We start from the raw sequence: 66248 nt of genomic DNA, 5'->3' as shown, positions 1-66248 counted from the left end.
GAAAGCCTCAAAAACCGATTAAGTAAAGTCGCGACCTCCCTGGCCGCTGAATGACTGCGTTGAAATTTAAAAATGAATTGGTATAGAAATTTAAATTTGAACATCCCTGATTAGTTGCCATAGAAGATCTATAAACTATAATTTAACCTTTTCGACACAACCTTATACGAGTTCAACCATGCCTATATGGCGCAGGATAGCACCAGTCAATTACACTTCTTGCCCCTAACGTCCCGTTTGACATGTTACCTCCCTTCTGCTGGATGTCCACAGCGGAGTAGAACGATTCAACCACGGCTTCACACCCAACCATGGACACAGCCACATCCAGAGCAGTACAGAGTTCTGCCCAACCTTCTCAAACACCTGCAAAGCACTTTTAGTTAGTTTCAGTGCGAATGATTTATAGAGCATTTATTTACTTAGTAAACATAACTCCTCAGCATGTAACATGGCTGAGGAGTTACGTGTTACGGAGGAGGAGTTACGCGTAAATTAAACAGTGTTTCGCATTTTGATACTTTACAAATAACATTCTACATGCACATATATTGTTGATGTATTGGATTTGGCAGAAGTTAGCGACAACGACTTCCCACATTTGATACGTGCTTTGCGCATCAATCATCACCAGCGACTGAGTGTGCACTACGTACTGAAATAAATTGTGCAGCAAATCTTAAAGTTGTACTGTTGTCGAGTACCGTTGTAAATCAGTGTTTGAGTAGGGCGTATATTCAAAGCAAGATGTAATAAAGCGGCCAGTTTTGAATTTAACTTCAAGCCAACTTGTGGCCAGAACAGAACTCGCTATTACTAGCATTAGAAAAATATTTTATGAAACTGGGTTGCTTTTAGAGCATATGTTTTTTGAATTAGCCTGCGCTGATGGTTAGTTCAGAGTAGTACCATGATTGGCGCAGAGAGGTGCTGGTTCGCAGCTCTGTGCACCAGTTTCTGGTCAGAATCGGCAAGGAGGCCGGGCGCAGAGCAGAATTGTAGCAGTGAGTTGCGAGTTCGAGACCGCAAAATACTGTGAATGTTTTGCGATGTTAAGAACCGGTGACAGGCCTACGGCCTACTGAACGCTGAAACCGCTATTATTATTATTAAAAAAACATGATTTCAAGATCATAAGATGCAAATTCAGGTTATTCCTTTAAGTCACCAAGGCTTGTTTAATCTAAAGCTTCAAATTCAGAGAAAATCTGTGACGATAAACAGAACGAAGCATCAATTGTTCGCCTTTTCACATTGATAGTATCTTCTTTACTTTCATCAAATCAAATCTGAGGCTGATTGAATAAAAACAAATTAAAACTGAATTACTACTATTACAGCAGGCGTCATTTTTATAGTATCTTCTGTACTTTTATCAAATCAAATCTGAGGTTGATTGAATAAAAACAAATTAAAACTGAAATACTAATATTACAGCAGGCGTCATTTTAGATGCAAATAGAAACGAGCATGACAAATGAGAATTTGCCTATTTGTCACACTTGAACAAATAAATAAGCAATGAAAGTTACCTAGAACCTTAAAATTTGGTAACTGAATACAATTTTTTCTCTCAGCCTGGAACAATGCCTTTTTATCCACGTAGAAAGATTTAAAAAATGCGGCTTCATCGAAGGAGCTTGAAAATGAATTGCCGTTTGAAAAAGAGAACTCGTACTTCTCCTCTTCGGCCACGCAGCACGACTTCACCAGCTGTGAGGAGACTTCTGGGAGCTGCGGAAACCAGGTCTTGAGGGAGAACCCCGACTTACCCCTTACACAATCGTGTGTGTAAGTACAAAACTTGAAGTACGTTTCATTCGAAAATTGAGGATCGAAGTCAAGATCTTCTTCAGACTGCCTTTTCTTCACCTGAAATTACGTAATTATTGGTAGCTCAGAACAATTTACATATTCAGTCCTAATCAAAATGCTGTATACAAGAGCATAAAGATAAAACCGCAAAAAACAAATTCTACGAAAGAAGCTCATAGCCCTTCGAGCGATTTTGTTGTTTTTTTACAGTATAATGGGATTTCTCGTAAGAGGTTGAGCTGCATCTAAGCATTAAAACATAAATTGTAGGCCTATAATGTCGCTGAAATCGGTAGGTATACAAGATTATCATATCACCAAATCAGTTTACGATTACATTTTTGCAAACAAAAGAATTGTTGTCGAGTAATCTGATTAAAAAATAGTGAAAATATTCTTGTTTTCAACAATTTGAATTTATTTCAATGAAATGTGACACAAAAAGTCAAGACTCAAGTATTACGTACGTGGGGGAGTGAACATACGAAGTTGAAAAAAGTATGAAAAGCTGTCTCGCCTCCAAGCTTGAAATTATTGCCTTGGTTGAGCTTGGGCCGCCCATCAGGCACAGATCGACTACCCGTCAAACACTGCAACACTCGCCGCGGATTGAGGCATTCATCGAGAAGGTGAGCTATAGGGCTTGAGCAATCCTGATACCTGGATAAAAATTTAAAAAAAGAATAATCTTCTAAAAAACTACTCGCACCAATCCATATAATTAGGTATTGAAAGATTGCATCTTATGCAAATATAGAGAAAAGGGCCAATATTTGTAAAATATTTTTGAGCTCCTCTAATGTATTAAATAATATCTATTGTATATTTGTGTCAAAATGCCACCGAGGTACATTATTCTTCAAGTAAATTGCAACACGATCGATAGATGAAGACAATTCAAGCTGCGTTGATGAGATAACCTTGTTATGTAAAGGATTAAGGGAGCCTCAATGATGGTAGAAATAGAACTCACCGTTTTCGTAGAGCTAATTTTAAATTTTTACTAAGGTCTGCCACGCCATCCGACTTGCCGCGGCCGAGACTAGGCCGTGTTAGCCAGCTGTCCAGAAGCTCAAGAAAAACTTGGTGGTGGTGGCGGTTCCACTAGGAAATGCGGAAAAAAACAAGAGGTGGCTCAGGGTGGCCAGAAAGAAGAAGGGGAAACGGAAACAACAGTAGGAGGCTAGAAGGCGCTTAGCGCATAATTCGGTTTAAGGATATGTCCATGGGGTTTTTTCCCGGGTCAGGGGGGTAAAAAAACTCGTCGGGGCTTTGAAGGGTCACGTGGAGTTTTTGGGCTTTCAGTTCGTTGAGTGGTTGCTAGACCAGCGCGATGATGGATGAAGATGAAGATGAATGATGGGTGATAGTGGTGAATGCTTAGTATTGTGTTGTTGTTTTGGACCAGCTACACCCATCCGCGTTATGAACAACTTTGTCTGGGTGCAGCATGGTCCACTGTGTGTATAGTGGTAGGGATGAGGGGTTATCTGTAGTATTTAGTTTTGGGGGTGTTGGTAGGTGTTTTTTGTATATTGCTGGAGGTTTAGGGCCTAATGCCATCATTTTGGAGCTTCGAAATTGCTGGTTTTGCTTGTTTACTGCGTCTGGTGGGAAAGTTAGTTGGTTTATAAGATCGGGCGTGTAAGTGGCTATTGTGTTCCAGGTTTTCCGCGCCTGTTCGTGTAGGGCGATGTTGATTGTGGGTATGTTGCATCGTTCGTGAAGTATTTTTGATGAGACAAAGTCGCTCCAGTGGGTGTTGGTGATGAATCTGAGTGCTTTGTTTTGTATCCTTTGAAGTTGAGAGATTGCTGTTCGCGACAGAGTGTGCAGTGGTATGGGCGGATAGGTGAGTGAGGATCGTACAAATGCCATATATAATCTGTATTTTAGGTTGGGGGTGAGGTTTGCGAATCTATAAAGTTTCTGAAGGTTTCTTCTGGCTATCTGCTGTCTTACTGTGACTTGCGTTCTGTATCCGCGAGTGGTTATTTGGAGCCCCAGGACCGTTCCTTTGGTTGTGTAGGGGAAGTGTTTGTTGTCAATGAAAATGTCGGTTGTGTTTTTCCTGCTGATTGGGATTATCTTGAATTTGGAAGTGTTTGTTTCAATCTTCCACTTCTGCTCGAACGTGTTTATTTGTGTGATTGCGTGTTCTGTTATTGAAATCAGAGTGGCAATATAGTACAAGGAAACCCAGTAACCCAGTTGTGCTCAGGCTGGGAGGTGTGACTGCTTCACACCCGAAGTCTTAAAATCAAATAAAAAAAAAAAAAAACTCTTTACAACAGAGACGTAAATTTGCATAATTTGAGTACCAATGTGTTGTAGGGAATAGGGACACGGCATTTTAGCGAGCCGTGGACGAGCCGCGAGATTTCCAAACCACTCAAATTACGGGGCTTGCGAGCTGCGAGATTTCATATTCACAAAAAAATTGTGGTTTTTGAGCCGCGAAATTTCTCAAAAAAGTAGATTTCCTTTCCTGCGCATTTGGCTACAGGATCGGTTGCTGCTGGCCTTTATCTACCATCCACCAGCTTGGGCTGCTTGGCCACTGGCCCCTGGGTGGCTGTTGAATCCAGCGCACAGTGTGCTGGGGGCTGAGCTGTTTGCAATATACAAGGCTATGCAGCTTGCTAGAACCAATGTATTGCTGCAAAACAAGCCCATTCTGATACTGACTGATTTGCAAGCAGCACTACAGCTTTTGTCTTCTCCATTGGATGGCTCCTAAGGCCCCCCTATTGCTCAATCGTCACTCAAATTCATAAACTTATGCAGGCCAAGGGGCTCGATAAAGTGTTGATGTGCTGGGTTTGTGGACATAGCAACATCCATGGTAATGAGGTGGCTGACAGAATGGCAAACCTTGCACACTCAAATGATTGTTCTGCAAGATCCAGTTTGTGTTTTGGGGAGCGACTCTGCTTGTTGAAGTCAAAATTTTTGGAATATTGGGCACTTTGGTGGTCAGGGGAGGTGCAGTCGTCAGGGAAAGGAACCTTCAGGCTGAGCTTGGGAGGAATGGTAACTTATGTGGATTATGGACCACTACCTCGCTCGGTTGAATGTGCTGTGGCCCGTCTGCGTCTTGGTCATGCTGGTGTAAGGGCTCACTTGGCCCGTTTCAATCAAACCAATTCCAGTATCTGCCCTGAGTGTAATGTGGAAGACACAATTAGTCACTTCATCTTGCACTGCTCGCTCTTCACTGATCAGAGGAGGGAGTTTCGCTCAGCTCTGGAGAATCTTTTGATTCCCTGGAACCTCNTGAAAAAATCAAAAAAATCAAATAAATCAAAAAAATCATGAAAAAATCAAAAAAATCATTGATTTTTGATTTTTTTGATTTTTTTAAAAAAATCAAAAAAATCGCCAACCCTGCTTCAGGCTGAGCTTGGGACTTGGGAGGAATGATAACTTATGTGGATTATGGACCACTACCTTGCTCGGTTGAATGTGTTGTGGCCTTTCTGCTTCTTGGTCATGCTGGTGTAAGGGCTCACTTGGCCCGTTTCAATCAAACCAATTCCAGTATCTGCCCTGAGTGTAATGTGGAAGACGCAATTAGTCACTTCATCTTGCACTGCTCGCTCTTCACTGATCAGAGGAGGGAGTTTCGCTCATCTCTGGAGAATCTTTTGATTCCCTGGAACCTCATCTCAGGTTCACAGCTCTTGGTGGAGGGGACATCCCTCAAAAAAGAACTGCAGTAATTCGTCGCCTTGGACAGAGTACCTGTTAGGATGCAACATGGTTAACAAACTTTGAAAAATTTCCAGTGTCTAATTCTTTTGTACTTTCTTCCATACAACATCCACCGGCTGGTGAGAGGCCTTAGAGATCTACTTTGAAATCAGAGTGGCAATATAGTACAAGGAAACCCAGTTGTGCTCAGGCTGGGAGGTGTGATCTGTTCATATCCGAAGTCTTGAAAGCAATTAAAAAAAAATTTCTAATTAATTTTTAAATACTGTGAAAATAAAATAAATGGAATTTTTACAGCGGAACCTACAAATAAACTAGTATACATTGAATAATCGGCCTTTTTTTTCTTGGATTTGGCCGATTTTAGGCAACCTGAATTATGTACCACTACCTCCTGGACTATTCATTCTCTTGCATTGAGCATATGAACGTTATGCCTTGTGCTGCCGCATCTGCGATCTTCATTCGTTTCTGTCAGTTGCATGCCGGACCTGGAGAAATACATTTTGTGGTATGCATATGTTATATGTACCAATACGTAGTCAACGTGTTAAATATATAAAATAATAAAAGAAAAAATATAAAAATTCATGATTTTTTATAGAAAAATCAAGTGATTTAATCATGAGATTTAAGCATTGCCAACCCTGAGCAATATGAATGCAATCATCATAGGAGCTGTAAGAAAAAATTCATTGTTTTTGATGTTTGTTTTTAATTTAAAAGATATGCAATAACCGGTACGTACTTGATTTTCAGAAATACAATGCAGAAATTAATGATATGTATTAGAATTCAATAGATGTGATGCTTTCAGAATTAAATTGAAATAGTTGGTACCTATTTATAATTTTACTAATTGCATAACGCAGTGCACAAATTCAAGATCACCTATGAGTATGAATTTCAAGTCCCATGCCTGGAGAAGATTTCAAAATTTATTGTACTATCATGTAAGCGTGATATAAGCTTTTCATTCTTCTGATGAGCCAAGTGTATTTAGGTTCTTTTGACCATAATGGGTAGAACTGCAACATATTAGCGGCCATTCAACGATCGGTAAATGTTTGGCTCTTGATAATGCTAGTTAATGGTGTATTAATACTATTGCAGTAGATACATCATCCAAAACTTTTGATGCAAAGATTTTTATTTTAAGGATTATGAATCAATTTGCAATTGTTTAATCTCTCTTATAGATAAAAATAAAATCATTCAATTTATTTTGAAAGCATTTCATAAATGCACATTAGAACATTTTGTATGAATCAACCAAGCCAAAGTAAAGAAGTTATTTGTTTAAAGCTTAGACTCCCACAAAATATTTCAAACCTCTATCAGAAATAACATACTGTCAACTGGGGCTACTCGGGACCGGCGGGGCTACTCGGGACAGTCATAACATAACATTTTGGGCATAACATTTTTCCTATCTATGTAGTATAAAGAAAGTCGAAAAATACTACATTTATTAGCTGTGAAAAATTCCTGAAAAAATGGTGAAAACGCTATTTTGAAAAGTTACTCCTGCTAAGCTCTGTAGCCAAAAAAAAATTCGCCGTATTAAAAAATTTTACTTACATAAAAGATGCACCCAGGTGTCGGCTTGAAAACATAGTTGACAGAATTGTTCTTTCTCATTAAAAAAAAAAATGGCGGCCATTTCCGCACGGCGGGGCCCCCCCCCCCGGGGCTATTCGGCACACCCCCAAAAACGTATTTACAGTAGAACCTCAGTAAGCAAAGGGTCCAGTTAATAAAAAATGGATTAAAAACAAAGAATATTGATTACATTTACCTCGCTTGGCAAAAAAAATTTCACTTATCGAAAAATTAGTGCATCATCGGTCATCACAAAATTGTACATAGAATGCTATATATATAATTGTGCACTGGGCATCATAGAATGAAAAGTAATTGACCTAAACTATGATTTATTTCTCCAAAATATATAATGGTTGTCACTAAAACATTCCTTTCTGTTTCAGGTATGTTTTTCACAATCTTTTTTTATAGTAAATTCACTTAACCCAATTAAAATGGCGCATAAACAAGCGCATGGCGCATAAACGAGCACTATTGTGCTTGCCATGTCCGTCTGTCTGTCTGTCCGTTCATCTGTGACCTCAAGTTTTCGTCGAAGAGAAAATGCGCTCTGTCACTCACTGCAGTGAGTACTGAGTTATATTTTTTTATAGTAAATTCACTCAACACAATTAAAATGGTGTGAAATTACAAGCTGTCCTGTGAGCTTACAGATACAGAAAAAAATGTTATAAGGCTGCTGATATGAAGCTTGCAGTGGACAAGGTTGTTGTAAATGCTCAATGGCATGTTCATGGATTTCCTCAATAATATGGTACCATCAAGGGGGGTGACTTGGGCCACGTTTTTGATTTTGTTTTGCAAACAAAAGCGGGGTCATAAACAATGACCAAAGTCACTAGGGCGTTTATGACCTTGTTTACGACCCTGGCGTTTATGACCCCAGCATTTATGACCCCGTTTTTGTTTGCAAAATAAAATCAAAAACGTGGCCACAGTCACCCCAGTTGATGGTAATTAACGTTTATGGTAATATCATCAATAAAGGAAAAACAAGTAAAAATCACTGAAAATGTCATTTATTCTACCTCTACATCATCTACAATGAAAGAGGATCTTTTTTTGCTTCTGGCACCTTACGAATAGCATATAGAATTTTTTTGAAGATGCCATTCGATAGCCCTCGCAAAGATCTATAAAATGAGCCTAAACTTGTTTATGAAATGTTTCATGGTAAGAAGTTATTAACAAAAAACGCTCAAAACCATCCCGAGTAGCCCCGGTTGATGGTAATTAATCATTCTCTTGCTCTAAATATACGAATGATAGGCGATTAATCATATACCGTCAACCATGATCATTCCAGTAGATTGTGCACTGTGAATGAAGCTATTTCAGTTGCACGCTGGCTCTTGTGATAGGTAGTTCTGCTCCTCTGAATTGCGTGTTTAGTGTGCATCATGGAAAACTGCTTTGCAGCGTAGTTGTAATTACTTTATGAAGTCTAGTATACATTGTGGTCAACTTAAGAGACAAATGTTCAACTAGCTAATACTTTTATAAGTCTAATTTTAATTGTTAAGTGAAAGATGCATGCAAGCAACTTCCAAGTGATTACGTTATAGAAACTGAGCAAGTTATCGTTTGTGTTTTGAGCCTTTAAGAAGTTCATTTTTTACCTCAAATAATGTTGTTGGATCAAAAAACTTTTCCTGTTGGATCGGATATAATATATGAAGCATCAATTTTAACATATGAACCAAATTCCATCCTGCTGTTCCAATTTACCTTGCCCATCCCTTATTGCCCTGATTGATGATACTATCAAGTTTGCCCTGGAAATAGTTTTCAGTCACTGCTCTAGATTAATAGTTTAAAGTTTTCAATTATATCAAAGATCTTCTACAAAAGCTGATTTAAGATAATGTCAATGCTTGTGAGTTGTGACTTTGTCTGACCACAAATCAAAGGCATAGGTAATCAACTGCACCGAATTTCCCAAGAGGCTGAATGGGAAGGAACTAACTTCACAACTGGTCCAGATAAAGAACTATGCTGCAATTGGCTCTGTGATGTCCCTCAAAATGATCATCCCTAACACTCATCATGATCAGATAAGGTCAAGAAGAATATGGGAGTGGTTTTTCAGCGAAGCAAAGCTAGCATTTCTACCAGGACATCATGGTCTCTTAATGCCTTCACCACATAAAATATAACAAGAAAATAATAGGTAACCTAATTTGGGAATTGAATTCTTAATCTTCTTTATTATATAGTCAAAAAATTTTTAGAAAGACAGTATTTTAAATACTTCATCCCAGCCTATGGACATACCATCAAACAGGGTAAAAAAGGACAGTTTCAAGCATTTTTTGTTAATAACTTCTTACCATGAAAAATTTCATGAACAAGTTTGAGCTCATTTTAAAGGTTTTTGCAAGGGCTATCGTATGGCATCTCCAAAAAAATTTCATATGCTATTTGTAAGGTGCTAGACGCAATATAAAAGGCTCCTGAATTAATCTGTAAATGGGGTAAAAAGAGACACTTGAAATAAAACTCAATTTTAAACATTTGAAGCATACAGAGTGTACTCATCTATTACTAACAGTACTCTGAAGTCCTCCTCTTTCATTGTAGATGATGTAAATGTATAATAAATAAAATTTTCTGTGATTTTTTTACTTGGTTTTTCTTCATTGATATAATATTACCTTATCCATACATTACCGTATTATTAATGTGATTTTACTGTATCCATGGACATGCCATTGAGCATTGACAACGACCTTGTCTACTGCAAGCTTCATATCAGCAGCCATGTAGCATTTCTTCTGTATCTGTAAGCTTACAGGATGGTTTGTAATTTCGCACCATTTTAATCGAGTCAAGTAATTTCACTATAACAAAAAAGATTGTAAAGAACATACCTGAAACAGGAAGGAATATTTTAGTGACAACCATCATATTTTTTGGAGAAATAAATCATAGTTTAGGTTAATTGTTTTTCTTTCTTTGTTGCCCAGTGCTCAATTCTATGTATGACATTCTATGCACAATTTTGTGATGACTGATGCAGTAATTTTTTATTAAGTGAAATTTTTTCACTGAGGGAGGTAAATGTAATCAAAATTCTTTGTTGTTAGTTGATTTTTCCATTAACTGGAGCCTTTGTTACCAAGGTTCTACTGTAAATGCAATTTTAGGGGTGTCCCTTATTACCCCAGGGGGGTGTCCCTTAATACCCTTATTACCCCGTCTTGCGTAAATGACCACCATTTTTTCTTGGAATGAGATATGCAAATTCTGTCAATCACGTTTTTAAGCCAACACTAGTGTGCAACTTTTATGTAAGTAAAATTTTTCAATATGACAAATATTTTTTCTGCTACAGACCTTGGCATAGGTACTTCTCCAAAATCTTACTTTGCACACTTTTTTTCAGGGATTTTTTAGTGGTACCAGTATATAATAAAAGTATGATTTCTCAACTTGCTTTATGCTGCATAGGTACCGTCAACCAGGGCTACTTGGGACAATTCCGAACATTTTTCATTCACAACTTCTTACCATGAAACATTTCATAAACAAGTTTAGGCTCATTTCAAAGCTCTTTGCAAGGGCTATCACATGGTTTCTCCAAAAAAATTCCATATGCTATTCTTAAGGTGCCAGAAGCAAAAAAGAGTGTCCTGAGTAGCCCCGTTGAATGGGGCTACTTGGGACACTTGGAATAAAACTTCATTTTAAAACATTTGAAGCATGCAGAGTGTACTCATCCATTACTGTCAGTACTCTGAAGTCCTCCTCTTTCATTGTAGATGATGTAGAGGTAGAATAAATGACATTTTCTGTGATTTTTACTTGTTTTTCCTTTATTGATATGATATTACCATAAACATTAATTACTATCAACTGGGGTGACTTCAGCCGCATTTTTGATTTTGTTTTGCAAACAAAAACGGCGTCATAAACACCAGGGTCGTAAACAAGACCATAAACGCCAGAGTGACTTTGGCCATCGTTTATGACCCCGCTTTTGTTTGCAAAACAAAACCAAAAACACGGCCGAAGTCACCTGGCGGCCGAAGTCACCCCAGTTGACTGTACCATATTATTGATGCGATATTACTGTGTCCATGGACATGCCATTGAGCATTTACAACAACCTTGTCCACTGCAAGCTTCATATCAGCAGCCTTATAGCATTTTTGCTGTATCTGTAAGCTTACAAGACAGCTTGTAATTTCACACCATTTTAATTGGGTTAAGTGAATTTACTATAAAAAAATATAACTCAGTACTCACTGCAGTGAGTGACAGAGAGCGCATTTTCTTGTTGACAAAAACTTGAGGTCAATGACGGATGGACAGGCGGACGGACAGACAAGCAGATGGACATGACGAGCACAATAGTGCATTTTTTCCATAAATGAGAAAATGTGCTGAAAATATTGTAAAAAACATACCTGAAACAGAAAGGAATAGAGAAATAAATCATAGTTTAGGTCAATTACTTTTCATTCTCTGATGCCTGGTGCACAATTCTAAATATGACATTCTATGCACAATTTTGTGATGACCGATGATGCACTAATTTTTTTATAAGTGAACTTTTTTTTGCTCAACAAGGTAAATGTAATCAATATTCTTTGTTTTTAATCAATTTTTTTCTTAACTGGAGCCTTTGCTAACTGAGGTTCTACTGTAAATGCGCTTTTGGGGGTGTCCCGAATATCCCCGGGGGGGGTTTCCCGAGTAGCCCGCCGTGCGGAAATGACCGCCATTTTGTTTTTGGAATGAGATAGGCTAAATCTGTCAATTACGTTTTCAAGCCGACACCTGGGTGCAACTTTTATGCAAGTAAAATTTTTTAATACGGTAAATAAATTTTTTACTACAGACCTTAGCAGAAGTAACTTTTCAAAATATTGTTTTTCACCATTTTTTCAGGAATTTTTCAAAGCTAGTATATGTAGTATTTTTGAACTTCCTTTATAGGTACTGCATAATAGGAAAAATGTTTACGTTTATGCCACTATATTTAGTTTTGCAATATTCCAATTAGTTTTGATACTAAAACAGTTTTATGCCGTGTTGGAGGACTGTCCCAAGTTACCCTGCCCGTCCCTAGAAGCCCCGGTTGACGGTAGTAAAAATGTTGAACTTTACACCACTATTTTTAGTTTTGCAATATTTTGATTAGTTTAGCTGCTACAACATTTCTACAAAATGTTGGAGGACTGTCCCTCATTACCCCGCCCATCCCTTTTTACCCCATTTGACGGTATATTGTCTATATTAAGAGCTTATGAATGCAAACATTGTTAGTTTGTTCCAATCATGAGCAATTGGAATAAAAAACACGAAGAACCTGGGAACAGAAATTTTGTGCATATTGTGGTTCTTTGTTGTGTCTATCAGAATATCAATGGAATTAATGAATTCTAATTTTAACTAAGATCCACTAATCATTTGACTTTTGTCAACTCTTTTTTGACTGGCTCCATCAGCAATCTAGTTTGTTGTTGGCATCTTTTCAGGATTTCTCCAGAGTATTTGTTTTTGCAACATGGCCATGGAAAATTTTAATTAGCTTCATTGTATACATTGACTAATTTGAAATATTTATTTACAGAAATTGTTCATATTAATTATCATTTTTATACCAATGTTTTTGCCTGTATTGTATTGACAAAGGATCAAGATAGAAGTGTAGATAAGCATGGATTATGAATGGAAAGCCAAACTGAATGCAGAAAGAGCCAAAGTTGAGGATTTATTTGAATATGAAGGTTGTAAAGTTGGCCGAGGAACTTACGGCCATGTCTACAAAGCTAAGAGAAAAGATGGGTATGTGCCACCATTACTAATTATTTAAGGAATTCTTTAATGTTTTAACATTTTGAGACATTTTTGGATTCATTTGTTTCATGAAGTATTTATTCCTTCATAACCTGATCAAACTGACAAAATAATTTGTATTTTAACTTGCTCAAATATTTTTTTACTAGTTAAGTATTATACAAAAAGCCATTTATATCAACTCAGTTTTTCCTACTGCAGGTCTGACAACAAAGAGTATGCACTCAAGCAAATAGAAGGCTCAGGCTTGTCCATGTCAGCATGCAGAGAAATAGCTGTAAGTCTGGGCTACAAAAACAACTTCTAAATCATTCTGTATTATCAACTCTTGTTAGCTGTTTAGGCTTGCTTGGCCATACAATGATTTCCTGTAAGCTTATTTTTCAGATTTCCCTACATTATTCTGCCCTAACCTTGACCCAAGTTGCAGTTCACATCTCACTCTCAAGTGCAGTCAAATGATAATGAATTAAAATATGTACTCTGACATGCTCAAAGTGGACCTTCCTTCCATTGATAATTTTTTATCTGCATTGAAAACATGGGTAGGTTTTGTAGGAAAACTGTTGTCTGTTTGCCAGTTTATTAGGAAAATTTAGAGAATTTGATAATTTTTTTGAATCAGTGTGGCTAAGGTTTATGTGATGTGATTTACTTTAAGCCCCTGTTGGTGAATAATCTCTAATTTATTATTTATATTTCATGTGCACATTTATTATAAATTAATTCGTTGGAAATTGAATCTATGAGATAAAGAATGATATGATGTTTAATTATGGCTATTAGTATATTTACTTCAACTCAACTTTGTCGTGAAATCCTCATCATATATTTTTTAAATCAATGAGTGATAATAAATATATCTTAATTGAAGCATATAAAAAAACCTTTAATAAATAGTCATTCTAATAAATAGTCATTCATTTGATGAAATATCTTTCACCCCTTGGTCTAGGCCATTAATTAAATGTTTGTTTTTATTTGCAGTTACTACGAGAACTGAAGCATCCTAATGTAATAAACCTTCAACGAGTCTTCCTCTCACATTCTGATCGAAAAGTCTGGCTGCTTTTTGACTACGCAGAGCACGACTTGTGTCTTATACACATCTANGCTTTGTGACTTGTGGGTGAGTGAGAGGCTTTATGACTTGTGGGTGAGTGAGAAGTCTTTTCCAATCTTTTGATGTTCAATTGAACTGTGAATGACTGCTATATATAATAAAGTAGTTGAATATTAATCTATTGGTCAATAAATAATCATTGGGATTATATATTATTTTTTATTATTTTTACCAAATGCCAGATGTTCGGATCACTGATCACAAAAGTTTTGCTAATTTTGTTTCATCAATAAATAGCGCTGTGATTGTTGTGAATATTTTAATTACTGAAGTAATATTTTGGATACTGCAACCTAGACAATTTTTTCACCTTGTGTCTCAATGTGTCATTTATTTATGAGCCTTCCTCTCTTATGTCACAGCATATAATTAAGTTTAACCGAGCTGCGAAGGCAAACAAACGCACAGTCCCTGTGCCTAAAGGAACTGTCAAGAGTTTGCTCTACCAGATCTTAGACGGCATCAGATACCTGCACTCTAACTGGGTGCTGCACAGAGACCTGGTGAGTGACTCTGTGTGCTGCACAGAGACCTGGTGAGTGACTGTGTGTGCTGCACAGAGACCTGGTGAGTGACTCTGTGTGCTGCACAGAGACCTGGTGAGTGACTCTGTGTGCTGCACAGAGACCTGGTGAGTGACTCTGACTGGGTGCGGCACAGAGACCTGCTGTATGTACCGTATATGTGCTGCTAGCTTGCATGCACACTTGGCTAATATTTTAACTAATTTTGTTCCCATGTGACAGTGGACTATTTCAATTGATAGAGCTACACAAATAAGATTTCGTTATTAAAAATTATTATTCATTAAAAATCTGAGTGCCTACTAAATTATTTGTGACTTATTTTATACAATAAGATGATATTGGCTTGGAATTCTTCTTATACACTAAAATTTCTTTTGTTTTCAAGTTGCGTAGATTGATATATTGCGACTAAAGTTTGAACTAAAAAAGCAACAAATTATTCAATACTAGTACAAGTATATATGGTTAGGTCTTCAGTTTGTCAATACTGGTACAAGTATATATGGTTAGGTCTTCAATTTGTCAATACTAGTACAAGTATATATGGTTAGGTCTTCAATTTGTCAATACTAGTACAATTATATATGGTTAGGTCTTCAGTTTGTCAATACTAGTACAAGTATATATGGTTAGGTCTTCAGTTTGTCAATACTAGTACAAGTATATATGGTTAGGTCTTCAATTTGTCAATACTAGTACAAGTATTTATGGTCAAGGTCCTAAATTTTTCACATCATCACTCAAGCTTTCTTGAAATCACAGTTTGCAAGCTCGAGTTCATTACTTTTCAACGTGTGAGTCTCAGTAATGCCCATAATGACATTTCTATCATATATAATAAAGATAATTGAAGCTTAACCCTTGTCAAAGTGCATAATTTAAATACGATATAATATACTCTGTTTAAGAACAGTTTTACCTAATGCAATCTTATACAGCTAAAGGAGGTTGTCACGAGACATAAATAACTTCAATAAATTAAATGTTATCCCAGTCGTGTATCCTACAAATTCTGCCAGTCTCTTGTTACTGCAAACCCTGCCAAACTTGCACACACGTCAGACATAGCAACTTGAGAACAAGTATACATATCTTTGTTATCAATCTAAAGATAAGCTATTAATGTTGCAGAGAACAAGCATACACGTCTTTGTTATCACTCTAAAGATATTATTAATGTTGTAGAAGCCTGCCAACATCCTGGTGATGGGTGAAGGCGTCATGCGGGGGCGCGTTAAGATCGCAGACATGGGCTTCGCTCGTCTCTTCAACTCGCCCCTTAAGCCGCTGGCAGACCTCGACCCTGTCGTGGTTACCTTCTGGTACCGCGCCCCTGAACTGCTGCTCGGCGCCCGGCACTACACCAAGGCTATTGGTCATTACCTGCTTTGTATAACTCACAGCTATTGGTCATTACCTGCTTTGTATAACTCACAGCTATTGGTCATTACCTTCATCTTTGTATAACTCACAGCTATTGGTCATTACCTGCTTTGTATAACTCACAGCTATTGGTCATTACCTTCATCTTTGTATAACTCACAGCTATTGGTCATTACCTTCATCTTTGTATAACTCACAGCTATTGGTCATTACCTCCATCTTTGTACAACTGAATGTTATGAAGTATCAGTGCTTTTACTCTATGATGCTCATATCGCTATAATGTGTTGCTTTTTTCATTCATATCCCATTATTGCTGTCAATACTCCACTTTGTGATGTTGCCGTCACTATTCTGATGTTAATGTAAAAGTCTTTCCCTCTGAAAAAACAACCATTGCTATCTGAACTGCAATTGCTTTTTTTATTGAGTGTATGTGGCCTTCCTCGTTTGGCTTAATGTGTGCCGTTGCTATAAAGTATATTGTACAATTTTTGTGTGTATAAATATTTAGAAGGTCTGCTATCAGCTTGCATTTTCCATGAATGTTAATTTATGTCCTCAAGGTCCAACTGTTCATTTAATTAGCATTAATGCGGTCTTTCATTCATAATAACACTTAGTTTATCCACATAAATATGAATTTTATACAGCAAAATTTCCTACTTCTTTACTCACAATTTTCTATGCTCAAGTTTATTGAAATGACAAACTTTGGCCATTGTAAGCAGAAGTGAAAGAGTGCTACCACGTGCAGATATATGGGCGATTGGTTGCATTTTTGCCGAGTTGCTGACATCGGAACCAATCTTCCACTGTCGGCAAGAAGACATAAAGACAAGCAACCCATACCACCATGACCAGCTAGACAGGTAGGCCTCTTTGCTCTCTAGTTCAACATGACCCTGCAATGTTTCTATATCATAACATTTATTCTAGTTTTCCTAGATTTGAACTTGAATAAATAAATTCAGTTATTTAAGATAAGTCAGGCTTCTTTTTTTGGGATATTCGGTTCTCTCTTTAACGGTAGCCAGTCCGTCAATGCCAACATGTTCTATGTTAAGTTTTATTCTATGGCGACCTCTCACATTTTGATATACTTCAAGGATGAAGGCTGCATTCTAATAATACGACATTATATATTTTGATGCCCCGTCAGCCGTGCCAAGTCTAACCTCTTATGCCTTCCTTTTGTTTCAATAAAGCTATCTACTTAACTTTTCTTACAACTTTGATATTAATTTCAGTTAATTACTAAAGCTCTACTGGCTGGAACAGTCACACAATTGTCTTCCCAACTGTCCCAATTGTCAATTGGAAAGACAATTCGACTGTCCCAATTGTCAATTGGGACAGTCACGAATTTTTAAGCTTAATGTTACTGACATTTCCCCCGCCAGGATATTCAACGTGATGGGGTTCCCGCAGGAGAAGGACTGGGTGGACATCAAGAAGATGCCTGAGCACGGCACTCTCATGAAGGACTTCAAAAAGAACAAGTCCGTTAACTAACCTTTCAGTGATCTATTTCAGTAGTTTTGTTTTTTATTTTCAAGTTGAAATAATATTTATGAGCCCAAATTTTGTTAAGTTACTATCCAATAAACTGTAGATTTTACTATTTTTCTTTCAAGTAGGTAAAACTAAAGAATATTAATGAAGAATTTCTTCATAATAATGAACAATTTCTTGATATTAATGAAAAATTTCTTGATATTAATGAAAAATTTCTTGATATTAATGAAAAATTTCTTCATATTAATGAACAATTTCTAATATATAAATGAAGAATTTCTTCATATTAATGAACAATTTCTAATATATAAATGAAGAATTTCTTGATATTAATGAACAATTTCTTCATTTAATGAAGAATTTCTTGATATTAATGAAGAATCTTGCCTGCCGGCAGCTACACGAACTGCTCGCTCATCAAGTACATGGACCGCCACAAGATCAAGCCTGACAGCAAGGCTTTCTTGCTGGTGAGTTGCCAGCAAAAATGTTGACCATTAAATGAAATAATATAATTGTCAAGGGATATGTTATACATACAAGCAGGCTTAATTAAATTGTAGTAATTCATGAATTAATTGTTTGTTAATATTTGATGTAAATGAGCAAAATTATTACAGCTCCAGAAGCTGCTGACGATGGACCCCACGAAGCGCATCACCTCAGAGCAAGCCATGCAGGACCTCTACTTCCAGGAGGAACCTCCGCACACCTTAGAGTGAGCCCCTCTGTAGAGCCCCTCTGTAGCTGCCCCTCTGTAGAGCACCTCTGTAGCTGCCTCTCTGTAGAGCATCTCTGTAGAGCATCTCTGTAGAGTACCTCTGTAGAGCCTGTCTCTTATACACATCTAGATGTGTATAAGAGACAGGTATATATGGTTAGGTCTTCAATTTGTCAATACTAGTACAAGTATATATGGTTAGGTCTTCAATTTGTCAATACTGGTACAAGTATATATNGAGCACCTCTGTAGAGTCCTGCACCTCTGTAGCTGCACCTCTGTAGAGTCCTGCACCTCTGTAGCTGCACCTCTGTAGAGCACCTCTGTAGAGTCCTGCACTCAATCGGTTTTAATTAGTTTTTACATGTAGACTGTACCGTCAACTGGGGTGACTTCGGCCAATGTTTATTATTTTCTTTTGCTTCCATTTGTTTTTGTTGTAGTGGTGGCCGAAGTCACCCCAGTTGACGGTAGCCATTTTTTTCTATTGTATTGTCGCAGCAGCCATGAACTATCGTGTTTTTGCTCCCGAAAAAAAAGTATTTACGCCAGTTTTTGTTAAAGAGTCAAACTTTGTGCATGGCGGCGTCTACATTTGTCTGTTATATGACCGCTCTTCGCCCATATCTGAATACAGCAGCTAGTCGTCTCAGCCCACTGGCACAGTCCCCTTTACAGCGCTCGTCTTTGCATAAGTTTGCTTCAGTGTCGCAAAATGTGCTTTTCTATGGAACATTTCTATCGTTCTATGGTGCGCATTTAATGTGTGTCTGTTCGTCCTCTGAGTTCATCTTAATCTACGTATTTAATTGATTCATATCGGGTCGCATAAAATGTCATTAAATTTCTTGACCACTTTTTCCCTAATAAAGCTTGAGCTTCTCTCATTTTGTCCAGTAATTGACCCACTTTTCAGCCCGTGCTTAACCTAGTCATCTTTACACATAACTCTCTAGGCGATTTAAATGCATATATGTTCCGTACAGTTTGTTCTTCGCGTACATTAATTTATTACATTTCGCTTGCTCACTTCTCATAAGACGGAATTAACTCGTATTTTATAGTTTATAATTGTTTAATTATAGTTTGTTTACAATAGAGACTGCCAAAGCTGTTGAATATTAACGCGCGTTGCCTCGCCCCTCAGCGTCTTCGCCGGCGGTCAAATCCCGTACCCCAAGCGGGAGTTCTTATCAGACGAGGAGCAGGACGATAAGAGCGATAAGGTGAGACTGTGACGTCAGACGAGGAGCAGGACGATAAGAGCGATAAGGTGAGACTGTCACGTCAGACGAGGAGCNAAATCCCGAGCCCCAAGCGGGAGTTCTTATCAGACGAGGAGCAGGACGATAAGAGCGATAAGGTGAGACTGTGACGTCAGACGAGGAGCAGGACGATAAGAGCGATAAGGTGAGACTGTCACGTCAGACGAGGAGCAGGACGATAAGAGCGATAAGGTGAGACTGTCATTGTCAACGTTGTTGAAATTACGCGTTTCTTTAGCTTCTTTTCTTCTTGGACGGTATTTATTCGTATTCATTAGCTTCTTATTAGTCTTTTAATGTGGAGCGAGTGCGAAATATCTTGTAGCATTCTATGCCATGGCAGGAATAATATATTCAATGTAATAGTTTTAATATAGTTAATATAATACATTATATGTAATATATGGTATAATAGTGTTGCCATCGCTAATTACTTTCATCCCTCATATCTTCCACAACTCGCGCCTCGGGAGGCTTTTATATCACAACCTTAAACTGGTACTGCACTACCGCCGTGTGAAGTTAGGCGGCAGTGTCGTGGTGGATGCAGTCCTGGTGGATGCGAGATGAGGGATGCAGTCCTGGTGGATGCAGCAGCGGTGGATGCGAGATGATGGATGCACTAAGCTTGTCTCCCTGAGCAGCGCGGCAGTAAGCCTGGGGCGGCGAGCTCGAGCAGCGCTGGGGACCACGGCCCCCACGGCCCCGCGGCCAAGAGAGTGCGTCTGGGGCCCCACCAGGGCCAGGGCGGGGGCCAGGGGGGCGGTCAGGGCCAGAACTCTGGCGTGTCCATGGCCCAGCAGCAACAACAACAACAACAAGAGTTCCAGCAACATATGTCACAGCGGAACCATCATCAGCAGCAGCAACAACAACACCAACAGCAACAACAGCAGCAACAACAACAAAGACAAATGCAAGCAAATAGGGTATGTTTTTATTTTAGTTTCATTCTAAGATTTATCCTTGTTTTTAACCGATTTTATATGTTGGGCCTAAAGGAATGAATTTATTTAACATTGTAAACTCGGGCTTTCATGTTAATTTGCTTGCTCTCCGCGCGACTTCATTCCTTCGCTTTGTGTTCCGCCTATAACGGTCGATCCTGCTGTGTGCTGTCCTTGGCAGGTTTCGTCCGCAGTCTTATCCATAATTTCTTGGCAGGGAGGTTATTTTTCCTCTTTATTCTTAAGTTATTCTTAAGTTATCATATTATTATCGTATGATAAAGTGTTATTATGATATTATTATTATCATGTTATCATCGTGTGATAAAGTGTTCTGTTACTCAGCATGGCGGCAGCGGCGGCGGTCACGTACAGACGCAGGGCGGCATGATGAACTACGGGACGAACGGTGCACAGCAACAGAACTTCCAGCACCGATACTGAGCCTCATCAGTGACTGTAATGCCTGCAGCAGAACTTCCAGCACCGATACTGAGCCTCATCAGTACAGACCTGCCATGTATGGCCGCCTCGTGTGCACAGACCTGCCATGTATGGCCGCCTCGTGTGCACAGACCTGCCATGTATGGCCGCCTCGTGTGTACAGACCTGCCATGTATGGCCGCTTGTCTCTCCCCTCTCTCTCCAACAGTTCTGTGCCAGTCTCCATGCAGTTTAGTGCATCTCCCAGCTCGGGATTAATCTTAATTAATGTCGTGAAGATGCAAAAAGTCAGGGATTATCATCTTAATTGGAGACAATCCATGAGTTAATTAATTGTCTCCGTGATGTGGATTGTCTCCTTTCCCATTGCGTCGTACTGATGCTTACAAACACTCAGTACGTACAGGAGTTCGTAGTGCTTGGGGGTTGAGCTCAATTAGTTTAGCTTCAATAAATTGAAGGTCGTTTGAAGTTTTCCATTCGCTTGTGGTGCAGCTCCCACTTGTGCGCTGGATGATCAAGAGTAGTCTTGTGTTATGTGAAAAATTTGAATGAGCATTGAGAGTACGAATTATTTTATGAAACTCATTTTAGATTAATATCAGAGGGATTAATGTGAGGGATGCGTTCTTTAAGACGAGCCAACGCCTCACCCGCGCCTGTGGGTCAACGTGGAACATTTCGAGTGCAGGACACCAAAGCTTTTGACCGGGCGACGCGGTATAATTCAAGTGGACGGGCCAAGACGAATATCGCTCGTCTGTGCTCGGAATAAATGGTATTGTAATGGCGAATATTCCGTGATTTTTGTGTGGACGAAGTCAAGTTTTTGTTCTGCCAAAAATCGGCCAGTTTTTTATGCCCTTGATCGCTGAGGAAATTTTCATTGTCAAGTTCCACTAGATCGTTCTCGGGATAAAATGTTTTTAACAATCAAATAAGCCAAAAAAATTTAAATCGATTACTAATAAAGATTAATTGATATTAACGGGTAGAACTGATAATAGCAAAATAAATTTTTATTGCGGACAAGCATAGGAATTTTAAGCTGTTCGCTCGTACAATTTCCCCTTGAACGGAATTCGCTCATTGGATTACAATTTTTGTGACGTTTATTCATTTGGTCACATTAAAAAACTCCTGTCTCTATGCATGAAGAATATTGTCATTGAGAGTGGAGGTCGTGAAGAATATAGCACTAATTTGATGACATTCTATTAGGTCTCGTTCACTAGTACGGGTTAATGATGTCAGTAAAATACAGTATCCATTTGCCATTGTTCCCTCTCACTGATGACACTCTGGTCTGTGCTGCGTCGCTCCACGCTGCACTCGCGGGTCAGGACGAGTGAGAGCCACGCCGGTCAGTCCTGCTGCAGTCTCTTCGTTAAAATCTTAGCAGACTTAACATGTCTGCCTTCCATTAACAGTTATTCAATGTTACTGTAAAAAATGAATTTGAATTTAATTGAGGCAAGATTTTCTCATCTCACTTTGTATTTATTGCATAAAACAAGACAATTGCAATGTCGTGGCGCACATTCAACTTTGACGTTGAGCTTCCGTGACATTACCAATCCGATACTTGAAGTCTTTTCGTCATTCTTAAGGAACGAAATTGTATAAATAATAACAGCTTGGGTACTTGAATAATTTTATATTAATGATTGCACGAAATGAAGATGAAATTTTGTTAATTATAAAGACTGGTTTGTTGTGGTTGCGGTAGAAGAAGAGGCGTGCGAGGACGTTTATATCAGGAAACGTGCTACTCTTGCCACGGCGCTCCTAGCATAGAATACATTTAGTAAGTAATCTTGTACAGTGTGTATAAATGAACCAGCTTTATGTGCTCTCTATTTAGAAGGACAAATATGTCTTTGTAACGCTATGGGCAAGCCTGCAGAAATAAGCATTCAGAATTGTTTGGTTCCCTTTTTTAGCACATCAGAACTTCAAGCTAAAATTTCCACTTGAAAACGAATTCGTTTCGCCTGTGTTACTATTCATTGATAGTTCTGGTGTTTTAGCTGCTTGAAGTGCCAGTTTGTTGTCCGATGTAGCAGAGGGAGCCTTGTTGCGGAACTTTTTGGTGTTACTCAAATTTGTCAGAACTCTAATTGCAATTCAAATTTATTTAATACTTTTTTTATTGTTTAACTTGACTATTTACACGATTTCTTAGCATTGTCAGCTCCTCAAAAAATTTTGTACCTTAATTTTTCGTGAAGCAAATTAAAAAATCTCTTTTTATTGATTTTTACCTCTACCCATAAACTGGATACTCGCGCAAGTACGAAATTCTTCTCAATTGACGGCGCGAAGAGAGCGCTGTTTGAGGGCGGCCGCCAACGATGGTCGTCGTTTCTCCCTAACCATATATTGTGCGGCCAGCAGCAACTTTTAAACGAAGCGTCGTGGCAAACCATTACAAGTTAAATAAATTTCTGTCATTCCCTATATTTCTTCTAAAAAATAATCGGTTATTCATGTAAGAAAAATCGGTGACTACGTTTTCAGTTTTATAAGCATAGCATTTTCGGCGTTGAAGAAATAGGCCTTTAGCAGATTCTTGTACTTTTCGCGGCTTGTTCACAGATCTAAAAACTTGGCTCTTGACAAGATCTATTCAACTTACGTGATCGTTTATGATCCAGATCGCGGGCCTATATTTATCTGGAAAATTCAACAATTAGGCGCATGGAAGTATATGTTCTTCCAAAGGATTTAAGCTCGCCGTTCCTATGCCTTGCGGAAAACCACTAGGAAGAGCACCCCCCCCTCGCTTGTGGTGCGCGTTAAAGTGTTAAGTTGTCTGTGGTGCGCACCCCCATACATACCATCCATATCATACCGTCAAAACATACCATGGGGGCGGCGTAGTTCCGACCAGGTCAGAGGACGTGGAAGGCTGGTCGGGAGGAAGGCGAGGTGACAAAGAAGGGAGGAAGCAAGACGGATGATGGAGGGGCTCGAGGAGACTTGTAGAATGCAGAGAAAAAGCACAACAAATTAACTAGAAAGGTTCAGGCAGGAGCACAGAATCAAGGCTTCGATCTTACAGGCCAGCAGAGCGCACGCCCGTAATGACGCGGACTTCAGCCGCGTTGCGTGCGATAACCGCCAGAAATGCGGACAGTTGCGCGGGCCGGAGTGCGCTCACGACGCGGAAAATAAAGAGGGCATCCAGTTGTTCGTAGGCAGGATACCCTGCTCTTCCCTTCCCTTCTATGCTCTTCCCTTCCCTTTCACCGCTCTTTCCTTCCCTGCCCTTCGTGCGCGAGGCCGACATTTCGCGTGACCTACGCGAGTGTCTGTCACAGTCGCTAGAGCATCTGACGCTATTCGCTAGTTACGCTGTATATAAGTTCTTTTAACGATCAAGCATGAATAGCTCGCGTTGGTATCACTGTGATCTACCAAGATATTTTCAAGACTTTTCGAGCTCCTACGGCAATAGGAATTAAAATCATTAGCTGGAATCCATAAGAATTGAATTCGTTCGCCATCTCAAGGCAGAGTTGATGTGACATTGCCGTGAGCCGCACGCACCAAGTCAACACGGATCTATTCTAATCGGTGAAGGATTGCAATTAAAATTTTCGATTGATCCGGAAGTCTAGTAGTTTCAATTAAAAATATATTAAGTGCCTCACATCGAGCAGATTGGTCCCACATGCCCTGAAAAGACGCTCCTAAAAAATTCAGGAGCGTTCATTCATAAAGTTCTACAGCACCGTTTAAACTACGGTGGGAAACGATAGTACCGAAGGTCGCATAGGTTTTTCCTCATTATACCCGTAACTTCTATCTAGAGTCGAAATGGAAAGAAATTTATTTCACTACACTTCTTTACTTCTACTCGTCATCGCTTTGAGCATTCTTGTCTCAAACCATAAACACAATTTAAACCAATACACGAATCAACTACGCTGAGTGATGGCACTCGTTTTCTTCAGGTTCAACAATAGTCTAAGTAGGAAGAACTTTAATACAGTAACTCAACACAGGAGATCATACATTATGTGTAGGGTTCTTGCTCCTAAAAATGTCAATGAAATCACAGATAAAACAAGAACTTCACTCACAACGGCGCTTCTGCATTAGGTTCACATGAGCAATAACAACATAGCAGCGAGTGTTAGGAACAAAGGTTCACTTCTGCATCAACAAAGAAGCCATTCCATACCAAAAATTGCAATTAAAATATTGCCAACGCCGCGCAAAATCTCCATTACCACGAATGTCCTCAGATTCCCGACACATGAGAGACTGTAACCTCGGACTGCCGACGCGCTGAAATGTGCATTTTTTGTATGTAAGAAAAATATAAGCCTCCAGAGCCTAAGCCGCCCAACGCCCTCGCGTTTTCCTCAATACGCGACAGCATCCAACAACGCGAAGGAACTTCACGCTTGGCACACAACGCAACGTGAGTGCTGCACCACGGAGACAAGTTCAACTTACTTCATCACTGAGGAAGAGATCTCGAAAACTAACCAAGCCACAACTGACCACATGCATAGCAATGCCTCGTATTAAGCAAGAAAAATTCTTATTCAAAGACTAGCAAAGACGACTGCAACAAGAATGCATTTGTTTTAACAGGCTTCACTTATAAGCCGGACATTGTATAGGTTCTATTATAAGAAATTGGCTTCGATGTGGTTACAGTAAATAGCAATAACAACGCTAATAATAAATAGTGATATGTAAACAGGTATCCATCAAATGCGCAGTAATTCAGGCTGATCAAACACTCATTCAACGGAATGTGTTCATTTGTCCAAGTGCCTCATATCAAAATGAGGATAACGAAATTCATTTGCCAGTATAATGCGACAACTGAACGTCTGCATGCCTAGTATAATGCGACAACTGAATGTCTGCATGCCAGTATAATGCGACAACTGAATGTCTGCATGCCAGTATAATGCGACAACTGAACGTCTGCATGCATGCCAGTATAATGCGACCGAACCGCAAACCGATTGGGACAAAACCAAAATATTCAATTCCAATTTGCTTAGGGACTTATGCGAAGTTAAAATTAACATTAAGGGAGAAGTGAGAGTGAAAACATCCTTAGTCGTGAACGAATGTACGGTGTAGGCATTGTTGTACATTGAACGAGACCATTGCTCATCAACTCGTTCAAGCGACTGTACCCAATCTTAATCACGCGTCATTTTGCCACAAAAGAAGTTTACGAGTTAACATCACAATCACATAGAGGACAACGCGAGATTATTTATAAACGAGTTCAATTTTCATTTCCTGATCTAGTTCAAAATTTTATTCAATATTTGACAGATCTCATCAACAACAACTCTTGTTGGTCATCCTCGTATCGATGTGGTACCAGACATCGCCTATTGCATTACCGCTCTTAGTGATGCAATAGGCGTGTGTGATGATGTGTGATGTTGAACGCAATAGTAAAGGATATAAATCCATTCAAGATGCAATCTAGCAGATGATACTAAAACCAAATACCCAAGCCAAAAACAGAAGTATAAACTTAAAAATCTAAAAATTTTAAATAGGATAACGCGTTTCAGCTCTATTTTGATAAATAATGTTTAAATTGAAAAATATATCACTTGGTTGACCCTTTTCAAAGCAAAAAACTGAAGAAACTCAATAAAAGCTACGACAAGAGCACACACGCATCAGAGATTTGGTGCGAGTTACGCTCTAATATGAGGCAGGGTGAGGCAGCTCCTCCCTCTAATATGAGGCAGGGTGAGGCAGCTCCTGCCTCTAATATGAGGCAGGGTGAGGCAGCTCCTGCCTCTAATATGAGGCAGGGTGAGGCAGCTCCTGCCTCTAATATGAGGCAGGGTGAGGCAGCTTTACTATCTATGGGCTGAGCTTTGCTTCTAAAGTAATAAACGCAGACATTAAACAAAAGCAATTAACTTCAACCCTGCATGAAAAATTAAAGGAATATACCTACGAAAAAAATACTTATGAGCCCTATTCTAGAGACGACTTTTTGAATGAGTATTTAACATCAGGAACAATAGCAAACAAATTCATGGACCTAAAACCATTATGATGTACAGGGTGACACAAAAAAAACAGAGCTCATAAAAAGTTGAATAATTTCCACAATACTCAAGTAATCCTGTTTTTTGTTTCAGATTCATTAATGTGGTATAGAATTGAGATTTTGCAGATGTTGGCTACATAGGTTGTACATAATTCCATAGAATTTTTGTTTCAAACTGAATAAAATTTCAGGAGTTATAAGACTTTTAGTGAGCTCTGTTTTTTTTGTGTCACCCTGTACTAAACACTTATAGGTCGTAATAATAAGGGACGTTAACCAAACGAAGAAACTTTATTGCGTGCCATACATTGTCAATTCAGTTCATTTTTCTCCTGCGCAACCTCAGTCACTTTGGTCCACTGAAAGCAATACGAACACAATTCAAATTTAAAGAAGTTTACATTTGAACTACGCAGGTGGAATGCCTGACATCTTCTGGGGCGAGAAGCTCAAACTGCACCTAGAAAATAATTCGCCTGCAATAATGCAGTGAACGCGACCTGCAGCAGCAGCGACTATGCGAAGCTATAAACTACAAAACCTGCATGAAATTGTCTCGAGCCTGCCGAACAAAGTTTGCTTTTTTGGGAAATTGGAAGACACAACAGCGGCAGGAATATTATATTTTAACTTTCCCTTCTCCTGCAAGAGCTGTTGTAAAAATGACTTAGAGACGCCCAAGAGCAAGGTGGCCGCGATGTAAATAAAATACTGAGCTTAAGTTATACTATTGTCCTTACTGCCTAGCGTATAGAATCTCGGGAAGATCTGCGTGTAAAGCCACCTGAGTGTAGATGATGTACAGGAACACATAGAACTGCAGAGCGCCGTGCAGTAATTCACAGCATTGCAGCACCACGACACCACGCAGCATCTCGGCCAGAGCCACTCTCTGCACGACAGAGCGCCCCTCACACCACACGCAACACTCCCCACACTCGCACACGCCCAGCAGTAGAACGTGTGGGCAAACTGTCGTGCCTGAGTGACGGGGAAACTTGGCAACCCGCGGTAAATGTGGCCGAAACTTTCGTTGAGCGAGACGAGCGCGTTGGACATGGCGAGTTTTGCGTAGCTGCCCGCTGACTGCAAGGCAGCTATCGGGGACCAATAGGAAGCGTTGTTGTATCCAAACATGAGGTAGCTTCTTGCCCAGTTGGAATACTCGGAGCAAAACTGCCACGACCATGACGACAAACTATTTGTGTACGAAACGATGGCCTCGACAGCATTAATGTATACAATTTTCGCGGTAGATACTGCGTCAGTGAGCCAAGAAGAAGCGTTAGAAATGAGAAGTGAAGTAGCAGCGGCATAATTGTCCAGCGCGGCAGCAACGGAAGTTTGAGCAACCGAACTCTGGAGCAGATCTCGAGTGGTGCGGGAGTGGACGCAAGATGAAGCGGCGCTGGAGATTGACTCCATGGAGCTGGAGACTTGCGTGGACATGGAGACGATCTCAGCGCCGCTGCTGTTCTTGATGTGGTCCGCTAGGATGAAGGTGAGCACCGAGCCAAGAGCGAACAGCGCCGGCGACACCGAAGCCAGAAGCCGACGCTCGAACTCTGCAAGAGGGAATAAGCTTAATGTTCTGAACAGTTAACTTAGAATAAGCTTAATGATCTGAACAGTTAACTTAGAATAAGCTTAATGATCTGAACAGTTAACTTAGAATAAGCTTAATGATCTGAACAGTTAACTTCGAATAAGCTTAATGTTCTGAACAGTTAACTTGGAATAAGCTTAATGTTCTGAACAGTTAACTTCGAATAAGCTTAATGATCTTAACAGTTAACTTGGAATAAGCTTAATGATCTGAACAGTTAACTTGGAATAAGCTTAATGATCTGAACAGTTAACTTGGAATAAGCTTAATGTTCTGAACAGTTAACTTGGAATAAGCTTAATGATCTGAACAGTTAACTTCTTTCATGTAGCGTGTCCGAACGAAAGTCCAGTAGACAGCACCGAAGGAAAATTCGTTAAATAGAATTCCCTCTTCGGCGAGCAATTTTACCACATAACTTACGTACGTACATTCTAGATTGTTCGTCAATGCCCAACTACTTAGAATGTAAGCTAAGACTACATAAATATAAATATTAAACTAAAAAACCTAACACTGAGAATCTATAATTATTTAGTGAAAATATCTGATCGCACAAAACAATTTCAGAACAAACTTTCATCTGACAAGCTAACTCGTCCATGTGTTCCTTTCATGACCGAACGAAGAAGCAATATCTAAATGATGAAACTTGTTTACTTTAACATTAATGCGGCATAAAGAAGCAACATCAGCATGGGCTGCGAGGTGCTTGAGACGCTTCATCATACAATCATTCAGTCATCCCTCGCAGAGTAAGAACAAGAACGCTGATTTGTCACACACTTCGCAGGCCATGATCGCAACTATCAACAACTTCATCGGGAGGCAGGAAGCGACAGTAATAAATAAGATAGGTGATAAAGCAAACGAGTGATGAACACCGATACTCCCGTCAGCAACCTAGCTGAGGACGTAGAAAAGCAGAGAGAGAAGAACCTGCAAGTAAGAATATTGAGGTATAAAATAAAGGTTTAGGAGAATATATAGCCGATCAAATAAAATCTAAAAGCTAAGTAAATGCAGCGTTGGTACATTAGATGAGGCGAAAGGGACAAAGGAATCAACAGGAATATGGTTTGTTGCAGAGTGAAGTCTTGGAGTGATGCAGGTGAATGCTGCAAAGCTACAGGTCGCTCTCATTTCATCGGTAATTCAACTCATGATATGAACGCTTCTTCGTAGATTTGGTATGTTTATTTTAAACCATAAACAAAACGTGACAGGCTCACGGATAAAAATCTACATATATTAAATCAGAAACAGAACTAGGACAAATCATCAACGAAATAACGGCTTATTAAGATGAGGGCAATTCAGAGGCAATGTTTTGAGCGGCACCTGGCGATCTAAGGTACTATGTAATTGATGACAGTGGAGGAGCATCAACCTAACAGCCTGAATACGAGCATTGCAAAGAAGTATTTAATGAGGAAAACATTCATCGATCCTGCTGATTTAAGCGAATCAAAACCTACTGACGCGACGCATCAGCCTATAGGCATCCAGCAGCTATTAGCTTCATGTTGCTATACTACTCAGTGCAGAGCTTAACTCGCTATACTTGCTCGCTCTCTACCTCAGGAGCATTTCTACACATCGAAAGGCTGCCGTCTCATCAATACAAAGAAATACTGAGGCAGTGTAACTGGGGGTTGGTCTAAAAAGTCTCATCGTTTCATAAGTATTATTTAGTGTAGCAAGTGAACCATTCTCGAGTAAACTAAGCAAATAAGGAATTACACGCATTTCACGTAATACTAAAAAGTAAGGCAAGCACAGCAGCTCGACCAAGCAGCGAGCTCTGCTTGTTGTTTCAGCATTGGTTCTTACTGAGCTTGGCAAGTCTGTTCAGCGCGAAGACTATCTTAGGTCAGGACTACAGTTTCGTCAGTCTGGTGTTCGCGTAAAAATTACAGAATGCATGAAGTTTCAAACGAACGGCAAAAATGAAAAAATTCTAGTATTTTGCAATAGTTAGGAATAATTATAAATGCATTGATATGCCAGGCTACATTCTAGGGTAGCTTCTGTAAGGATTTATGTCAGGGTTCCTCCACTTCGAGGCAATTCATTGATACGGCTGAAAAATTTTACAAACTTACCTCGGTCAATGATTCGCCGCCAAATGTTCACTCATCGCCAGCGTTCGTTGTGGCAAGAACTTTTATTTACTCGATACTAATAAGCGTGGGTAAGGAGAATCAACTGAACTGCTGTTAGTTCATTAGTATGGTGGCTGGGTATTGAACTAAATTAAAATATACAAATCAATAGATTAAGTGAATCTGCGCATTTCATTTCTCTTACTGAGTACATAAATGACTTGCACGTAAATTAGGTTCTATTAATAAGAAAGGATGAGGTTGGTTTTAGGAGGTATAAATAATGAGAGGGTGAAACCAGGGAGACACCGTTTGAATGCAGCGCATTCGTTGCTGCCCAAACTAAAATTCAAAATAGCGGCGGAAAAGAACAAAACACAAAATACAAATATTTATTAAACAAAACGCAAAAAAACATTTAATTTCAAAATTTGAAGCAACAATATAAAATCTGATAAATTCATAAAAAATAAAGAATTTTAAACGCAAATAATTTCAAAAATATCAACATGGCACACAAAAATGCATGCAGTACAAGAATCGATTCCTTCAGTGTAACTTATAACATGAGTGACAGTCTCTGCCTTCAGTGTAGTTTATAACATGAGTGACAGTCTCTGCCTTCAGTGTAGTTTATAACATCAGTGACAGTCTCTGCCTTCAGTGTAGTCTATAACATCAGTGACAGTCTCTGCCTTCAGTGTAGTCTATAACATCAGTGACAGTCTCTGCCTTCAGTGTAGTCTATAACATCAGTGACAGTCTCTGCCTTCAGTGTAGCTTATATCATCAGTCTCTGCGCTGAATATGCGTGGCTTTCATAACTGTCTTCTCAAATATTGAAAACTGTGGTTGAATTGCGAACCGCCACATTTGCATCGATTTCAATGCAAACAACAAAGTGCATTTCATTTGGTTAGCTTAGGTTGACTTGTATCTTTATTTCATCGATATATATCATAAGCAATTAATTTATGACAGTACAGGCAATGAGCAACATCAGGGCCTTACAAGTCAACGAAGGCACTAATAAAAATGTGTTTTTGCTAGTAAATGTTGAGGAATGTGTAGTTCAGAGTGAATACATGGGGATTGGAAGAGAATGGCGCTAATGTCGTCATAAATTCAGATCTTAAAGTTAACAAGAATACCAGAGACTCCAACACAACAATGATGCTTATAACTGAGAAGGAACTTTGGAGCTAACATTTGCACTTGTCATTACGAGGAGTTATATGAGCAATAAAACACTGGTGAAGATGATCACTCAATTCGACAATTTGTGCCACCATTTCAATGATGTTTCCTATGATTAATAAATTGTTTTCAGCAACAAAAAGTTAGCAACGCACGCACGACTTGCAGCCACGCTCTCAACTAGCAATGCAAAGTCGTGGCACGCAGACACTACAGGTGCTACAAGGCATGCACGATAATAACTCTTATTTTAAACTAAAGTCACGTGTTAGTTGTTAGTCACATGATATATAGCATGCATAGATATCATAGCACTCTACTAATAACTCTCGTTACGAACACAATTTCCCCCCAAGCGCTTCTTCGTTAACCGTGACAACAGTCAATACAGATGCGACCAAGAGGTCAACGAACGTGCGTGCAGCAAGAAGTTCAGAGGTCGGTCTAATGGAGGTCGGTCTAAGGGAGGTCGGTCTAATGGAGGTCGGTCTAAAGGAGGTCGGTCTAAGGGAGGTCGGTCTAAGGGAGGTCGGCCTAATGGAGGTCGGTCTAATGGAGGTCGGTCTAAGGGTGGTCGGTCTAATGGAGGTCGTTCTAATGGAGGTCGGTCTAATGGAGGTCGTTCTAATGGAGGTCGGTCTATGGGAAGTCGGTCTAAGCCCTAGGGAAACCAATCCAGATTTTCGCGGATGCTTCTCCAACAAGATTCACGCCATTTTAAATTCTTGTAAATTTGTTCGTCAAAGCGGGCGTTTGCCAAGCAAGCGTTGGCCGCGCGAGCGTTTGCCAAGCGAGCGTTTGCCGCGTGAGCGTTTGCCAAGCGAGCGTTTGTCGCGCGAGCGTTTGCCGCGTGAGCGTTTGCCAAGCGAGCGATTGTCGCGTGAGCGTTTGCCAAGCGAGCGTTTGCCGCGCGAGCGTTTGCCAAGCGAGCGTTTGCCGCGTGAGCGTTTGCCAAGCGAGCGTTTGCTGCGTGAGCGTTTGCCGCGCGAGCGTTTGCCAAGCGAGCGTTTGCCGCGTGAGCGTTTGCCAAGCAAGCGTTTGCCAAGCGAGCGTTTGTCGCGCGAGCATTGACATAATGAAGAGGCAGTACTGAGTTGTGATGCACCAAGTATACATGTACATTATAGACCATCAGAAGTGGAGGCGCATGCTAGAGTATCACCAACACATCACAGAGAAGAGTTGTTGCAAGCATTGGGCTGAGCATAACTGACAAGTGGAAGTTATAAAATAGATTGAAGAGAGCGCATAAATACTGATAATATTTTTGTACCAATTGTCATTAATTAGTGAAACGCTTCGAGTTAAATTTCTTAAGGGACGATAGTCGAGGATTTTCCTCAAATAGAGGCCTATTTTAAGAAGATAAGAAGCGAGGATATCATAAAGATGGTCTTGAATAGTCATTTTATTCACACCAAATAATTAATTTGGTGCGAAGGAGATAAATGATTTGGTGTGCTTCTTAATTATAAATCGTGCAGGATATCAAACGTTCGATCAATAATTATGATCGCATTTTAATGTGTTCTAAAATTAGGAATAGATAAGTGATAAGTGCAGGCATTGGTAAGTACGCAGTGCAGGCACTGGTAAGTACGAAGTGCAGGCATTGGTAAGTACGAAGTGCAGGCACTGGTAAGTACGAAGTGCAGGCACTGGTAAGTACGAAGTGCAGGCATTGGTAAGTACGAAGTCCCATACGAAAATTCAGTCCAATGATTCAGAACGGCAAGAAGCAATGATTTGTACAGAAGCTGAGCACGAGGATCAGGAACGGTAAAACGCAAGAGTTTTTTGAGCAGTAAACGTGAAGGTCGAAAAGTTTTATATGCGATTATTCGCATGAACGAAGTGCAAAGATCAATAATATGTTGAAGCAAAGATTCGTAGGCAATAATTGTGAAGATAAACACTACGAGGAAGAAAGATCAACCAGCAAATAATGAGCTGAACATTTCTGCAACAGCGAAAAGATCACAAAATGTAAGCAATATTAGGCAGAGTGCTGCATGTCTGTAATATTAGGCATTGTAGGCATTACAAGTGAAATGGCAACAATAGAAATAGCAGCATTGAAACAATAAGAACTTTTAGCACTAATAATAAGGCAAACAAACATGGCAAACAAACATAACAGCTGTCAACTTGCAACAAGAGTTGACGGCAACAAATGCGTCAACTTAACGCGCGCAGAAACACTGCCTGCTTTACTGACCAATAAGCGATCATTTCTAAGTAACAAATACTAACTTCATCAGCATCACGACATGAGCTTCCTTCAGTTCTTTCCATCGGCAACATAATGTATATATTATTTATACACAGTAGAGTCAAAGACCAATCCTTATGAGAATAAAGTTTATAGACTTGCAATGGCACAAACATTCCGAAACAAAACAAACGTAACTCTCGGGATAAGATCGGCTATATTAAGTTTGGTCGAATAATATCGAACAATTTAGTTGACATGAGAAAGTAGCTGCCTACAGGAAAACGTGTTAGCTACTACGATAAAAAATAGATTTACGAAACATTTTTTATGATGCGATATGAGTTTATTATCATTGTAAATAAAATATAAATATTGAAATAATTTTTGAAAGAAAACCTCGCACAAATTACACGGTTAGTAGAAGTGAAGGAAATGGAATTTGAACACTGCGTGTCATTTGAAATTAATTTGCAAATACCTTTAATATTTATGGAGATGGAATGTACGGTAAGAGAATAATGAGGCTGAGGTGCGACATCGAACAAAATGTGTCGTTAAATTCAACAGAAATAAAGCAAGACACATTTTAGTGCTACAAATCAACAAGTGTTCTAAGTAAATAGCTCGCCATAAACTCACATGAAGCTATATAAGGATAATACAACACTGTCTGCTATTGCTACAAAATTATGGCGAGAATTAAGCAGAACATTAAGATATCAGAAAAGATATTATATTATAAATGCGTCTAAAATTCAACATCTTCTTAATTAATATTTAGGTGAGCAAAAACATGCATAAAATTATAACTGCTGCTAGGTAGTTTCTATAGAAACGCACTAAAATAAAACTGGAAGAAGACGTGACTAAGCAGCGACTCAGGCAGAACTGAAGACAAAGCTTAATTTGGCCCGCAGCGGTGGAATGGGGGTGCGAAACCCGTCCATCCTGAGGCTGTAAGAGTTTAGTTGCTGACATGAGCACTCAAGAGCTGCAGACATGAGCACTCAAGAGCTGCTGACATGTGCACTCAAGAGCTGCAGACATGTGCACTCAAGAGCTGCTGACATGTGCACTCAAGAGCTGCTGACATGTGCACTCAAGAGCTGCTGACATGTGCACTCAAGAGCTGCTGACATGTGCACCTCACATGGACTGAGTTGTCAGCAGCGCGGAGCAGTAAATAAACTCAAGTCAACAGAAAGTCGCGAGAAAGTCGAGGCAGAAGCAAAAGTCTCCAAACAAAACCAGTGAATTCAAGTTGTATTCACCTTACGTTATTATGAAGCGTTTAAATTGGTCAAATACATTAACTTACAAGAGAAAAACATGAGGCAGTATGTGCGCGGAGCAAAATTGTCTTTTGAAGGACAGCAGAAGTTTCAGTTTTTTGATGAGATTCACAGTAAATGAAATACAGAGATGAATGAAAAAAAAACATTTCCCGGTTATTTCTTCGGAAACATCAGAATAATTTAGAATAATAATACATTTAATTACTATTCTGAGACTCGTTAAGTAGTTTAGTCAAAGAGATTCCAATAAGACGCGTTTCTTTAGTTGATCCTGACGAGCTTTATTTTACCGCCATCCACTAAACCGAGCGACCGCCACCCGGGGACCTCAGGCGCCCTTCTGGTCAACTACGGACGGGGGAGACTGGGAGGGCTCGTCACCTGACATGGAAGGGGACGGGTTGGAGGACCCGTCACCTGCCACAGTGAGGGACGGCTGTGAGGGCCCGTCACCTGCTATGGAAGGGTTTGGTAGGTGTGGCCCGTTACCTGGCTTAGGCTGCTTGTGCGGCGGCAGCTCCCACCCCAAGGAGCGCTCCACGGCCGCGCACCATCGCTCGTACCGACGCTCGCGCTCTGCACGTAAGATCACGATTAGGACTAGATTAAATGACTATAACGTTGATATTATTTCACCATAAGGTCATTGAAATGTTGAGACTATTTGAACCGAACAATGAAGGATTAACTGCACACATTCAGCTCCTGCAGTGGCTACAGAGGTGGGATGGTCAATGGAAATGCCGCAAAATATGTTACAATCAGAGCCGCAACGTTACCAAGTCAATTATCTATGGATTAAATTAAATGAAGCACCTTTCTCTACTTATGCCTCTTCCCTACCATCTTAAAATATAAAAGGACTTCTAAAATCGACTTGATGCTGGGCCACGGGTGAACTTTAGAACAAGCGCGCCAGCGCCGCCGTAGCGTGAGACAAACGCACCACAGAGAGCTGTGCAGCTCTTGAGTGCTCATGTCAGCGGCTCTTGAGTGCACATGTCAGCGGCTCTTGAGTGCACAAGTCAGCAGCTCTTGAGTGCACAAGTCAGCAGCTCTTGAGTGCACATGTCAGCAGCTCTTGAGTGCTCATGTCAGCAGCTCTTGAGTGCACATGTCAGCAGCTCTTGAGTGCACATGTCAGCAGCTCTTGAGTGCACGTGTCAGAAGCTCTTGAGTGCACATGTCAGGATAGAGCCGCATAACGCCTCGGTGATCATCCTCACCGAGACCTGGCACGACGTTTACTCGGTTTGCGCGTCTTCGCGCTGAAGAACTCAAGGTAGTCGAGCGCGCGCTGCCCCGCATGCAGCCGGACATCCTGGCGACGGATTACGGTGTAGTGGCTACCGTCGCCAGCAGGGGCGTGCACCTCGCCGTTCATAACATCGGTGCCCGACCCACCACTTTTGAGCTGCCATGTGCTAGGGTCACCTGTGCCTCGTTTACGGACGTTGCAGTCACCGTCTATCGTCCTGGATTGGTTGCTGTGTCGAGCGAATTTTTCGTTGAATTGAGCGATGTCTTCAACAGACTTGTGACTTTGCCCGATCATGTCCTTAACACCGGCGATTTGAACGTTCGACTGGATCGCGCCGAAGACCTATCGGCTCGTCAGCTGAAATAACTTCTACCAAAGGATCTAAGAGAGGGGGAGTTTACCCTGGAGACCTTCAAGAGACAACTGGACGTTTTCCTGAGCACAATTCCAGATCGACCTCCCCTGCAACACTACCAGCGGCGAGAAGCAAGCAACAGCATCGTGCATCAGGTGGCCCAAATGCGGGCGGATGAACGATAATCAGAGGCGGCGATCCATCGTGGCCTATGACTGCTATGTCCCAAACAAGTACCAAGATTACCATGATTGCCACCTTCGGCATGGTTTGTCACGTGACCTTGCCAATGCACGACATGGGTGGACTGCTGGACGTTGTCATCACGCGTGCTGACCTTCAAAATCTGCCAGTCGGCATCATCGAGATCGCATTATTCGACCATCGACTACTTCAGTGGACGGTGCCATGTGTGCGCCCGGTGCCAGCGTACAAGACCGTCACTGTCGTCCGTGGCGCGGTCTCAACGGCGATACCTCACGTGAAAAGCTGCAGTTGTCCCGACTATGTCGGCCTGACTCATGGTTGGCACTATCAGTCAACGACCTCGTGCAACTCTACAACACCGAGCTGGCCTGTGCACTCGATGACCTCATTCCTGGACGCATAGTTCGGGTACCGCAACGAGTCTCCGACCCATGGTTCGATGATGAATGCCGAGTCTCTAAGCGGGGTATTCGACTGCTCCAGCGGGCTGTCAACCGGGCGAACAGACGCGGCAATCCTGCTGCAGCCGCTGCTGTGGCCTCCACCTGGCGAAATGCACGGCTCAATTATGTCGACCTTCTTCGTTCTAAAAGAGTCATTTTGGCGCCAGTGAGTCGACGCGCAGCGCAGCGACGCTCGAGCGCTGTGGCATTCGCTGGATAAACTCTATGGGAAGAGATCATATGGAAGCTTCGGGTGACGTAAGCGTGAAGGAATTGCATGCGGTTGTTAAGGACATAATTTCTGCTCTGCGAGCAACGTCAGCCGATGCTCCGCCGGCAGCATTTGCCCCGTGTCCGTTCGCCTGCGTGCTGCAAGCATTCACTCGCGTCACAGCTGACGACGTCATCGCTGCAGTGCGCGCGCTGCCCCACAAGCAGTGTGCCAGCGATCCGCTGCCGACGTCGTTACTTAAGGGGAATGTTGTAACCCTAGCACCTTTTCTGGTCGAACTTTTCAACCGCGGCCTCACTGACGGTGTTGATACGATGAACTTCAAATCAGCTTACATTACGCCTATATTAAAAAAACACACCTTGAGGTTTCCGATCCCTAATCATATCGACCCATCTCCAACCTGTCAATTATTTTTGAAACTCCTGGAACGCGTTGTGGCGCGACAACTGAACAACCATCCGGCAGTCCGGTCCTGAGACCGGCAGCCGAACAACTTTCAGCAGTCCGGTCTCATGCCTCGTCTCCAGTCAACACACCGTCGTCTCTGCTCGACGGAAACCGCTGTGCTGAAGGTGCTTTCAGATATTATGCGAGCAGTAGACCGGGGCGACATTGCGGCACTAGCTCCACTCGACCTGACGGCCGCATTTGAGACGGTTGACCACGCCACTTTATTGCGTCGACTTTACGTATCTTTCGGCCAGCGTGATACAATGCTGCTGCGTTCGAGCCCTATCTCAGCAATAGATTCCAAAGCGTTCGACTCTTCTTCTAAACCATCGTTGGTCACTTGCGGCGTACCCCAGGGATCAGTTCTCGGCTCGATCTTCTTACTCCTATATACTGTCGACGATACCAAAATTTATGGCTACTGTGCACCGGCTGACGCTGCAGCGTTGCAGGATCGAATGTCTGACTGCATGGACGCCGTCTCAGCTCTTGGTCAACTCAGCCATAACATAACATAACATAATGATGTCGGCGCTGAAATGTAGGCCTGATGTGGCCTGTCGCCGATTCTTTTCCTTTTCGTGCCTTGTTCATAGATCTAAACTCGTATCATTTGATCGGATCTTTTCATGACTGGCGATAGTTTGAAGTAGCTACTAGACTTCCATATTTCTGTCCTTTTCAAATCTCGGTGACCACACAACGTTTCCCCAACGTTCCATTCACCCAACTCTGGTTGATAAATGAGTACCTGGCTTGTCCAGGGTGTTGTGTAATGCAATCAAACGGTTCTGGCGGGTCAGCGAGCCAGTGATGGTCGTGGAACTACCAGTGGCATTAGTGCCCGGAAAACCTGACCTATCACCCCCTCCCTTACCTAGTCGCCACTACCAGGATGGGCAATTACACACACACTGGATGCGCTCCAACCGGCTCCAGCTCAATGCATCAAAAACCGACTTTATTTGGTTTGCAATTGCAAGGCACCAGCATCACCTTTCGGCCAACCCTGTTCGCATGGGCAACGAGTTTGTAGTTCCTACGTCCGCAGTTCACAGCCTGGGCATTCTGCTGGTCTCGAAACTATCAATGAGCAATCACGTTGCCAAAGTCACCACCGCTTGCTTCGGCGCTCAGCGACGAATACGTAACATCAGCCGCTGTCTTTTGAGGCCGGTCCTTGAGGCCCTCGTGGTGGCGCTCGTTCTGACCAGATTGGACTATGGTAATGCCACACTTTAAGGACTTGCGACCACGGCACTTAATAAACTGCAACCCGTAATGAACGCTGCTGCTCGACTTGTGTGCAATAAGCGGTAATTATACCATGTGATGCCGATGTTGCGCAATCTTCACTGGCTGCGCATTTAGCAGCGCACGCAGTTCAAGGTCGCTGTTGTGACGTGATTTGAAGTAGTTAGTTCTGCCTTCACGGTGTGGCGCCTCCTTATCTCACGGAAGGTACACAGCGCGTGTCGGATCTACCTTCTAGAAGACGATTGCGCTCGTCAACAGCGGACCTAGTCGTACCATCTACACGTCTACCTCGTCGTACCATCTACACGTCTATCTACCGTCGGCGACAGAGCGTTCCCGGTCGCCGGCGCCAGAACCCGGAACAGTCTGCCGGCTTCCGTAACTTCGTTGCAGGTGTTTCGTCGAAGCCTAAAGAGGGAACTATTTCGTAGAGCCTATGAGTCTAGTGCTTAGTCGTTTTATCTGTTCCCATCCTATCTCGTGTCTATTTATTTTTCGCTTGCTATTAATCTTATGTGTGACGTGCCCTAGAAGATCGTTTGGACCAGACGCCAACATAAATGCTCCGTACAATAATTCCAACAATAATAATAAAAAAATAATAATAAAGTGTCCGTAACGTTAGCGGTCGAGATAAGTCCGTCCACATCCCTAACCCGTTAAGTCCTCCTCAGTGATGTATGTGAAGCATTAAGTAACAATAGCTGCACTGTTAGAAAATTTACCATTAACGGTATTACCGGCGTTTCAGTGGCCGGTCGGCACGTGAAAAGAAACATCGTGTTGCCTTTTTATTCTAATTTAACGCTAGTTATCCGTAAAACATCTGATATAAACGGTAAAACAGTTTATTTTCACGGGGCAACCGGCCACTAGAACGCCGGTGGGACCGTTTTTTTCACCGTTTTTTCTAACAGTGTGGAGTGGTTTCTCCTGAACACTTGCTTGTTATTGTCGCCTTTATAAAATAGTTGCTAACACCTGTAGAGGGAAGAGATAAGCTATCACCCCTACCATCACCTGTAGAGGGAAGATAAGCTATCACCCCTACCATCACCTGTAGAGGGAAGATAAGCTATCACCCCTACCATCACCTGTAGAGGGAAGATAAGCTATCACCCCTACCATCACCTGTAGAGGGAAGATAAGCTATCACCCCTACCATCACCTGTAGAGGGAAGATAAGCTATCACCCCTACCATCACCTGTAGAGGGAAGATAAGCTATCACCCCTACCATCACCTGTAGAGGGAAGATAAGCTATCACCCCTACCATCACCTGTAGAGGGAAGATAAGCTATCACCCCTACCATCACCTGTAGAGGGAAGATAAGCTATCACCCCTACCATCACCTGTAGAGGGAAGATAAGCTATCACCCCTACCATCACCTGTAGAGGGAAGATAAGCTATCACCCCTACCATCACCTGTAGAGGGAAGATAAGCTATCACCCCTACCATCACCTGTAGAGGGAAGATAAGCTATCACCCCTACCATCACCTGTAGAGGGAAGATAAGCTATCACCCCTACCATCACCTGTAGAGGGAAGATAAGCTATCACCCCTACCATCACCTGTAGAGGGAAGATAAGCTATCACCCCTACCATCACCTGTAGAGGGAAGATAAGCTATCACCCCTACCATCACCTGTAGAGGGAAGATAAGCTATCACCCCTACCATCACCTGTAGAGGGAAGATAAGCTATCACCCCTACCATCACCTGTAGAGGGAAGATAAGCTATCACCCCTACCATCACCTGTAGAGGGAAGATAAGCTATCACCCCTACCATCACCTGTAGAGGGAAGATAAGCTATCACCCCTACCATCACCTGTAGAGGGAAGATAAGCTATCACCCCTACCATCACCTGTAGAGGGAAGATAAGCTATCACCCCTACCATCACCTGTAGAGGGAAGATAAGCTATCACCCCTACCATCACCTGTAGAGGGAAGATAAGCTATCACCCCTACCATCACCTGTAGAGGGAAGATAAGCTATCACCCCTACCATCACCTGTAGAGGGAAGATAAGCTATCACCCCTACCATCACCTGTAGAGGGAAGATAAGCTATCACCCCTACCATCACCTGTAGAGGGAAGATAAGCTATCACCCCTACCATCACCTGTAGAGGGAAGATAAGCTATCACCCCTACCATCACCTGTAGAGGGAAGATAAGCTATCACCCCTACCATCACCTGTAGAGGGAAGATAAGCTATCACCCCTACCATCACCTGTAGAGGGAAGATAAGCTATCACCCCTACCATCACCTGTAGAGGGAAGATAAGCTATCACCCCTACCATCACCTGTAGAGGGAAGATAAGCTATCACCCCTACCATCACCTGTAGAGGGAAGATAAGCTNCATGATAAAGCTGACATGATAAAGCTGGCATGATAAAGCTGACATGATAAAGCTGACATGATAAAGCTGGCATGATAAAGCTGACATGATAAAGCTGGCATGATAAAGCTGACATGATAAAGCTGACATGACAAAGCTGACATGACAAAGCTGACATGATAAAGCTGACATGACAAAGCTGACATGACAAAGCTGGCATGATAACTCGACATAAGGCTTTGAACATTTCATGTACAATTGTAAGCATACAATGAGCCGCAACATGACAGCGCAGCGTCTTCTGTGTGCAATTAAACGGCAGCGACGCTACAAAATAAAAATAGCGAAGGTAACTTTGAATACCTGACTTATTGCCTGACTTATTGCCTGACTTATTGCCTGACTTATTGCCTGACTTATTGCCTGACTTATTGCCTGACTTATTGATTGATGGGTGACATTAATTCTTCAATTTAGAAATACAAACTTAAGAAGACATTCTTCCAGGAAAAAAATACATTCAAAGCGTCAGGAACATGACCATGTGACCAGGAACATGACCATGTGACCAGGAACATGACCATGTGACCAGGAACATGACCATGTGACCAGGAACATGACTCACCTACAGGCACATGACTCACCTACAGGCACATGACTCACCTACAGGCACATGACTCACCTACAGGCACATGACTCACCTACAGGCACACGACTCACCTACAGGCACATGACTCACCTACAGGCACATGACTCACCTACAGGCACGCCCGCCAGGTCGGCCTGGAGCTGCAGGAGCAGGTCGTTGGTTGTCATGCCGCCGTCCACGAGGAGCCTGGAGATGGAGATGCCGGAGTCCTGCTCCATGGCGTCCAGGATCTCGCGCGTCTGGAAGCACACGGACTCCAGGGCGGCGCGCGCCAGGTGGCCCGAGGTGGTGCCCTGGGTGATGCCGCAGATGGTGCTGCTCGCGGGGCGTCATTATAGTGCGACTATTGTGGTTATGGATTATGTTAACGTACTTATAAATTATGTAACTATCGTGGTTATGGCTTATGGAACTTGGTGACATGATGGTGACAGATGGTGACATGAAACAACAACAACATGATCGTTGTGGGACTATCGTGGTTGTAGAATATGGAACTATCGTACTTCTAAATTATGGAACTGTCGTCGTTGTGAATTTTGACGGAAGAAACAATATTCTAAATTTTGCAATGTTTTAGTTATTTTTATAGAAAAAATTAATGAAAAAAACTGAGGCACTCAAGTCTAAACGTTACGAAATTAAGACCAGTCCGGCCAGACACAGCCATCTACTTCTCGGGCGATGGATGTAATAATTTATGAAAGGACCGTTACTACATCTTTTATTCCATTGATCCGGCCGTCTTTAATATCGGTATAATGCTACCTCGTAACGTATAGTTGTAGGTCATTCACTCTAATTCATGAGGTTGTAGTCGCACTAGTCCGCTTCAAGCAAGCATTCTATTAAGTTATGGGCCCATGTTGCTGGTACGTGAACTAGGACTGCATGAACACAAGTGTTTGTAGTTAATTTGTTGTGAATACTTGTGTTACTCCCGACACTAGACAGGCTTGTATAACTCTACACACAACACAACACAACGCAACGCAACACAGCACAACACAACACAACACAACACAACACCCCTCACCCCCTAGCGTCAGAGCGCCAGCGAGGCGCGTAAAGGCCGGAGAAGGCAGGCACGAAGTACACGCCTCCCGTGTCCTCGACGCCTCCCGCGAGCCTCTCGACGTCCTCAGCCTTCTTCAGGAGGCCAAGGCTGTCCCTGAGCCAACGCACAGCGGCGCCCGCGATGGCAACACTGCCTTCAATGGCGTACACGGCCTGTGCTGATGCACCGAACTTGTAGGCCACAGTCGTCAGCAGACCATGCGTGGACCACACCATCTGCAAAATGCAGCGATTAGTCCTATTTACTATAGCTCCTATACAATATCAGGAGCTATACAATATTACATTCTAAAAGGTTAACAATAATATAACAACTGAACTGAAACAACACATCGAAAGAAAAAGAAATCATATATAAAGCTTGAAAATACATCAGTAGAGACAAACGAAAAATACAGGAATACAATTAGATATTGTGCAGAGTGCGGAGTTCAATTTGTACATGGATTGTGAAGATCAATGTGAACTGGACGGACACGAAAGAAATAACATGGGAAACACTTGCAACAAATTCGTCGTTACGAAAAAGTGGCAGAGCGTAACTGCGCAGGTCATTGTACTGACAACCTAGGGATAAGGACACGCCGCATAGGATATGTAATGACCAGCATGTAGCACGCGTAGGAAAAGCACCGTAGTGACAAGAGTCATTACTGTACTTGGCCTGTAATGACAGTACAGTAATGGCAGGAGTACAGCACCTGGGCACCGGTGTTGTACAGCAGGAAGCAGCCTGTACCGTACGTGTTCTTGGCCTGCCCCCGCGCGAGGCACATCTGCCCCACCAGCGCCGCCTGCTGGTCACCGATCACCTGACGGCAACACGCGCATTATCTTCTTGGTCACGTTAATTAATAAGACATTAATCATAATAATAATCAAATACTCTATTTCTATTATTATAACATTAATATTATAATAGAATAGCCCTCCCTCCCCCTCACCCCCGAGATGGGCACGCCCCTGAGAGGGCCGTCGTTGAGGTAGCCGTACACCTCAGAGCAGCTGCGGATATCTGGCAGCACCCACGACGGGATGTCGAAAAACCTTCACAAAACAACATAAAGCCTTTACAAAATAACAAAAAAAACTTCATAAAATAACAAAAATCCTACAAAAAATACATACAATTTGGGACAGGTTAAGACAGAAATTTACGTGCATGCTAGAGTAAATCACAGGTAAATATTCGGTAGACTAGCGATGTCGTGTACATTAGATTTTAATTGAAATAGAACTGGTCGCATATCCTGATATGTTAACATTGCTAATGTACTTTGATTTCTGCGAACGGACGACATTAAAAATGACATCGACATTGACGGACATTGAAAATTAACACAGATTAATACAGTAAGGTAGGAAATGCATTACTTCTCAAGACACAGGTATATTTTTCAATAACATATTTTACACTTATTATTCGATGAAGTATTCGGTGCAGCTTGTGTAAGCATTATGTGGTGCATCAATATATCAACCTTCACCGACTTACAGCGAACACAATATTTATTTTCTTTGCAGTTATTTTTTCCACAATTTCTACACATGTGATACTACGGACAAAAAATAGTTTTACTATAACAAAGAAGCGCATTTAATGTTCACGAACTTTACATAAATGTAAATTTTAAATATTCAATGTCATAGTTATATTATGAAGGATATAAAAATTAAAACGGTGACAGCCATGAACGCGGAGTTATTCTTTACGGCCGAGATTTCAGGTGAAATTACATGAAGCATTTAATGGAGAAGTTGGTGAAAAATAAACATTTGAGACATCAATGATAAAAAGCAATTTATCCATAGTGAAGAACGGACGCAGAGACAATAGTTGATAGACTCCTGCGTCTCGAAATAATTTTCTCGAAATGAACCGGGACAGACGAAACGAGACGAGAAAATTCCGGGAAAAAAATAACGGGACAGAGGGTAAAATTTGTCCCGGAATAAACGTATGAACCGAGACAAGACTTCTGTCCCGGACTTTAAAACTTGTTAAAGTACACAGAGACTGCGAACGCGCGCTCCTCTCTCGACCACTGCATGGTCGCAACTGAACTGAGTGGACGAAAAACTTCATAGCCCGCGCACCATATTGCGCATGGCGCCACCTTCCTAGGACTAATGGCCGCCACGTGGCGCGCAATTCAAATAAGTAAGTTCCCGCGCCGCACCCTGTATTAAATATTATTTAAAAACCAGCATGATACATACATAATATAAATTACAGAATAAAACTGTACGAAAGATTTCGGTGAAATGTTGTTAACCTCAGCCTGTTACTAGTGTCAACATGTTAGTTGTTACCAGAGGTTGGCAGTAGCACGCTACATGTAGCGGCGGCTACATATTCGGTAGCGGTAGCCGCGCTACATTTAAGCAATTGCAGCGGTAGCGGTAGCGCCCGCTACATTTAGAGCATGTAGCGGTAGCGGTAGCGCCCGCTACATTTAGAGCATGTAGCGGTAGCGGCCGCTACATTTCAAAGTAGCGCTGCCCAGCTCTGTATAAATGTATGATGGTAAGCCAAAGTTTACACCCCATCAATAATTGATTCGTCTCGTTATGTCTCGTTAAAATGGCTATAAATTCCGGGAAATTTTAAGGTAACTATTTTAACCGGGATGTTTCGTCTCGTATCGGTATCGTCCCGGAATTCCTACGGAAGGCTGAAAATTGTCCCGGTTTTTATTGCGAACCGGGACAGAGCCTGTTGTCTCGTCTCGGATAAAAAATAATACCAAACGCAGGAGTCTAATAGTTGAGGATGCAAGAGATCTGTTGCTACGTGGTAAACATACGGCTGGCGACATTAATGAGAAGTGATCATATAATCGCAGCGTTAGATTATAACGATAGTTCCAACAATTTCTAAGCGTCTTCCAACGAACGGGCAGCACAAATTGCATCTCTAGATGAATACACAAGGAATAAAGTTGATCAAAGTCTTGGCATGTACCGTACCATTAAAATTTGAATCTCGGGTGGCGATAATTAGTAAAGTTATCGTAATTTTGGTGAGAAAGAAGTTGAAACATAAATAATATCTATACAAATTAACTTCCGAAATAAGAAATCAGCGTGCGTCTTATTCTCTTTTACAGCTTCAAAGTAATCTACTTTTGACTACTTTCATTTTGTACATTCTAAATTATTATTTTTGTAACGCGCCATTTGTGATGTCTGAAATGTTTTCTTTGGTTTGCTCAAATGTCAACAAGGCACTACAGTGCACATGGCAACAAGGCACTACAGTGCACATGTCAACAAGGCACTACAGTGCACATGTCAACAAGGCACTACAGTGCACATGGCAACAAGGCACTACAGTGCACATGTCAACAAGGCACTACAGTGCACATGTCAACAAGACACTACAGTGCACATGTCAACAAGACACTACAGTGCACATGTCAACAAGGCACTACAGTGCACATGTCAACAAGGCCTGTCTCTTATACACATCTAGATGTGTATAAGAGACAGTCTTAACCCTCTACCGCCTGACATGAGTAACCGGAGCAATATTGTCACGCGCCTACTTCCCAAAAAGGATACGTTCTAGTGAGCGCAAAATGACTTGCACTGATGGTTGCCGCCACGTACGACAACTTTAAAATGTTCTCTGTTGCGTACAAACGTCCTCAGGTTGCTACACTCAATAGTTTACGTATTATTTAAGTTGAGAGTAATGTTCCCGGAGAGTGACATACTGCGGCAGAGGGTTAAGGACAACGTTTAATAATAAGCACTAATAAGTGCTTATTAATAATAAGTGAAAAATATAAGTTAATAAATATTATAATAATATTATAGTATTTATTATAATAATAAATATTAATATTAATAGCTTATTAATAATAAGTTAAAAAGCAGCAGCACACTGACCCAGAGCAGCCAGGTGTCGACAGTACCGAAGAGCAGCGTGTGCTGGTTAATAATAATAACAATAATTAATGATAATGTACAAGTGTAACACTGACCCAGAGCAGCCAGGTGTCGACAGTGCCGAAGAGCAGCGTGTGCTGGTTAATAATAATAACAATAATTAATGATAATGTACAAGTGTAACACTGACCCAGAGCAGCCAGGTGTCGACAGTGCCGAAGAGCAGCGTGTGCTGGTTAATAATAATAACAATAATTAATGATAATGTACAAGTGTAACACTGACCCAGAGCAGCCAGGTGTCGACAGTGCCGAAGAGCAGCGTGTGCTGGTTAATAATAATAACAATAATTAATGATAATGTACAAGTATAACACTGACCCAGAGCAGCCAGGTGTCGACAGTGCCGAAGAGCAGCGTGTGCTGGTTAGCAGCGTGCTGCACGGCGGGCACGTGGTCCAGCAGCCAGCGCAGCTTCAGCGCCGAGAAGTACTCAGAGATGGGCAGCCCGCAGATGTTCTTGAGGGCGTCCTTGTCCTGCCCTGGCGTCCTCTTGAGTACCTGCTCCACGGTGCTCGTGGTGCGAGCGTCCAGCCAAACTGTTGAGATGGGGGACAGTGCGTTTAATACAGTCAGCAGAGCATCAAACAGTCAGCAGTACATCAAACACAGTCAGCAACACAGCAGCAATGATTAAATAGGGATTTTTAATTAGAGATATATTTTATATATAGAGAGAGAGACGTTTCTTAGTTTCTTCTCATATCTTTTAAAGTTGGGTGAATCGGAGTGATTACTCCACCAAATTTACGTTACGTTCAGGTTCAGGTTCAAGATACCGGTATTCATTACTTATCGTTTTGTCAGGTGGTTGCCGAGTGGCATTTGATCTGTCTCTTATACACATCTAGATGTGTATAAGAGACAGCTCTTACACTGTATTGAACAACAGCTTGGTGACACTACTACAGGAGACGGCTCTCCACTCACAACACGATGTTACTCGGCACGCTGGCCGTTTCACTCTGCGCTGCTTCTCCTACTACCTCCCTCCTTTTATAGCCCCATTCGCTACCCGCGCGGGGCGTCGTATACCCGCTTGTTTTCAAACCGTCGGCTTATGAAATCTTCAACGGTTCTACATATATTCCCAATTTTATGAATTTCTATCCTTATCAGCAACACAGCAGCACATCAAACACAGTCAGCAACACAGCAGTACATCAACACAGTCGGCGGCAACACAGCAGCACTTCCAACACAGTCAGCAACACAACAACACATCCAACAGTTCCCACAAGTGGAAACAAGGAGCTTCAATAGGAAAAAAGCGACATGCATTCAATATATGGCGGCAGGGCTGCGTCCAATTTTCCCTATTGTATGATGCACGGCTCGGAAAAGTGGGCAATTGTATTTTTCAATATAATGCTCATTCGCTTCCCTAACTTGCCTATAGACAGAAAACTTGCCTATGGACAGAAAACTTGCCTATGGACAGAAAACTTGCCTATGGACAGAAAACTTGCCTATGGACAGAAAACTTGCCTATGGACAGAAAACTTGCCTATAGACAGAAAACTTGCCTATGGACAGAAAACTTGCCTATAGACAGAAAACTTGCCTATGGACAGAAAACTTGCCTATGGACAGAAAACTTGCCTATAGACAGAAAACTTGCCTATGGACAGAAAACTTGCCTATAGACAGAAAACTTGCCTATAGACAGAAAACTTGCCTATAGACAGAAAACTTGCCTATAGACAGAAAACTTGCCTATAGACAGAAAACTTGCCTATAGACAGAAAACTTGCCTATAGACAGAAAACTTGCCTATAGACAGAAAACTTGCCTATAGACAGAAAACTTGCCTATAGACAGAAAACTTGCCTATAGACAGAAAACTTGCCTATAGACAGAAAACTTGCCTATAGACAGAAAACTTGCCTATAGACAGAAAACTTGCCTATAGACAGAAAACTTGCCTATAGACAGAAAACTTGCCTATAGACAGAAAACTTGCCTATAGACAGAAAACTTGCCTATAGACAGAAAACTTGCCTATAGACAGAAAACTTGCCTATAGACAGAAAACTTGCCTATAGACAGAAAACTTGCCTATAGACAGAAAACTTGCCTATAGACAGAAAACTTGCCTATAGACAGAAAACTTGCCTATAGACAGAAAACTTGCCTATAGACAGAAAACTTGCCTATAGACAGAAAACTTGCCTTTAGACAGAAAACTTGCCTATAGACAGAAAAATGCTAAATGAAACGGCACCGCAGCGAGCAAGGCACACGCTTGACTACCACCAACTATCGACAATTCATCCTGTTCATATTGACTATGACTATTCATCCACCAACTCTACACGCCTCCTGGTGCTTCAAACTGCCGCCTTAATTACGAACAATAACTTGATGCCACAACACGAACATCACCACTCAAATATCTAATGAACGTAAGTACCTACGTAAATATCTAATGAACGTAAGTACCTACGTAAGTGAACGTAAGCACCTACGCTCTATTTTTCCTTCACCAAACACATTCCTCTGTTCCGTCCTGCAACGCCACAAACAACACTTGGCACCAAATCAAAATACCGTAGAGTGGAACGAGCTGGGGCCATACTTTCAAAACTCGCTAAGTGAACGTAAGTACTTACGCTCTATTTCTTTGTCTATGATTGGTGGATTTTGCTTGAAAGGCCGTCAATGATTGGCTGATTAAGTTACTATCTCTTAACTTTTTTTTGAAGGTATGGGCCCTGGATGGTAATATGGAGTGGTAGACGAGACACCAAGATGATAAGGGAGAGTTGCATGTTGACAACAACACGAACAATCCGCACGCTATACTCGTGTTGCATTACAGTTCCATTGGAAGTCTACCTCGCGAACAACAAGCAAAAACACACGAGGCAAACGAACGCTAATCTAGCCGTCGGCACAGCAGAATTGTAGCAAGTACCGTTGTTGAGCAAGATGAATTTGAAGGCACGCTTCGTGGACACGTTTCATGGGCACGCTTCATGGGCACGCTTCACGTTTCCGTCTACGTCGCTTTTATCGGCTTTTATATATCGTTGTTTTTTTTTCTGGCATCTTGGTTGTAAAATTTTACCGTTTATCTCAACCTTTTCAACGTGTATACGCATGATACTGTTACATAGTAAATAGTTATACGTTTTACCGCACTTTGAGTTGATAATAACCATTAAAAGGAACACCAGTTCCCACGTCCTCGAAAGATGAATCCGATAAAAGATAAAACAGAAATTCACCTACAATAGAACAGTCTAAATAAAATCTACAGTGGGGGGAAATAAATATTCGTACACTTGAAAAATCGTATTTTAATGTATGCATGTAAGTACACAAACTTAACAGTAAAAGTGATTTAAATTATGTATAGAGACGCATAGTATTCAAAAATACTATCAAAAGAAATTAAATCTCAATGCAACAAAAAACAATGCAACATGTTCACTTTTCGGGTGAAAAAAGTATTCGTACAAAACAATAAATCCGCATTATTTTAATTTAATACTTGGTTGAATACCCTTTATTCCTGTCTCTTATACACATCTAATNATTGTTTTTTGTTGCATTGAGATTTAATTTCTTTTGATAGTATTTTTGAATACTATGCGTCTCTATACATAATTTAAATCACTTCTCCTGTTAAGTTTGTGTACTTACATACATTAAAATACGATTTTTCAAGTGTACGAATATTTATTTCCCCCCACTGTATAATAATGGAACAAACTTCTTTACAAAGCTCCATTAAGACGCAACATAGCTTTACTTACCTCAGGAATATTGATTCATTAATCATGGAGCAGACTAGACCACGTGAGTGTGAGCTTAGACCGCACTAATAACAATGAAGTCTATAGTAAAGCCTCCAGAAAACAATCAGAGATAAATATTAATATTTGTCTCTGATTATATAGAAATATAATATAGAAAATAGTATAGAAAATAATCTATAGAAAACAATAAGAGATAAAAATATTACCTCAGCATAACATGGACGAGAGCCTCGCACATCAAGGCTGGCTTTGACATGAATAAATAACATTAAAGCCATGTCACGTCCGCGACTACATTGTTGCCAGCAGCTAGCCATGGCGACGCTGGCAACCATGTCACGTCCGCGACTACATTGTTGCCAGCAGCTAGCCATGGCGACGCTGGCAACCATGTCACGTACGCGACTACATTGTCGCCAGCAGCTAGCCATGGCGACGCTGGCAACCATGTCACGTACGCGACTACATTGTCGCCAGCAGCTTGCCATGGCGACGCTGGCAACGACGTAACAGCTGGCTTGACGGCAACGGCCGAATAATGCCTAACTGGCTGCTGGAAATATGTTCGTTTTGACTAAAAAACATTCCATGAGTACGTAAAAATGAAATATGGGAACATCCCAATTACATACGTTGATGACTAAACGTAATCGATGTCATCATAACTTTCAACATATTTCAAGTTCAAGACAAATCAGAAGCAGCTGAATACCATTGGCATAAACATAACTGATTCATGTCCCTTGATCAACAACAAAATATTTGTTTCTCAAACAATCTCCACGTGGTGACGTGTGCCATGCGTCGCCACACCGAGGCAGGTCTTGTTGTGAACAAGATGCGTTTAAAGCTACATGCATCCCAGGTGATTGCGTGAGGAAGATAAGGCTATAGACACGCAGAACTTGCGATGGCATGAGATAGACCTAGCAATAGCGAGAAATAGGCTGGCCAGTCAGTTTGTCCCACACAATCTCACCAATAGCGTTGTAGAGAGGCTGGCCAGTCAGTTTGTCCGACACAATCTCACCAATAGCGTTGTAGAGAGGCTGGCCAGTCAGTTTGTCACACAATCTCACCAATAGCGTTGTAGAGAGGCTGGCCAGTCAGTTTGTCCCACACAACTGTTGTCTCGCGTTGGTTTGTAATGCCGATAGCTTTGATGTCATCGGAGGCAATAGAGAGGTTCCTGCACACATTAAGATAAGCTATAGTTAACAGGCCATTGGAGCTAACCATACCAAGTCATGCACTAAAACGCAGTTCCTTTGAAATACCAGACATTGTTGTTGATCAGTTATCTTTGGGGCATTCACGCCCACTTAGAAAAATTATGCTAGATTGTCAGTGAATTGTGAAATAAACTTTAAGGCGAGCAACTATCAGATGAATTTAAATGCCCCTTTCCTTCATGGACCAAAACCACCGTTTCAGATAAAACGTTTGATTACCACAAATGCAGTGTCTGGTAGACAAGCAAGGAGAATTTTAACAGCACGCCTCATGAGGTTGAAATAACCTTTTGTGGTCCAGATGGTATTGGCTCGTTCACACACACCATTTCAGTTGCAATGGAGATATGGTCAATCAATAGAGCATCGTGTATCTGCACACAACTAACAGCATGATTATTGAAACAGGCCGCTCTGTCATTAGAACACAGACGTGCAAAGAATCATTTCAACGTTGGCCACAATAGCTGCATTGCAAGGTTTTACACGATAGTGAAGTAGGATAGTAACTTAGTCATAATGGTTCTAAGACTGCACGGACCGAACAGTATGGAATCAAGAAAACATAAAACGTGTGTGTAAAGCAATTGAACAAACATGCAGTAAAACAACGCCAAGTGCTGACTGATGCATGTGTCAAGGTTGCCAACTACTTTAGTGGAAGGCTCACTTGAGGTTGTCAACTGCTGTGTGGAGTGTTCAGTGGAAGGCTCACTTGAGGTTGTCAACTGCTGTGTGGAGTGTTCAGTGGAAGGCTCACTTGAGGTTGTCAACTGCTTTACTGATGCAGGTGGTGACGCTGTCAAGGAGCTGCATGGGGTCCTGCTCCACCCAACCCTCCTGCGGGAACCGCTGCACCACCTCCTCCTGATGATACGTCAGCACCTCTCCACTGCCAGCAGCAAATATCTGGCCAACAAAAACACGTCACCTCTTTTAACTTATATTGCTTAGTTGCCAGGAGCTTAGCATGGTTCTTCAAAAGATTATCCTTGCAAAGAAAATACTTAGCAGTTTGGCTCTCATTGTTGGTCAAAAAAAAGTGAATAATTATGAGTGTAAGCTGTAGAAAGAATGTCTATAAATATGAGAGAAGAAATTTCATCTGTGATCATTTAAGATTCTAAGAATATAAATGGCCTTTCAATTGTTATGTACCATATATATTTTGGAACCAATTTGCAAACAAAGAGAACCCAGCCATCTTGCACTGCCTGATCACTGAGCTACTTTTTACTCAATAAAAGTGTGCTTCATTGAAACAGAAAAATACTTAGGTTGTTCAAAATAATAATTAAAATAAAAGCTATACTATATACATAATTTGAAATGTTTTCTGGTTACAATCATTTTGTTTAAGAATTCCTCCAAAAATAAAGGAAATTATTCAAATTATGAGCTTAAGCTTTCTCAACTTTAATAAAAATAAGAGACATCTATGTAAAATAACATGAGAAAGAATGAGTCTCTCATAATCAATAGCAAAATTTGAATTGTGAAGTGAAGCAATTGTGAAGTGAAGCAACTGTGCTTGCTTGCAATGCAAGTGGTATTACAAGTGATGGCCCCATGGCTGGTAGAGCAAACAAGCACTGCATGCAACTCACCAAGAAGCGTGTGGAAGACGTGCCCTGGTCAACAGCCCCAATGAGAGGCCCGTGTCTGCCGCTCTCAACAGACTCAGACGTGTTCTTAGTCTCGGCCATTGTGCGTACAAACAACCGTAGTAAAATTAATCAACAACAAGGAATTTAATTATTTAATTTTGGTGTGAAAAACAAATTCATGACTTCCTGTAGGTAATGAAAAAAAATCTAATTTTAGAATACGTCAAGAATTTTTTAAATTTTAATAGTGAATGCTAAAATTGTCAAAACAATGTTTATACAGTAGCTAATTGAAGGCCTAGTGAGAAGATTTTATTTAAGACCTATGTGTGTTGAACCTTAAATGCAGGTACTTTATATGAGGGTAGCAGGTACTTTATATGAGGGTAGCAGGTACTCTATATGAGGGTAGCAGGTACTCTATATGAGGGTAGCAGGTACTCTATATGAGGGTAGCAGGTACTCTATATGAGGGTAGCAGGTACTCTATATGAGGGTAGCAGGTACTTTATATGAGGGTAGCAGGTACTCTATATGAGGGTAGCAGGTACTCTATATGAGGAGTGCTGCAGGTCAGTAGCCTGATTACATGAGCCTTTACAGGCAAATATTTTGGTTGTATTTTTCATGGTAAAGGGCATTTAAGGGTTAAGTGGCCCAATTTTGTGAATAAGCTCCCATTTGACCATCACCAATTATGATAAAATTTTGCATATACATAAATCATTTGAACTTCAAACTAATTCAGTCAAAATTCAAGCTCAAAATATAAAAATTAAATAAACTAGAAACTCTGAAATGAGGCCATTTTGGAACATCAGACATAATATTCCAAGAATCCTGGGTAAAAACTTTTGTATTGTAGCAAATTTTGGAAATTGTATTGCATTCTATTGTATTGAAGCCATTAAAAATGTGCATTTTCTCATTTTTATGGACAAAATTAGGCTGGGGCCTTAAAAACAGGTGAAATCAACCACAAATGCACAAATTCGGTTGGATTATTGGGCACATTTTTTTAATTGCAGGTAAAGTTTATCATTCTATGGATAAATTTCAAAAACTGCTGGTGAAAAGTTTTTCTCATCATTCACGGGATAATAGGCCATAGGAAAAAGTAAAATTGGCAAAATCATGGGCGTTGCCATCTGATTCACAAGTGGCTTCTGCCAAATTTTCCAGTTTAGCAAGCATGGGCATTATATTCATCTCTTGGACAGATACTGCAGAGGTTCAGTTAAATTTCCCAGATTGGAGATGACACATAGTAAAACTTTCCTGGATATAGCAGTGCAAAATTTTGAAATTTATGTCACTGCAATCAGTTTCACCTGCCTGGGCTTTAATATTGGAATATTCCTGTTAACTACTGAAATCTTGTGGCTCCAAGTGAGTTCTAAAATTGAGTTAGTGGCACCAAGTGAGTGCTTGGCCCTACTTTACAGCCTGGCAAACTACAATAAATGCAGTATACAAATTTTATTTCATTTTTAATCTTGTGTCTGGATTGTACACTTTTCTCAAAAATTAGATGGGCAGTAACTCGTCTAGCAGAATCTGGCAGTTCCAAAAATGGCAGGATAGCTCTAGTTGCAGCATATTAGTTAGATATATTCCATGCCCCTGTGATGGGTCATCTTTATTGGTTAAATGATGGAAGGTATTCAAGGTTCTTTAAAATCTAAAGGGTTACAATTACATAAAAGATGGCCTCCCAACTCCCCTTATAGCCATCCCTGTCCACCAGGTGTTTTTTCTCTTTTTGTTTAATTTTATTTAATGCTAATACACGATTAAATTATTAAGCCTTAAAGAACTTAGAATTTAAATCTGATAGGGAACCCTAGATCAAAAACCTAGCCAAATAACTGAGTTAACGGAAAACCCTATAACCAGATACAGATAGGCTAGTTGCTTAGGAAATAACCAGGAAACCGTACAACCAAGTAACTGGGCAATCGTACAACTAGGCAACTGGGCAACAGGGGCATGGGTCGCTTATGAAGTACTTGAAGTTGCTTCTGTAAAATATTTACATTATCAACATGCAACACCTAACACAACTATTATTAAACACATCAATACAAACTCCACGGTTCAAAACATATATACACAATAAACTATCAAGCAGGATAACATAAATATATTTCTCATCTATAACAGTATTATCACAAACACAACGTTAAAATCTCTACCAATGAATATATGAGCAGTGATTTAAGAAAGTATATTTTGGCAACTACTACTCACCAAGAAGAAGTAGTGGTACCTAAATAGGTATATATATAAGGTAACGGCTGATAGAAGATTTGGAATTTTAATCACCACTGAGTCACTGACACATGAAATAATTAAAATGGTCTGCAAAAAGGGCAAAGTGAATGAGACGGAGAGCACTGATAACAAAAATATGTAATGTTCACCATGAATGTCAAGATTCAAAATAATTTCACATTAACTTGGGACTGGGGGAGCGTTACTTCCCCAAGTGGGATCAACGGACAACGATCAAGGCAACCACCACTCTCCAGCAGAAAGAGTGACAGCCCGTAACACCCCAAACCCAGGATGGTGCTATTTTGCATAGATTGATCCAACACACCCAAGTCTCTGAGGTCTTGTACTGGCAGTGGCGTACAATGTGGCATACAAGGAGCTAAATTAATGCAATTGACATCCATGACCGGCATACGTTCGCATCAGGCACAGGCGCTACTGAAAAACATCATTAAACACGAGAAACTTCGATATAACTCAAACTCATCAGAAAAAATCGTAAAGCCAGAGTCGGATATCCTGGCATATGAAAAACTAGAGCTAGTGAGGAACAGTGTCAGAGCTCTCATTATCAATGCAGACTGAGATAGAGTAAAAGTTTGACCAATTTTCTTCTTCGGATCCGTTTTTATGAGGACTCGGTTGTTCACCACCCGCCTCACGTCTGGATGGTCAGCATTGGCCAGACTGGAGCGGCCTGTGGATAAAAGACCAGATTAGACTTTGAAAAGTTTGAGGTTGTTTTGTTAGTTCAACTAGCTACTTCAAATTAGATTAGTAATTCGAGCAATGTTAGTCACCCTTACCTATCAGGAGGGCCTACCCAGACAGGGAGCATGGGCCAGATGGTCCAGCCTGGGCTGGTGCAGCCTGGAGCATCATTAAAATCCATACGGAGGGGGGGGGGGCGCACACTTTAGATGAGAAAACAAAGACCAGCTGATGCTACATCTGCTTTGCTACTTGGCAACTACCATCAGGGTCGTACTTCAAAGGGGGCTTTCTGTCTGGGCGATTTGTTTAGGACTCCTAGGAGGATCCTGTACATAATCACATTTACAATAATACATGTGGGATAGAATCCTTCCAGGAGCATGGCACTTGAAGTGGCATCAAAAGGATGGTTGAGGACCTCTAAGTTAGTGGTTAGGCAAAGTCTACAGGTCTCTCAGGCGACCTGTGCTGAGAAGGTACTTAGAGAAGGCTTCAACTATCATGAATTGTATCTGTGGGGTAAAGTCACCACCACCGCACAAGTTTTTAACCGTTATTGGGACTCCGAGCCCATGCAGTGTAATTTGTAGCTCAGTCCGTGCAATTGCAAAAAGTGGACACTGTAACAAGTAGTGAACAATCGAGTCTATACTTCCACATTGGCATAGGCTAGTCTCTGCTAGTCTGAAACGGTGCAAGTGTTCTTTCACACCAACATGCCCAATCCGGTGCCGGGCTAACGCTGTTTCCAAGTTTCTATGGCGACATGATGTCCATGGCCAGTACCTTACATGGCTCTTTACTGACATCAAGTGTCTTCCCTTATGGGAGGTTTCTACTTCTTGGAGCCAGTTACTCCTTAAAAAGTGATAACTTGACTTCTCTTACCATGTCTTCCCTGCCCAACCATGGATCTGATGTGACATCCTCCTGACCATGCCCAGCTTTAGCTGCCAGATCTGCCAGTTCGTTCCCCTCAATATTCTTGTGACCTGGTGTGAATTGAATATAGAGGGGACTTGCAATCTGCTTGTTGTGCAATCAGATGTATTAAACTATGAATTTCAAAGACACATGGAAGGTAGGATTTAGGGCGCAAAGATTGTATCAAGGATAAGCTGGACAAAGAGTCTGAGTAAATGACTGCACCTGCTGTTGGCCTAAATTTGCTCAGGAGAAATTGTAAGGCTTTAAGTATAGCAAACAGTTCACATCCCAAAATGCTTGTTTGCGGAGGCAGCTTCCAGTTAAAGCTACTTACTGAATTGGGGTACCGTACCACCACGGATGCTGCTGCTGACACCTCTGGATGCTCCAGTCTTGAGCCATCAGTGAATACCTCCATGTAACCCGCATAGCAGGTTGCTTGCAGCGTGAAGTTGCAGGTCCTTGAAGGTTGCTTGTGCCATGTTTTCTGTTATTTCCTTAACTGGCATAGGGAGAAAGTCAATGCAAATCATATCATTCAGGTCCACCCACGGAGGGATGGGTGACACCAGCGGGGCAGCATTGCCCACAGCCTACAGGAGGCTTCACTCCCAACAGGTTCGAGTACACTGGTATCTGGCTTTTCAACGGGTGAACAAGGATGTTGCCCACCCATGGCAGTCCTCTTGGTGCTGGGTTTGTATATACCAGTTCATTAGAAACAGCTGTATGCCGAGGTAATTCAGTAATTCGTCCAAAAAATCTCAAACTTACCAGCATTCTGTGCAATGACAATGGAGGGATATGGCTCTCTACTTCCAAGGATATTATGGGTATTGGGTGACATAGTGGCAAAGCAGAGAGTTGTTTAGACTCTCCCTAAAGTTCATTTTTGAGTTCTATAAGTAGACCAGTAAAGTATCCTGGATACCAGCATTATAATACTTAAGAAATTTGTTTAAATCTTGAGTAAATGATGAAATTAAAAATGAACTGATTCTAAAAAAGCTCTGGTTTGCCACTATGTTGGGTGATGTTTTCTGGGCTCCAATTGCTATTTGTGGGCACCAGTTTTGGATAGTGTTCAACTTCTGCACTCTGCAGGTGTGTCTTGGGCGCAGTAGAGTAAAACATTGCGCCATAATCTATTGTGGCTCTGATCGATCACTGATTTATAAAAGTTTAACATCATTTCTCTATCAGCCCCCCACCTGTGAGTCGACATCGACTGCATCAAGTTGACTCGTGAGATGCACTTATCTCGAAAGTACTGCAGATGGTCACGCCACATCAAGCCATTAGCCAGGGGCATCCAGCATCATACCCAGGAACTTATGACGATTGACAAACTCAATTTGTTCAGGTCCTACCTTGATTACAGGGTTTGTTATTGTTTTCCTAGTGAAAATCATACCCTTGGTTTTAGCAGGGTTAACAGAGAATCCCCACTTGAGCATCCATTCATGGAGTTGGCTCACCTGGGATTGAAGTTTTTCCTCAACGTGTTGCATTAGAACACCACTAAAGTAGGTATACTGCTAAGTCATCTGCGTATTCTGAGATTTTCACTTCTGGTACACGGGGTAAATCTGATATTGAACAGGGTGGGAGAAAGAACTGATCCCTGAGGGACCAAGTTTGACCAATTATTCGGTTGCCCGTCCACAAGTGACACGCTAAAACAAACTTATCGTCAGTCGCAAAGGTCTCGCCCGTCCGTCTTTTCCGGGTTTGTCTAACCCAGTGGTTCCCAAACTTTTTCAGGGTGGCGCCCCCTTTGGCTCCCTCGTGAATTTCTAGCGCCCCCTACAGACACATATAAAAACATACGCCTCGTTCTTGAAATTTAGTACGCTGCGATTTTAAAAGATAAATGTTAAAAACAAATGTGTATTTCACAAATAGAACCCAATTTAGTTAACCAATATGTTTTTAAGCTGTTTTAACTGTTTCAGCACTAGACACATATAGGACGTCTCGGGCAAATTTACGGCCGGCCTCGCGGCTGGTCGCACGACCAATCTCCAAATTCAATTATCAAATAATATCTCCCAAACTAATGAACGCAGCTCAATGAAACTTGGAACATGTATTCATCAGAACCTAACGGTGATGTTTAGCTCGTAAAAATCTTTTAAATTTCACCTTCATTCGTGAGTTATATTGCGATAAAGGCCGAAATTCACAGTGACCAAAGAATTTCTCCCTAACTACTGAACAGATTTGAACGAAATTTTGATTATATATTCCTATAGCTACCAAACGGTGATTTTTTCACTGAAAAAAAAATTTTGATTTTGCCTTCGTTTGCGAGTTTTTTTTTAATTTCACCGTCATTCTTGATTTCACAATTCCTTACATGCGGCCCGTATCGCCGGATAATTTGTCGCTTGAATACGCGGCGATCAAGAAATTTCTTCTGAACTACTGATCAGATTTCAACGAAACTTTGTATATAAATATCTAACCTTCCAACGTTGATGCCTAGTTCGTGACAATTTTTGCATTTTCCTTTCGTTCGCGAGTAATACAGATTAGGAGGAACGACCGGCTTTTAATTCTACCGGCCGGTTTAACCAAGAGCCATTTACGTATATCCGTATACGTATAGAACACGTATATCCGTATACGTATAGAACACGTATATCCGTATACGAAGGCAAAACAAAAAAAAATTAACGAGCTGATCATCACTGTTGCTGAGGTTAGGTATTTAAATACTAAGTTTCGTTCAAATCTGTTCAGTAGTTTTGGAAGAAATTTCTTGATTTCTGCGAATTTAAGCACGTATTGCTGTTTAAATCACGAATGAAGGAGAAATGAAAAAAAACTCGCGAACAAGGCACAATCGAAAAAATTTTCACGAGCTAAACATTACCGTTCGGTAGTTAAGACTGTACATTCAAAATTTCGTTCGAATCTGTTCAATAATTTGGAAGAAATTCATTGATCACTGTGAATTTTGGCCCGTATAGCCATATAACTATGGCAAAAACAAATGAAAGTAAATTAAAAAAAATTTCACGAGCTAAACATTACCGTTAGGTCCTAATGAATACGTGTACCAAGTTTCATCGAGTTAAGTTCATTTGTTTGAGAGATATTCCTTGATCATTGAATTTGGAAATTGGCCGTGAGTCCGGCCGTTAATTTGTCCGAGACGTAAACCCAGGAGAGGTTAAAAAAACAGATACGGGTGGGGAGTCATGTGCTGCACGCTGGGAGTCATGTGCTGCACGTGTTGTGTACAAATCGTCAAACACACGTTCGAACTTCTGACTTCGGCTTCGGACTGCCGCCCCCCCCCTACCGCCCTCTTCTTCCTTACCGCCCCACAAAATCTTTCCACCGCCCCTAGGGGGGCGATATCGCCCACTTTGGGAACCACTGGTCTAACCTCAAACTCCGCCTACCCGTCATGCAAGACGTCAAACTTTGAGCGTCCACACGCACCGTCTTATCGTCAAACCTGGCATAACATGCAAGACTGACGATAAGTTTGAGCGTGTGGACGGGACTTAAGGATAGCTTTACTGTTTACACCTCAAAAATTCATCAATAAACATATTGAACCATCATATTCCTAACCACATCCTTCATTATAATTATTTACAACAATTATTTGGAAGAGGTTGCCTCGCCACTCAGTCCCACATTTGTCTAACAACAGAGTCCCTCAGTCTCAGACTCTTGTCGCAGTGTTTACGTTACATCGCCTCCGCGTAAGCGTCACATATGAACGGCTAATTGTTCTGTTTACCCTTACTAGCACCTTCTTACGGTTTCCTTCAGTTCCCATCTTCGTTCCCACAATTTCCCACGCGGGTCGAAAAATCGACGCGCGATTTTTAACTACCGTATCTAAAACTTCACACCAGCAGATTTAGATAGACGCATATTAGCAGATAAGGCAAGGGCTGGCCGTATTTTGAATGAATTTCAAAATTTCAAAATTTGTATGTGCATACATACAAAGTACAAAAATACGGTTTGTAGCGTTAATGTACACGGGTACAGTGCAGGCGGCAAGGAGATCTGTAAAATTTCGGCCGCTTGGTGACTGTTTGGCAAGTAAGCCTGTTCACGAGAACAGTATAAAGGCCCGCTCACACTAGGGGCAAGTTGCCCCTAGTGTGAGCGGGCCCCGGGCAACACACGGGCGTCAAGTGCCTCACCGCCCCTCTGCAAGGAGTCTACATGCGCTTCTTGAGGTCAACAAAGCGATTGACAAACTAGCGATTCAGTCGCTCTGCACGCCGCACACAATCGCACGCCGCACTCAGTAGTCAGTTGACGACTGTCTATGCCCCATGGTCTACAGAGGTTGTCGGTGTACGCTGGTACTTCACTATGGCAACTAACGTTACACTTGTTGGGACTCGCTCATTATAGGTACCATGAATGCCTGTAGAGAGTTCAATCAAAGGAGTCGAAACGCAGAAGAACAATCTCTGGTGAAAATAGTTGAAGTTTGTACAAGTCACCATTGACTAAAAATTAACAACATAAGAAAATTCTTATGTTGCGTTCGCAATTCCATCGTCAAATGAATTTCCTCGCAAGTGAATACCATTGCATATGAATTCCATCTCAATTCCATCAGCCTGCTTTTGGGTGAGTGGCAGTACCTATTTTCTTCAGCAGACTGTCAAACAAGTCCACTGACAGTCTAGTATAATTTTGAAAGTCTGATTGAGGGAATTTGCATTGAGAGACATTCATATTGAGGGAATTCATATTGAGACTTGAGAATTTAGAGGGAATTCATAAGCAATTGAATTCATTCGCGATTAAATTCATTTTATGATTGAGTTGCGAACGCAACGATGAATTTTCTTGCGAACCTCGTCAATGGTGTCATGTACACAAACGTTTCTTAAAACTTCAACTATTTTCACCAGAGCTTGTTCTTCTGCATTTCGACTTTTATACTCCTTTGATTGAACTCTCTACAGTCATTCATGGTCCCTACAAAGATCAATTATCCTCTCTACTAGAGAGTGAGTCCAAACAAGTGTGGCGTTAGTTGCCATAGTGAAGGACAAGCGTACACAAATAACCTCACTAGACCACAGACAGCCGTCTACTGACTACTGAGTACCAGTGTTGCCAGGTTTTTTCTTGGCGAGAATACCAGATTGCCTAGCTCAAAATACCAGAAATTCTATCGTTCAAAAAAAGACTAATACCTCCAAATTTTATAAAACTATTCGTCAGAAACGTTGGTTAGAAAATAAATTATCTTATGTACTGTGCAGTTATCTGGCTTGACGATAATTAGCCAACTTGAATACGTTATATTTTTCCCCTCTGTTTGGAACATTTCGACTTCTTTTCCTGTGTTTGATTACATTGACACTTTTTCCGTTTTCTATCAGTGTCATTGTGGCACTTCTTCCTCTTCGCTCAACATGAGCAAGCCACGGAAACAGGTCATCTTCATTTTGCTTATTTTAGTACATGCTTGCATATTGCATTAATCTAACATTTCGGGTGTGATCACTTGTTGCGGTTGAGCAGATAGCTTTTGGTCCGAATATGGGACTCCAGTACCGTAGTTGAAATTTTATTCCGTTGCTTGTTTTTCACAGAGGTGACTTGTGAAAACACTTGCACCACGAATGCTTTGGAGACAGGGCAGAGTAGACAAGTGATGAAGTAGGCAGCCAGTTCCCTGAATGGATGATAATTGTCAAGATCTGTGAAATATTGAATGGCACCCCAGAATTGAAGTGGCACTCCAATAAGTGGCACTCTAGAATTTAAAACCACCGATTAGGCACCGAACAAAAATGGTGGAGCTTGCGTCGCAGAAATCGGTTCGACAACCTCACTCGTCCTAGGCCATATCATCAGTTCATCACTGATCAGTAATCAATCGAGGATCATCACTCTCATGCTCATATCGCACTAAGCACTTTTGTTAAATGTTAACAATTAAATTGGGGTTATTTTATCAAGCGGTAAAGTTGCGATTCCAAAAATGGCGGGAAACCTCTAGTCGCGCCACTCTGATGGTAATCTATAAAAACTACGCCTACGTTGGAGGAAATTCAAACTTCAGAGGTGGAACTTAATGCAGTAAATTTGCAGTAAGTCAGAAAATACCAGAAAAATACCAGATTTAGGCAAATATACCAGATCTAAAATGTTCATACCAGGCACCTTCTGAAAATACCAGATTTGTGAAATCTGGTATAGAAATATACCATCTGGCAACGCTGCTGAGTACTGACGCGTCTGATGGGTTGCCAGATGAAGCCAAGAGAAAAAGGCCAATTTAGCTCACAAAAAGACCCCATTTGAAGTTAATAAGAATTTTTTAGATTTAAGGTTGTTCTAACCATTTGCAGTGCATGCATTTACTCTCAAGACTTTCACACAGCAAAAAATACACCAATTTCACCACGTGTGCGAGCTGAATTACCGTAAATTCTACATAAGCCGCCAAGCGCCAGCCTGCAGCGAATTGCACGTTACTCGCCGACCGTAAATAAAACCGTATAATACGTGATTATTAGGATTCGATTGCCACCTAACAACTAAATAGCTTTTCATTTGCGTTAGAGTTTTAGCTCAGTTTTGCTAACAAAATAGATAATGAAGTGGCAGGCGACATAATGGAGTGGCAGGCCGGATCCCTTGTGAATCAAGTCACGAAAAGTTCAAGAATCGGCAACAGGCCATGGGCCTATTTCTTCAGCGCCGACACTTCTATTCTATAAGTGATGTGACGAAGTTTTTGGCATGGTTGAACTAATATAAGGCTGACACACGGCGATGAAGATTTTTCGCCGTTCTGCGCATATGGTTGAACTATATAAGGTTGACCCACGAGAAGTTCCGGCTTTCAGTTCAGCTTTCTTGTTACGTCACGTAGATAGAGAAACGTAAACAAACCCGACATTCCCATGCCTGATTGGTCGACTGGTTTAATCGCATTTCGGTGATTGGTTAATGCCCGTGACGTCACTGAGATCAGTGACGTCACAGGCGAACGAGCTACATCCGCAAAAATGGGCTTCTGTTGGGTCAACCTTATACTAGTTCAACCATGGTTCTGCGCATCTCTAGAGTGACGTCACTGTGGTCACAAAATGCAAATAGTGTAGATCAATACATTGTTATTATGTCATCTTTGGAAGTATTTATAAAAATTACCTTTTCAAAATTGCCCCAAAAAAATTATTTACTGCATGCAACCAGTCTTATTTCAAGCAGAACCGGTGTTGCAAATCAGTTTGACGTCATAATGTGACATCACAAGATCCAAGGTGACGTCACAGTTGGAATAACAAATGACATCCGCAAGGTGCAGCTGCACTAGGGAAAACCTTGTATTAGTTCAAACTCATTTCTGCGGTATTGAGACGATGTGGTCCTTGCCTTGCAAGTTGCAAGACTTTGATGTGGCAAAGTTTCTGGCATTGACGGTAGAATATTTATACGCTGAAATGAAAATAAATTTAAACTCATTTCTGCAGTATAAAGACGTGGTCCACTCACACCAGAAGACTGAATGTATGGAGAAACAGTACTGTAACCTCAAAAAATAATGCTGAATTTACTACTCTCTAAAAGGGAAAACTATACTCGATTATACGCGCTCTCAGCCATGCCATCCATGGTTTTTAATGAGTCAGCAACTGGGTATAGAACCATGGTTCTACCAAAGTGTTGCCCGGATTAGGCGGCACTCGCCATTGTTGCCACCTAAACCAAAGTGTTGACACAGTTACGTCTCGAAATTTGAGTGTACTCGTCTTGGACAAACCTGAATTATCAGTGAAAGACAAATTTATTACAAAAAAGTCGAGAATTACATTTTTCATAAAAAGGCCACAAAAGGCCAAAACGCCCAAATTGATTTTGCCAGGCCAATTCATTTGAAAAATGACACATTTGCGAAATTTGGCCTTAAAAACGCCCATCTGCCAACACTGAATTCTGACTACTAGAATAGAATATAGAATAGAAGTGTCGGCGTTGAAGAAATAGGCCCATGGCCTGTTGCCGATTCTTGAACTTTTCGTGACTTGATTCACAAGGGATGCGGCCTTTGGAACCCGATCTTTCTATAGCTGACGATTGATTGAGATAGCTGCTGGACTTATTGCCTGGTCCGTAATTTGCTAGGCATTTTAAGAC

The 66248-nt window shown here is 41.2% G+C and overlaps 2 protein-coding genes across 3 annotated transcripts; one reads left to right on the top strand and one right to left on the bottom strand.

Moving 5' to 3' along the window:
• Positions 1-12711: 12711 nt before the first annotated feature.
• Positions 12712-20925, top strand: LOC108680129 (cyclin-dependent kinase 8). Of its 2 annotated transcripts, XM_047881984.1 has the most exons (12): positions 12712-12927; positions 13141-13216; positions 13927-14036; positions 14424-14565; positions 15775-15964; positions 16730-16844; positions 17376-17474; positions 17888-17960; positions 18111-18208; positions 19359-19437; positions 20121-20405; positions 20769-20925. In XM_047881984.1, exons 1-12 carry the CDS (start codon positions 12800-12802, stop codon positions 20865-20867), a joined length of 1494 nt encoding a protein of 497 aa, XP_047737940.1. In that variant the 5' UTR covers positions 12712-12799; the 3' UTR covers positions 20868-20925. The 2 variants fall into 2 exon arrangements, with proteins under 2 accessions (XP_047737940.1, XP_047737941.1); XM_047881985.1 differs by lacking the exons at positions 12712-12927; positions 13141-13216 and adding an exon at positions 13239-13484.
• A 6238-nt stretch (positions 20926-27163) lies between these two features.
• LOC108680122 (glycerol kinase) lies at positions 27164-54351 on the bottom strand. Its single transcript, XM_018168891.2, has 14 exons — positions 54183-54351; positions 53336-53484; positions 52423-52532; positions 47901-48118; positions 47616-47657; positions 44903-44910; positions 44571-44673; positions 44328-44438; positions 43586-43842; positions 42659-42864; positions 37503-37708; positions 36589-36925; positions 35830-35916; positions 27164-28487 (listed from the first exon to the last, which is right to left on the bottom strand). The coding sequence occupies exons 1-14, from the start codon at positions 54279-54281 to the stop codon at positions 27640-27642; spliced, it is 2781 nt and encodes a 926-aa protein (XP_018024380.1). The 5' UTR covers positions 54282-54351; the 3' UTR covers positions 27164-27639.
• Positions 54352-66248: the final 11897 nt, after the last annotated feature.

The sequence above is a fragment of the Hyalella azteca genome, unplaced genomic scaffold (assembly GCF_000764305.2).
Source record: "Hyalella azteca isolate HAZT.00-mixed unplaced genomic scaffold, Hazt_2.0.2 contig9365, whole genome shotgun sequence".
In the NCBI taxonomy this organism is placed as follows: Eukaryota; Metazoa; Arthropoda; class Malacostraca; order Amphipoda; family Hyalellidae; genus Hyalella; species Hyalella azteca.
Note: the sequence above shows the minus strand (reverse complement) of the source record. Positions and strands in the feature narration are given on the sequence as shown.

What these genes read in the sequence shown, in the direction of transcription:
- LOC108680129 (XM_047881984.1), top strand. Translation starts at nt 12,800, where the DNA reads ATGGATTATGAATGGAAAGCCAAACTGAATGCAGAAAGAGCCAAAGTT. An exon ending in CACCATGACCAGCTAGACAG is followed by an intron (nt 16,845 to 17,375) that starts GTAGGCCTCTTT and finishes TTCCCCCGCCAG; the next exon opens with GATATTCAACGTGATGGGGT. An exon ending in AAGGACTTCAAAAAGAACAA is followed by an intron (nt 17,475 to 17,887) that starts GTCCGTTAACTA and finishes GCCTGCCGGCAG; the next exon opens with CTACACGAACTGCTCGCTCA.
- LOC108680122 (XM_018168891.2), bottom strand. Translation starts at nt 54,281, where the DNA reads ATGGCCGAGACTAAGAACACGTCTGAGTCTGTTGAGAGCGGCAGACAC. An exon ending in AAAGCAGTTGACAACCTCAA is followed by an intron (nt 52,533 to 53,335) that starts GTGAGCCTTCCA and finishes TAATGTGTGCAG; the next exon opens with GAACCTCTCTATTGCCTCCG. An exon ending in TGTACAACACCGGTGCCCAG is followed by an intron (nt 43,843 to 44,327) that starts GTGCTGTACTCC and finishes TGCATTTTGCAG; the next exon opens with ATGGTGTGGTCCACGCATGG.